Raw genomic sequence first — 72,089 nt, 5'->3', positions numbered from 1 at the left:
CAGAACCAGAACCAAAACCTGGCTCCTGATTCTCAGTCAGGGATATTAATTTCTTCCACAGTGCCATACTACAGGTGCAGGTGCCTGTCTTTGTGGAACAGTGTGGTGGGAGGAATAGAAGAAAAACGAAAAAGTCAATGACAGATAAGCTGGAACAGGAATCTGAGGGGGCAGGAATGGCGAGATAGGAGCCCATCCTCCACAGTGTGTCTGCCTGCACGAGACCTCCTGACAGGTCTTTGGTGTCGAGAGTTTGATAACACCCTTCATTCCCCTTGCTCCGGTCCTGAGATCACCATAGGCTTGTGGTGGGCTCAGGTTTGGGGAATCAGTCTCTTGGCAGGATGCAGAGCAGAGTTCTGCGGTTGAATGGAAAGTCAGTTTTGAAGAACTAGGTGAGAACGCAGCCCCATGGCTGACTGTGAGGAACATGCTCGAAGATTTATTGCCTGTAGGAGCTTCTGTGCTTATTTCATTTAAACCTGCACCATGCGCAGGTTTTCTCTTTCGTAACTGTACAGAAGAAATACACAGGGGCATTATTTGGTCTGTAGAATTCTGGAATATACTATTTCTACCTTTAGGCAGCTCCTTAATTTTTTTTTCTATTTCCTTCTAAGGTCTAACTTCTGCTTCGTAGGAAACTAAGGACTGATGGCCAGCTCATGAAAATAAGATGTTTTCAAGGACATAAGTTATCCCAATTGGGAATCTCCACAGCCTTGCCAAGAGGGCAATGCAAGGTCTAAGAGGGGAAACTTTCAAAAATAAGGAAAAAGGCATGGAGGACCCAGGAAGCTGAAGCCATACAAGATTGGTTTGGGCCTTTCAGAATGTATTATATGCTATTTGTGTTCTTAGATTAAATGGTTGTTTGTTGGTTCGTTCATTTATTCATTCATTGTGCACCACAGCTGACATGGAATATGGGAGGGTAAGTTGCTGAAGTTCTTTCTTCCCACTGTGTGGATTCGATGAAGGGGCATCTCTGGTACTCAGGCACAGCGACAAGCTCCTTTATTTACAGAACTATCTGTCCAGACCTCAGCTGTTGTAACGTATTAAATGATTAACAAAACAGGCTTTAGGGGGTATAACAGGCAGAGGACCTTCCTTTGGATTAGGAAGCCTTGTGATGATTTATGGCATCTTGTAAGGGAAATGGTACGCACTGCTTCAAGCACAGCATAATAAAAAATACCGATAATCTCATTCAGCCTGCTCCTACCCCTGCTTCTGGGGCAGTCGCGTTTCCTCAAAAACATGCGATCTGATTGTAAGGTTATTTTCATGGGACGCTTTGAAGCCCTCATAGGGATCTCACAATTCTACCAAGTGGGACGTGGGTTCTGAAATGGATGTAGGAGGAGGACAAGGCTGCAACAATTTGGGAAATAAACTGAACTAGCTAGCAGACCCTCTCCCCACAAAGAAAATGCGGGAGTGAGCATCTGTCTAATCAGTGCATAGTTCACACAATGAAAGTCAGCCGAGCCACTCTTGAGAGGCGGACCTTGAGCAGAAACAATGCTGTGCTTCCGCAATGCGGACTGCGCCACCAGCGCCGCTGGGCTACTGCAGTCAGGCACGCAGAAACCCACCCTGGAAGGGTGCGCTTTTGCTTTTGTTTTATTCTATCCTAACCTCCACCACCCCCTTTTATGTCGCAAGAAAAAGAGTTATCCTTCTGGAGAGATCTCTCTTTTACAAAGGCCACAGCTAGCTGAGAAAACTCCCCCCCCCCCCGAACTCCGGGTGGGCGCTGCACTGTACGACTCCATTTAGTTTGTCCTTCAAAGTCCGGAGAATAATTATTCCATAATTCTTTCACCTGATTAATTCTTAACTATGAGCATAATTACACCCTGCAGAAGGTAAATCGGTCGTATAAATCAGGGGCCGCTGACAGTTCGCGGTGCTCAGGTGGGGAGGGCGCTGGGCAAGGGGTCCAGCCAGGGTGGGTGGGTCATCAAGGCCGCCCCAGGACCCTGCTTCCTGCACCTGGGAGGGAAGGAATGACTGTGTCTCCCGGCGCCCACAGCCCTGGCTGCAGGTGTGTGTGCTAGAAACCAGGTTAATGCCCGCCCTGCCCGAGCTAGCAACCTCGGAGAATGGCATCCAAGGCTCTCACTTCTGCTCACTGCATCAATCACCTTTTAAACAACAACAAAAAAAAAAAAAAAAAAAAAAAAACCCAAACCAAATGACAACAAAAATGAGAGCCCAACTGAGTAATTCAGCCATTAAAGATGTGAGATTCTCTCTCTCTGTCTCCCTGTCTCTTTCTCCCTGTCTCTGTCTCTGCCTGTGTGTGTGCATGTGTGTGTGTGTGTGTGTGTGTGTGTGTGGTTGTGTGTGTCTGCGCGTGTTTAAAAGCCATTGAATCACTAAAGAAAGATGACTGCCTAATCAAACCCATAAATGCTAAAATTCTGAATGTAATGATTTTGGAGCTTTGCTTTGCCTTGGAGCCAGTATTCTCCAGACTGGTTTTGACTCAACCCTTCCTGAATATGACTTCTAATGCTAGGATCGTAAACTTCAACCGCTGGGGCCTCTCCTGTTTTTTCTTAAGTATTTAACTTACTCCTGCATATCTTTTTTATTTCAATTTATAAACATGGAAAACTCAACAAGAACCTTATAAAGCATTAAGATATTAAGTTTGTTCCATTTCCAAAATACTTTTTAAATATCATAAACTCTGTTTACAATTTGACTTATCTCCTATTTCCTATTAAAGTTTCCCAATGCTCTGATTGACAAACCTTCCAATATAATTTATTATAATCTCTTTTGCCAATTAAATGTATAGCCTGGTAAGTCCCACATTCTTTTGAATGCCCAAACTGACTGTAGAGTTAGTCAATTATAAATGAAAATAACAAAAACTAGCCAATTACACAATTGACATGTTAGAATTACACAACTTACTTTGTACTGCCATAGGCCCAATTCTTCTAAAGATAATACTTCAAATATAAAATATATCCAGATTTTGTATTACCAAAATAGTAACATTATACACATAATTATTTGAAATATTTCTATACTGTTTTTCTGGTTATTGGTTATTTCTCAAGTTAAAAATGCCATTTTTGTTAAAAAATAAATATGTCTTAAGTATAATTTTGGCATTGTCCTTTTTTTATTTTTCTGAGACAGGGTTTCTCTGTTGCTTTGGAGCCTGTCCTGGAACTCGCTCTTATAGACCAGGCTGGCCTTGAACTCGCAGAGATCTGCCTGCCTCTGCCTCCTGAATGCTGGGATTAAAGGAGTGCACCACCACCACAAGAGCCTTTGCCGCCTTCTGATCATTATAACTAGTCACAGGGTAGCAGTCCCCTTACCATTCTGATGGCAGAAAAAGGGGCTGCCACTTTCAATAGGCTGCATCGACAGTTCTAAATTGATGAAGGAGTGACCTTGAAGCCCATCTATTCTTTAGCTGCATCAGCTGTTGTCAGATTTCCAGTTTCGTTTGCAGTTTGCACTCAAACTCCCGTCCTATTCAATTAGGTGCCTGCAATGTTGTGCAGCTCTGTTCTCCGAGCTAAACTGCAAAGTCTCCAGGATTTCTCTGGGCCTGTTGTGGAAAGATAGCTTGGTCTCTTGACTATTTATCCCCCCACCCCCAGAAGAAGGAATCAGGATACCCTCTTCTGAGTATCCAGCCTCTCCTCCCAACCTGTGTGTGTAATTCTTCCCTGATAGCACACGGCTTGGGAGAGGATATAGAGCACATAGTGGGAGAAGGATGTGGAGAGAGTTTGATCAATGAAACCATCATCCTTCTTAGTTGCAGACCGTCTAGTGCGGCGGTCACCTATGTTCAGGTCTGTAACTCCTCACCCACTGCTCTGGAAGGAAGCCTAATCAATTCTTTGCTTTTTTACTTTGTTTGTCTGTTTGCTTTCTGAGTGAACTTTGGTGGAATCACACTTTTGTTTGTGGTAGAAACATTAGGTGGAAAGGCAGATATTGCTTGTATCTCTACCAGGGAATTAATTTTAGCAACAGCAATGAACCCTAAGTAACCACAAAGGAGTAAGTCCAGATATTCAGATCTCTTACATAAATATTGAGTCTAATTACAGCCTGTGGGCATATACATTTAATCATCTCTAAAGTATAATACCGAAAACAATGGGAGGGCTATGAAACTAGCTGGTGTCTTCTATTATTTAGGGGATAATGATAAGAACCCAAAATCTGTACATGTTCAATACAGTTGTAATGCTTTGGGGATAGTCTCTTGTTGTTTGAAATCAAAGAATATAGAGCATGACTTTAAATACACACATATATAATATCTAAATTATATTATTTTATATGAGTAATTTGTTTAAATTAAATATATATATATATACACACACACACATACATATAGTGTGAGAGAGAAAGAGAGAGAAGACAGAAAAGGGACTGTTATGAACTATTATATTATGGTCTAGAAAATGAAGGTTGTTTTCTCTTTAGGATTATTGTGTTTGAATAAAAATTAGCAATAATTTTATTTGTTACCTGTATGTCAGGTGTGGCGTGGCGCATTCTACTTGTGCTGCCCCCATTAGTGAATGAAAGTCCTAGACTGCTGCCCCTCATCCACATGAAGAAACTGAATCAGAGCACAGTTGCGCAGATATGTGTAGACATGTCAAATAGCTGAGGTTTGGATTCAGAGCCTAAGATCTTACTAAGATACTTTCCTGATGGTGAAACTTGCTGCAGCATAGAAATTACTAATGTGAAGTGACTCATCTGTATTGAGAGTAGCAAGAAGTTAATTCTAGCTGTGTGCTGTTTGGTCTTTGAGACAACGTCTCATCTGTGCAATCCAGGTTGACTTCAAAATGGCCAGGAGTGATGACAGATCACATGGGTGACGATACTCAAAGGCCCCATTTGTTGTTTGGGGCTTTCTTGTATGGAATGCAAGAGGAGGGGGTTCAGTTGCCAAGGACGATAAAGCTGATGAATCTCTGCTCTGATTGACAGGCTTGAATTTTGTAAGCTATTGCTCACTGTGTACATCTTTTTCACATAGAGCATTTCTTTTAGTTATATGCATACTCAATTACACACAGGTACAAGATGATAATCCATTCTCCCTGAGAGTTCAGCCATGTCACTCATGCAGCTAAAACTAGTCTAGCCCACATTGGTTATTCTCTCTCTCTCTCTCTCTCTCTCTCTCTCTCTCTCTCTCTCTCTCTCTCTCTCTCTTTCTCTCTCTTTCTCTCTCTCTTCGTTTGTGCAATGGTTCCAATATACATTTAAATAGAAATATGATGTTATCAAGTGGTTGTTAAAGGTAGTAATTTCATGTCATTGTCTAAAGCAGCTCCCCTGATGTAAGTAAGGGTCCCAGGTGGTTAACACGTTGCCAGGTATATTGGTAGAAATGTGGTGTGCACAGCACATGCAACTAAGAACCCAGTTACCAAGGAGATTGTTGGAAGAGGGTTTTATGTATATCCCAAGCCAACTAAGATCCCACATTTAGAATTAAAAGCTATTCCCTCTGATTATTCACCTCACATAGACACAAAGAACCCTTTACCGCTCATTAAAAATAAATTCTGGTGTTTACCAGCATTTTTTCAACTTGGTTTCTTGCTCTCAAAGTTGAATGGACACCATTCTCTTCTCGATGTTAATGAATTGCTATAGTTGTGCGAGAAATGGTGCTTTTAGATTCCTTAAATTGTTAAGTATTTTAATGCTTTATATTTTTATGTATTTTCTAATTACCTTAAAATTCTCTTCAGTGAAAAGTTAAATGAACTTGTATTGAAACTTTACATCTTCCAACCAGAGAAAAACTGTTTTAGTCACCTTAACCTCATTCTGGTGTGGGAGGTCTTTCTGTCTATGTGTAGCATTCATTGGTTAATGAATAAAGAAACTGCCTTGGCTTGATAGGGCAGAACTTAGGTGGGTAGAGAAGACAGAACTGAATTCTGGGAGGAAGAAAGCAGAGTGAGGGAGAGCCACCATGGAGCCGCCAGAGTCAGACATGCTGAATCTTTCCTGGTAAGCCACTGCCACATGACGATATACAGATTAATAGAAATGGGTTAAATCAAGATGTGGGAGTTAGCCAATAAGAGGCTAGAACAAATGGGCCAAGTAGTGTTTTAATTAATATAATTTCTGTGTGGTTATTTCAAGACTAAGTTAGCCAGGTGGCTGGGGTGAACAAGTGGGCCCTCCATGCAACATCAGTCAATCATTTTATTTGTACTAATTTCTTCAGGATCTGACAATCATAATATCCATTAGGTTATTACCAATATGGTGTGACTGAAGTGTATGGAGCTAAGTAGAAAGCTGGTTATAAGTCTAATTCATAGGGAACAGGCCTTTCCACAATCTCTTTATCAAGAAATCAATGATACAAGGGAAAATATTCTTACATGTTAGAAGGGAATGAAGACAGAAGTAATGATAAACTCATAACACAAGCATCAAATTTTTTCACCTAGAGTACACATGTGCAATTTGTGATCCTTTAATCACATGCTCGCTGCTACAGTTTAGGTGCATGTGCCCTTCAAAATCCCCATATTAGAGCTTCATATCAACTGTAATCATAATAGCATGGGAATGTGGAGAAGTGACCATATCACAAAGATTCTGCCCTGCGAATAGGTTAGTCTTTACTGAAGAGATTGAGGACAGCACTGTCTTTATCATTCCACTCTTTCCTCCATTCCATTTCTCCAGAAAACAGAAAGTAACCCATCCAGACATCAACTGCTCTGGTATTTTGATTTCAATCTTAGACTTACCAGCTTTCAGAACTGTGAGCATGAAGGTGCATTAGTTATAAATTACCCATTTCAGTTATTGTTATAGAAGCACAAACAAATGAACACATAGACACACACACACATGCATGCACACACACACACACGCACACAGTGTACATGCTCACTCGGATTTCTCTATGATCTAAACCATGATTGATCCTAACATTGAACCTATTCTGATCCATGCACTTCCTAAGGCTGGTGCCCTAGAGAAGCCATCTGGAAAGTTTCTATCACGTTCAGCCAGGGTCCCAGCTATGCTACAACACTGAAGAATATATCTTCATTTAACTCTGTGTGTTTAGGGTGGGAGAGAAAGAGAGAGACTATACCCCCACAGCATTTTTATGTCCAGTTGAATCTCTATTTCTTCAATGAGGTTTGGAGTACAATCTCTGCTGTTAAGTAGCCACTTAGTAATGTTAGATGAAGGAAAACTGATTGAACACATCCTTTTTCATGTCAAAAATATCTTTATAAAATTCACATTAGTGCTCTGACTTTCAATACCTGGGGACTTGGATCACTTCTTCAGTTAAGCTTGATACTGTAAACTGTAAGTCAAGTTAGGACAGTTCCAGAAAGGACAGAAGGCACATATAAATGGTCCCTGCAGACGCTGATCACTTGCTCATCTGAGAAGGACATCTACTTGAAAGCAGATCTATTGCCCGTAAGAGTTCAAAAACTTGAATTCAGATAGAGTTTACATGAGCTCAGAAATTTTTTCTAATGACTATTAATAACCCAGCAGAGGAACACAAGTGGAATTGTCATAGTTACTCATAAAATAACAATTTTAATTGGCAAAATTAAACTTCTAAAAGCCAAAGCAATATCAAGGTGGCTGAACTCCTTTTGGAGCCAAAGAGACTGGAATAATAGAAGGCACATCTGATGTATTTTAAGGTCCTCAGTTACCATATGTGCTCCACTCACAGTGACAGATGGGTGTTGAGGGTTTTTTTTTCTCAACTGCACAAAAGCTAGCTGAAGCATATGCAAAACTCTTAATGGCATTAAAGTTTTGCCAATTAAAAACATGCTCAAGCATTTGATACAGTACTTGATACCATGTTTCACAAGCTCTATTCTGAATTTTAAATCATGATTTTCATTACATTATTTGTCAAGTTAGTGAGACTAAAACAATTATCACATGGGTCATATTTTCAGCCAGTTTATCATTTTGGCACCTGTCAAGTGTAATGATGAAAAAGTGGTAGAGTCATTAAACCATTTTAGACAAATTATTAAGTTATAAATAGATCACATGAAAATAGTATAGGTTTTGTGTTTTTATTGTATCTCAGAAATCAGTAACGCGCAATTGAGAGAGGAGTAAGACTCAGCTGTTAGTTAACAAAGCACAGTCACCGTTCTTCCAAAAGATCACCCCAAGTTCACCTGTTTCTCTTACTTTGTCTTAAGTTTAGAGTGGATGGGATTATTTTAAAATGTGAGAGTTTTTATTAGTTTAATTGGTTATTTTCTTTTAGTAACTTAATGAAGGCTCATTCTGACTCTTCAAGAGTAAAGTCCTTCATGATGGGCAAATCAAAGGGGCAGCAGCCAGAGGCAGCTACTCGTGAATGTGCAATCAGGAAGTAAAAGGAGATCGGCCACATGGGTTTTTCACGTTGCCCTATATTTTTTATGTGTTTCTTCTGTTTTATGTCAAAGCCTAAGGGAATCTTCACTTGCTCCCAGCTCCTTCACCCAGATTTCTCTCTGGATGCTGAAGTCTTAGGGAAGTCTTTTCTGCCTCTTGTCGTATTTCTGCATTCTCTCTATGCATGTGCTCAGGTAAGTTGGGCTCTCGCTCATAGTAGACAATTACGATTGTGGCATTGGCTTATTCAGTACTTTCTTGCTTTGTTATTAGCTGAATTCATAAGCTTCACTTTATTGAGTTGCTACCTCTTTTTAAATGACCTCAAATCCAAATTACGAAGGAAGAAAACAGAAATAAAGAAAATCGATTTTTAAGAAATGCTCTGGAATTAATTAACATTTTATTATTTTTAAATTTCTCTAGAACCAATCAGGTAGATTTATGGAAGTAAGCTTGAATTAAATTTTGTTCATAGTTGCCTAAAGTCTGAGCATTCCTTGTTCAGTTTTGTGTCTCTTATTCCGATGCTTTTCAAAACCACAGCATCTGCCAACACTGTTGCTCGCTCTGCCTTTAAATGCAACAATGACTTTCTAGATCAGTATGCAAAGCCTTTCATTCCACTGGCAGGGATGCTGAAACCAAAAGATGCATAAGTCCCAGACAGGACCTGGATTTAAAAAAAAAAAAAAAGACCTTTTTTGACTGGAACATGACCCTAGATAACAATCTAGGAGTGGAGGGGCGTTGTGGGGGTACGATGAGTGCTATGCCTCTGTGGTGTGAGATTCAGATCATGGGAAAAGAAATGGTGATGCTGAACATTTATTAGGGGTGGGTCAGATTATGGCAGCAATTAGGTCAGAGCAATGGCCATACTTTTAAAGGCAATAGAGTAAAAGTGGGTAAAAACTAATGTTCTCCAGCACAGTGCCAGTCTTGAGGCAATTCAGAACCCCCAGCTTGCTCTCTGTTCCAGTGTATCATGGAGGACTCTGCTCAGTGCACATCACTGAGGAGGTAAGCTAGCGTTTTTTATAGAAATGGAGAGAAATGTTCATTCTGTTGGAGCCGTGGAAATGCCGCCAAAATCTGAAAGCATGCACTCTGCAGGAATGAGGGAACAGTTGGCTTCTGCATTGGAAAGAGGCTCTGGCGGTGGTGCTGCATGGAGCTGAGTCTCGTTTTGCAAAATAGAAGCCATTATCTTTAGCATATCAACCAGACAAAATTAAATTGTAATTATACGGAGACATCCGAAAGCAAGCTATTTTGTCTTCAGTTAAATTCAAAGAAGTATAATAGAGATTACCAATTTCAAAAGAAGTTTAGACAGGCAATACATGTGGCTAGAGGAAACATGGAATTAAAAATTTTAAAACTACCACTCTGAATTTTGATGATTAGTAAATAATATTTTAGAAACCCAAATAATATATTATGTTGAGTGTTTTCAAATTTAGATTATGGGAAAGAGATGTAAAAAATTTGCATATTTGCTGACTAAATAACTAACTTCAACATTCAATTTTTATTTGCTTTTTCAGAAGTAAGTATAAAGGTTCACTGGTCTTTAAAAGGCCTCATGAACGTAGCAAAATGACTTAGCTCCCTAAAACTGGTAAATGTCCCTATATTCCCTACTTCTCTTTTATGTGATAGCTATGCCTCTGCTGTAGGAAGAAAACATATTTTGGGGATATATAGAAATTCGATTAGTCATTACAGAGACTTTGAAATGGATTTGTTTAAGATGGCCACAAAGAAAAGGTGAAAAAAAAATTGCTACCCAAAGGAACTATCAGTGGTTTCTGTTTTATAACCATTTAATAAGATTCTAGCCAAAGAAATTCATAACTCATTAGTTTTATAAACATGGTTTAAATATCTGACTTACCAGATGTGAAAGTGAACAGCAAATTAGTTTTTGAAAAAATTTTCTCCTTTACTATAAAATGAAGTGGCGGTCCTGTTCAAGATACAGAGGAATCAGCATTGTCCTTCAGCCCAAGTCTTTGTCCTCCAATGAGAGCTAAGATGAGCAGACCACCTTCATTGTGTCTTCCAGAGGTGAACTGGCTGAGGTGAACTGGAAAGAACTTTTCATGAACTTTCTCTCCAGAGTAATTAGGTGCAAAACACACACACACACACACACACACACACACACACACACACACACACACTTCAGTTTGGAAAGACAGAAATTGAGTGGTAATTTTGGGGAAAATTAAGTCATATAACATGGAAGAATTCAAGAACTTTTACGTATCATCTTTTTTTCAGCCACCAGCTAATGCTACTTTTGCATCCATAAGAAGAAGAAATAAGAATTAATTGTTATTTCATATATGATTTTTTTTTCATACAAATACCTTTAATGTGGTGGTGGCCAAAACATGCTCTGAAAATCCCAAAACTGCTAAGTTCTGCCTTTTTCAGATGCCTCTTAGTATTATCATTGCATTCCATCTTAGTTAACATTAATTGTCCACTTGATACAACCAAGAGTCACCTGGAAAGAAAATGGCCCAATTAAGTAATTATCTTTATCAGATTGTCTGTGAGGTACTGTTTCATTTGCTTTGACTACGTAGGAGGGTAAAGCCCATGGTGGGCAGTTGCCTTTGTAGGAGCCAGCCATGAAAAGCTTAATAGAAACAGAACACCCAAAGGAAGTTCTTCCAACCATTATCACCTGCCAAAGTAGGACTCAGCTATGGATTGGAGGCCTGCAGCTCAGTAGTCTCCCCTGAGGCAATACCTGCTTCCAGGAAGGACCATAAATTGAGATTACCCAGGCACCACCCAAGAATAGACCATCCAAAGAAATGCCTAACTTTCCAACCTTTGTAGATAGGGTCACCTTCCAGCACATACTTACCAGGACACCTCTAGACAAATGTCAGCCAATCAGGGGTCCTGAACTGTAGTAATATGAGCGACGGGGCTGCATCCCCAGCACCCTGGCCGCCTGGCTAGCTTATGCCAGAAATAACAACACACAAACTGTATTCATTTAAACACTGCTTGGCCCATTTCTATCTAGCCTCTTCTAGGCTAATTCTCACATATTAATTTAGCCCATTTCTAATCATCTTCATAGCACCGCTAGGTGCGCTTACCAGGAAGATTCTAGCCTAAGTCCATCCTGGGTTGGAGCTTCATCGCCTGTGTCTCAGAGAGCAGAGCTATTACTTCTACCTGGGAGAGGGGAGCATGGCGTCTCTCTCCAGAGAGCAGAGCTGTCGAGACTGAGCTCACTTCCTCTTCCTCCCAGCATTCTGTTCTGTTTACTCCTCCCACCTATGTTTTAACCTATTAGGGCCAGCCAAGCAGTTTCTTTACTTTTTTAACCAATGACCTTCCTCCATCACTGAACCTTAGAAATTCCTCATACACACACCACCCCCACCTTTTCTACTATAAAAACTCAACTCTAACTGAGCTTGGGGCTCTCCGATTATTCCAATACTTTAGACACACCGAGAGACCAAGTTTGCAAACTTTTATAAAATAAAGTCTCTTTGCTTTTACATATGAAACTCAGTCTTCTTGTTGGTTTTTGGGGGACTTTGCAGATCTGGACATAACACCTTTTCATGAGCAAGTGGCCCTAAGCAGTACAGGGAAACTAGTTGAGACTGAACCTGAGCAAGTCAGAAAGTGAACAGTATATCCCACCCACCATGATTCCTGTTTCAAGCTCCTGTTTGAGTTCTTGCCTTGCCTTTCCTCCATAATGGATTGGAACCAGGAAGTGTAAGCCAAATAAATCATTTTTTCCCACTAAGTTGCTTTTAGCTAGAACATATACTCATAGCAACAAAAAGGTACTATGCCTTTATAATATAAAGGTGCAATGCCCATATAATCAAGAAACCTTTCCATTTCAACAAAAAATTGAGGTGTGGGGGGGGGTAGTTAGTTTTTTATTTCTTTTTAAAAAAAACTTCAAAGGCAAAGATAAATGCCTCCTTTTTCCTTTTTTACTAAACTTAGATCACATATAGATACGCAGTTGGCCCTGCTTCCATACTCCAGACTCTGTGTGTATTATTCATAAAGAACTCCAACTATCCCTGCACTCATCTTTTGTAATCCAAATCCTCTTCTCTCCAACTATTGGGCCTCAGTTCCCATTGACCCTCTGGAACAAATCCACCAAATGCAGCCGGAAGGCCTTCTACTTATCAGCTCTACCAAGTCAGTCTGAAAGCGTGACAATCTATAATAACTTTTAAATAGATAGAAAGCTAACATTTGAAAGAGATAAGGCAGCTACCAGTGTTGGCAAGTGTCCAAGACAGGAAGAAGTCAATAGGGCAAACTCTGGATCTTGAATATCCTCCAGGTACACAATTTCTGTTGTGTGTATGCTGGTTCATGCTGACTAAAAATGAACCAAGTGTGGGATTAAAAGCAGACAGATTATTTTTGGTTTTGGTCTTTGTAAATCATCAATTAGCCTAGCTAGAGAATGCACCAATTTATTCTCTGGTCTGGCTTTGGGTTACATTTGGCCTTGACAAATACTGTCCAGATGTTGTCTAAATTGTGTCTGCATTCAACAGAAGGTCAATAAACTGAGAAATCTGGCTTTGTAGTTCCCACAAATTTACAGATCCAAATCCTAGAATTGAAACTAAACCACAGCAGGGATCACCAGGACTTGAGATGGGGAAAAGAGCCAATCAATTTTCTCTTGCCTTCTCCAAGCATAACTATAATTTTCCCACAAATTAATTCACACACTGGAGAGGATCAATAGTTATTAGGGAAGTGATGAAAAAGAAGAAGAATGTGATGTGGCTAAAGTACTTGAGGAAGAGAATCAAAAGCAAATGGGCAAGACAAAAAAGAGGACAGTTTTCAATGCTTACTGTCAAAACAATGATGTAGATTTTTCTCCGTTACTCACCCTCTGTTATTGCACAGGCACACATATAAGTTGTTGAATTACCATAGATATAAATTATGCCCTAGATGAGTAATATCATTTGGGGGCTGACTGTAGAGAAATAAACAGGGTTCATCTCACTTAAGCCTCAACACTCAGGATTCTAAAGCTGTGTAAACAAGCTTGAATCATGTAGTATCACAAGCTATTTCTGAGTATCTTGCAGTTATATTTAAAAACATAATAATTATTTCATATTAACAAGGCTTTTAGTATATATTCTGACAAATGATTTTTATTGTGATAATTCTGAGTTTCTTAAGAGAAGTCATCATGCTTTAATAACTAAGACATAAAAATCATCTGTTTTAGCTTGAGTTTTGATTTTAAAAACAAATACATTATATATAAAGTATAGAAATAGTTTATAAATAAAATATTCGAAGAGTTCACAGAATTATATAGACATACATAATAGTTTTTCTAATATCAAATGCATACCATGTAACTCTTGATCAGCCTTATAAAAATAGCGGGTATTTTACTTAGGATCTCATTGTTGTGAAGAGACATCATGACCATGGCAACTCTCATAAACGAAAACATTAATTGAGGGGGCTGGCTTCCATGTTCAGAGTTTGAGTGGTGTAGGAGGTCCTTCTGTCCATGTGTTGCTTTCATTGGTTAATGAATAAAAAAATTGCCTTTGCCTAGTTGATAGGGCAGAACTTAGGTAGGCAAGGAAAAAAGAACTGAATGCAGGGAGGAAGAAAGCTGGAGTAAGAGAGAGCTGCCATGGTGACACCAGAGACAGACATGCCGAATCTTTCCTGGTAAGCCACTGTCATATGGCAATACACGGATTAATAAAAGTTGGTAAAACTGAGATGTAAGAGTAAGCCAATAAGAAGTTAGAGATAAAGGGCTAAGCAGTGTTTTAATTAACACAGTTTCTGTGTGGTTATTTCAGGGCTAAGCTAGCCAGGCAGCTGGGACAAACAAACAGCCTGGTTCCCCCTGCAACATTTGAGTCCATTATCATCATGGTGGAGAGCATGACAATATTGTCAATAGGCAAACGTGGTGCTAGAGCTAAGAGTTTTATATCTTGACTCAGAGGCAACAGAAAGTCAACTGAAAATCACATCGAGGTAAGATTGAGTGAAGAAGACCTCAAAGCCCACTACTGCAGTAACACACTTCCTCCAACAAAGCTACACCCTAATGGTAGGACTGCCTTTGGTATGGCCATTTTTAAAATTGATTTATTTGAAGATTATCTGCCACATTTTTTGTCATCTTTCATGGAGTTTCAAATCAGAATGAAGTCTTTCGGCAAAAGTTAGACTCATAAAACTCAAGGTTTGACTTAACCAGTTATTTAGAGTTGGAAAAAGAACACACCACACACACACACATATACATACGAATGTCCGCATACACATACACACGCATGACCGCAGACACATACACAAAGACATTCCTGTTTATGAACTTATAGGACTGGGAAACAGTTACCAAAGAAGGGATCTAGAGAATAAAAGAGACCCATACTCTGTGGTGGTTATGACAACAGGACAATGAAAACTTCAAGAACAATAATAGGGCCTTGGCACATTTGGTCCATGTTGGAAAATGAAGCAAATGCTTATTAATGTCAAATAGGCAAAAGATAATAACATATTTTTTAAGTATTTTCTTTATAAAAGCTAATAACTCATGCCTATTGATGTTTAAATGAGTGGAAATGTTGAGAAATTTTGAATGAGAATGAAAGAAAAAGATATGAGAACTGCCATCAACCAAATGTTAGAGGATCACCAAGCAACTGATTAGCTCAGCAAATTCATGAATGTGTCTGCTGTTTCTCTACTATGGAATCTCCTGAGGGAGGCAATCTCAGCAGACAGTCATTGTGTATATAAGACACCCATTAAATTCATTCTGAAGAAGAATGCATCTTTATTTTGCAGAGATGAATTCTGATCCTCAGGAGGAAAACAACATTATACTTGGGCAAAACAATTGTGTGAGATAAAACTAGAGCTTCTAAGTAGAAGTAAGACCCCCCCTCAAAGAGTCTTAACAATTAAAAATATGTTTAACTTTCATTTTCTAAATAAAAGGAATCCATCAAGGTTCTTTAGATGGGGAAAAGTAACTGAGTTGAAAATATCTTTCTTGAAGTAGAATGGCAAAGGGTGTAGGCTTCTGAAAAATTCCAGAAACAAGTTGATAGATCAGGGAAAATAACAGTGAAGATAGATCACTGGGACTCACATGCTGAGAGGAGAGTTAATATCGCTTACACCTTAGAGTAGTAAGTGTTACATGACCATAAAATAAGATGGAATAATGAGTTTAAAGAAGTTCTTAATGTGTCTGTCAATGGAGGTAAAGTGTCCCAGGATATGAATTTGAAATTCAGATTGTGGGTTTGGCCCAATGGATAGATGTGTTCTAGAAAGAAAACCATAGAAACACTTTACAGTTCTTCTCAAAATGACTCTAAAGTCCAGAAAAGCTACCCAACAAGCTTATAGTTACACATATATATCAAAGCAAGGAACTATATAACTTTTTAGGGATATATGTGTATTTTGAGTCTAGTGTGCAATGGACTCATGATAAACTCCCTGAAGGCAACTTATGCCTTGGTTAATGACAAAATTCCTAGTCAGATGGACAAGTAGAGTTTTTACATGAGGAAGATATGGCTTACCATCTACTTCAGACAGATATTTAAAGACTTCCAGAAAATATTTTACTTCCTTTGATATCAACAAGGTGTACCTACTCTTTCTAACCTTACAGAGTTCTGCATATTAACATCAAAATCTGTGGATATCTCAAATATGAAGGTGAAGATTCCTGAAGAAGAAGCAGAGACAAGGGTACTCTACAAACAGAATTGGAGCCCTGACTTAGAGCCTACCCATGTAAGCTGGTCAGGTGAGATACCATAATATGTTATTGACCAAACCAAGTTAAGCTCACAGATTGTTATTTGTAGCCCGACTTAACTTTCCAAATAGTACTCCACTTGTAATATCACACTGTTAGCTATGACTAATGTTTTTAATATTTCAAGTGACATTCAGTACTTGCAACATTATCCCTATGTTTTGCAAAAACTTTTATAATAATTTGTAAGCTCTTAAAACCAAGAAGCTTCACCTAATAAGACTAGGAATGTTAGAAGTCAGTCTGTCATCATACTTGCCTTTCACTTTTGTTACGCATGTGATTTGCCAAGACAAGCAAGAAACTTGCAATTTTCTCTCCTTCAGGGGTCATCAGCAGATTATTAGCATATTATTGTTATTAAAAAAAGCTGTATCATTACAGTAGTGGATGATGTGGCTAAACCCCTACATATCAAATTGTTTCACAAACCCATTACACAGTTGACTTCTTCCTTGGTAGGATAATAACAGTATTCATTTGACCTGACAAGTAAAAGCAAACTTTTAGAATTGATAGATAACAAAATAACAGAAGGTTGGTAAGACCAATAACTATGTTGCAAGTATCTCTTTTAATATTAATATGAATGTGCAGAAACTTACTCTCAGAACAAAGGCAGCATTAAAGTCAGTACTTTATATAACTATACTTTAACCCATGGCTAGCACTAAATGAGAACCATTCTGTGGTAACCAGTACAAGGTAAATGGGAAGGTCATAGAAGTCACTGTAAGTGAGAATTTCTATTAATGAACCCAGTGATTCATCTTTTTGTGTAGCTATAATGTATAGCACAACTTTATACTATGGTTTTGACTGATTCAGGCAAATAGAATAAGACAGAAGTGATGAAATACAGCCTTGATCACAATTATCCATAGATATTTTAGCTTCTGCTTGTCTATTATCTTGTTCTTTTGGGGGTAACAATCTTTGTGCTATCCAGCAAGAAAATGAGATATGTAGGATTGATTTGATGATAGATAAGCTATCCTAGATCATGTGACACTGATAAATGTGAGCAAACATCTCCAACTGATAGTCATCTTGGCATTCCCTTGGTTTTCCTGGGCAACATTAGCCAACATATTTTAAGCCTATCCCAGGGCATCTGAGCCTTGGATTTCTGACCTACATAAATGAATATTTTTACTTGCCAGTGAGAGTTTGATAGTTATTTACTAGATATGAATGATTATTAATAATCATTGACCTATCAGGATTCATCTGACAGACATGCCTCTGGGCCTATTTGTGAGGAGCTTTTTAGAGAGGCTTAGCTGAGGCAGAAAGACCCAGTCTGAAGGTCGGGCACCTATCATGGACTAGGGTCCAGATTGTATCAAAAGTAGACCGCAATTTGAGCACTAGCATCCATTTCTCTGCTTTCTGACTGAGGATGAACATGACTAGCATCCTCACACATGTTCCAGCTGCCATGCATCCTGATACAAGAGAATTCTTCCCTCTATGCTGGACTAAAGCATAAGCCATGCTTCCTTCACTTGCTCTTGTCTCGCATTTTGGTCCCAGTGAGAAAGGTGGCCAATATAACACAGCAGCATGATCTCACCACAACCTCCGTGCTTTCACTTGCGTGTGTTTTGGGCTAGCTGATACTTCAGCACTGCCCCATGACTGGTGCTTTTAACGTAGCGCTCTTCTTGCCCGAAATGGTGATTTCAGAGATCACTCAAGTGCACCTTTCTATTATAATAGCCCTTATCTTTGAATCAAGTTGTTAATGCACCGGTGGGGAGATTTTGACAGTTAACACTCATTTTTATTCTAAAAATGCCCTTGAATTGCCTTCCTTGCTATGGACTATAGAAAATGTTTCTTTTTATTCTGACTTTTTATTTATTATTTGTGGTTTTCGTGCATCCTATTCATCTCCCTGTGTCTTCGTATCAACTCTGTGCCCTTCCTTGCAAACCGCCTCCTACGCTCGCCAATAACAAAATTCGGGAGAAAAGATAAAAAGTAAATAAGATGGAAAATGTTGTCCTAGAAGCTGCATTGTGGCACAGTGAATCACACAGTATATCCGTTAGTCCATCCATGTATCTTTACTTGCAAGCATTCACTGCAAAGTGTAATTGATCTGTTTTGAGGCCTCTAATTTCTGCTACTATCAATACAGGGCCCTCAGAGGAGTTCTTCTAAGATAAGCTGTTGTTGCCCTATATGGTGGAGATCTTGATGCTTTGGATCTGCAGGATCAGCTCCTTCACATGCTCCAGCAGATCATAGATGGAGTGGTTGTTGGGGTTGACCAATTCATAGCCCTAGTTTTAGTCCTGGGTTGGTCAGCCTGCTAGTTCTCCCTGATCCTCACCACCTGGATGAGCTCTCTAGAACTACCCAGGCTAGCTCACCCTATGCAGCAAGGAGCAAGGGACAGAGTAGGTTCTCTTCCTTTCACATCCTTGGGGACGGCTCACCCACACCTACACCACCTGTGTCGTTCTTCTGTACTGCCCAGGCAAGGTGCAGGGTCCAGTTTCCTGAATGCTGCAACTGGTGATGGACAAGAACAGTTCTCCTACTCATATGCCCCCGGTGCTAGCTCTCCACCCACCACAGGTGGCAAGGGACAGGGAGGAGGTATAACTCTCCTTCTCCCACACCACCTTCAGGCTGAAAGGGTAGACCAGATCTCCCAGGCTTACCTTCTCAGGGCCAGCTCACCTTCACCTCTGTCAGAAGGGACAGTTCTACTATGCTATTCAGGCAAGACACAGAAACCAATAGAAAAGGAATTTTATTCAGTATGTCCATGCCAAACTCATAAAATTTTCAATGAATTTCTTGTATCTTTTCCACTAAGTCTTTGTCATCTGTCCATGTTCCAAAGCCTGGAAGTAGATGGGATCTTGAATGTGTTCCATTTCTTCTCCTGCAAATGTAGCCAATTCCAAAGTGCTGTCGAATGAAAATTTCAAGAATCCGTTTACTTTTCCTCATAGTCAAGGTACTACCTTGGTTCTCTCATCTGGTACTTTCATAATTTCTCAGCTTAAGTAAAGAAGTTATTCATTGGAGTAGGGTCTATCTCCCCAGATTAGGTGGAGATTCAGACACTGGCTCCAGATGTGGCATAAACCAGAACAGCTCAGGAGCTCATGGAGGCAGGCATAGAGTAGATTCCTCCTACCCTCATGACTCCAGTGCCAGCACTCTCACCCACAATAGGTGGCAAGGGACAGGCACAAGACCACCATTCACCTGTTCCTTCCTTTTCCCACCTACTATTTGTCCAAGATTTAAAGCCAAAAGAAGAGGTATCGTTCATTTTGCTTGAGTTCCATGTTCACCCTTCATCAGAGGAAATGCAGGGTCCCTGCTGATGGCCTTGTCATACTACCATTCTACAACTGTTACAAAATACATGAGACAAATCAACTCAGAAAAGATTTTATCTCGTTATCTCAGAGATTTCTGTACCTGTTCCTTGGTGCCCTTGCTTCCAGACCTGTGGAAATCCCAAACGTCATGGCAGAGAAATGTGGTAGAAGAAAGTTCCTAAGCTGTTGATAAACAAGACCACAAGAGAGAGAAAACAGAGCCCATGGATAAGATACTGTTCCCACATGACATAAATCAAGGGGCTGCTACCTTTGGCTTGGTTCCACCTCCAAATTTCCATCACCTATGGGCAACCCAGCAAATTATGCACTCACCAATGGATTAATCTACAGGTTAAGTCAGATTCCCTCATGGTCTTAGATTGTTTTATTTGACATCTCCAAAATTATTATATTTCAATTGTCAGAATGCCTGTAATATTTGTGTTTATGTAATGCTTTCTCACAGAAACCTGGTGGTACAAATTGATGCTTCAGTTGGACATTTTCCAAGATGATTTCTGACCTGCTCTTCAAGCTGGCTTAGCATGTTGACTGAAGAGAGAAGGCTTTGCACATTAAATTACATGACAATATTGTGTCTTTGGGCATATAAAACCAGGCCTTTTAGAACAAAGACTGTTCATGCCTGTTTCCCATCCTCATGATTTACCTAAGGAATGGTTTTTCCTGTGTACATTATGTTTCTATCAGGAGCATGGGGATGAAGTATCATATACATCTGATAATTATTTAATTCTGACTATCCCCATACCTCTATGAAAATTTATGGCATTTGTTTTTCTTACAAGCAAAAACAATGAAATTTAGAATGAACTCAAACAGAAATGCAACATGTTAAATGGATGTGGCTGTTAGAGAAAAAGAGTATCTTGAAGTAATTGATAAAATATTTTCACTGAAATACTGAGCAATTCCATCTGGTCTTCACCACAAACACATAGAGTCATCAGCCTGGGTTCTTAGATCTTGTTCTGCGTCAGGTGTTCTTGGCACAGCCACTGATTTCAGGTATAACCAAGGAAAGGAGGACTTTCTTAGTGTGCTATCTTGATCATCTTAAACAAAACTGAGGCTTCTTTATGGATTTTTGTTTTTATTTTTATTTTGTACTCTTCGTTCCAGAATAGTGAAATTTGCATATGGGTGCTTCCAGCTGTCTTTTGCTAAGGGCTACAGTCTTAATTGTCACCTTTCAACATCTGTGTTAGAGATGGCAAAGTCGGAGTCTGTAAGTTGTAAGAGGAAATTAATGTGTAACACTATGAAGGTTTGATTATTTTTCAGCTTATAAATGAAGACTATCACACACACACAGTGACTTTTCTAAAGTTATATAAGTTAAATAGAATGTTTAAAATCTTCCCTTTAAGGCTTTACAATACATACATCTTACATTTTGTGTTGTGTATATAATTACAGGTAAGTCCCCAAACTGCTATATTGTTTATTCATTTGTGTGATTCAAACATATATTGATTATCATGCCCGCTTCCATTCCTACACGCAACTCCTGACATCAGAGGTTTTTTTTTTTTAATTTATATGAATTCGTCATCGAAAAGCAATTTTTCAAACAAATGTGTTTTCTGCTGTTTGGGGCATCTCTACTACCTAATTATTTCTATAGAACAAGACCTTTCCCTAGAACGACAGAATATAAAGAAGCCTTGTGGTTAAATATTCACGTATACACTTAGCAACATTTTTACTGATATGGATAAACTCACTACAAATAAATAGAAAATATGATTAAACATAATAATCAAAATCTTGTGTTTCTGTATAACCAATACAAAACAGATGTGATGCAAAGGAAACCAAATTTGTAAATAGATCTGTTGTATATAGAATAATTAAGAACTTTGTCTGAAACACTTAATTAAAAAGTTCTATCCAGTAGCTTGCATGATCAACAAATGTAAAGCTTAGAAATTGCCTTAAGCCATGAATGGAGACAAAAAGCCTCATAAAAAAAGTTAAAGTTGTAGGCTATAGGAAGTATGAATATAAGATCAAAATTCATTGCATATGCTTTAACTAGTTGTACAAAAACTCTTATTCCTTACTTAGACAATTCTCATTATATTTGGACTAGGAACTTGTCTAGCAAATATTTTTCTGATTATCTTATACAAGATAAGTTCTTATAACTCATACTTTTACTTATAAACTTGCCTGCTAGCATATTACATGACAAGATCAAGATTATCATTTATAGTAAATGTTTGAACGGCTTATTAATGGATGTAAACCCATTATCCCCTCTGCATTTCTCCGGCTTCATTCATCGAGAAAGAATATCATTGTTTGATGCTGAAGAAATAAATAAGGAATACTGTGTATTAATGCTGGTAAAGTGGAAAAGAAAGAAGTTAGTCTGAGACCTTTGAGGACTTCAAGATGTATGGTAACTATGGGCTGTTCACTATGAATTTAGTTTGATCCAAGAAACAGATACTGTATGCTTTGGGTCCCTATTAATAGCTGAAAAATCATTTCTCAACTACTCTATATTGGGTACCAAGGTGAGGAATTTTCCATAACATTTTTCTAACAACTTTGTCAAAAGAACATTACATATATGTATAGACATACATATATGAAAGTATATGTATATGTGAATATACATATACATACATACATACCATACATACACACACACAGAAAAGCATTAATCATTTTGGACAAAATGGACTTAACATACACACATGCAAATCGAGCTGAAAGTGACTTTAAAGTTCTGACCTTCTACACACCATGGAATGAAAATCCAGTATAAGAGAGAACCAGTGAATAAAACAAACAGATACAGACCTGAGCACAAGATTAATGAGACAATAAAACTGAGTCAATCTATAACACTAGAACACAAACAGCAGAGGAGTAACTGTGACGGCAGAGAAGAAGGCTAGCATTGCAAACCAGAAGTTTTAGAAACAAATGAACTGCCAAGGTGATCATTTCTTCACTGAAACAAACACACAGACATATATTGATACTTGTGTGGGGAAAAGGATCAAACACAAAACTAGCCAAAGGTAAAAGTAGGGCTAGGGTTACAGATCAGTTAGTAGAGGGCTCGCCTCACAGTTACAAAGCCCTGGGTGGTTACACATGTCTTTAACTGCAGCACTGGGGAGGGAGAGACACAAAAGATCAAAATTTAAGGTTACACTAGGCTGTATTGTATATTTCTGGTTTGTGGGCAGGAGGATTCTGAGTCCAAGGCCAGGCTGGGCTATATAATAAGAGTCTGTCTAGAAATAAATGAGTAAATAAACAGGCATGCATTCATTTAATTTTCAGAAAAACTATTAAAGAGTTACAGAAAAGCCACACTTGAATTACATGCATTCATACAGAATTTACAAGACTAAATAAAGTCAAGAATGCTCAGAGAACAAATGCATAAAAACAAAAGAAACAAAATACACCCTAGTTACTGACATAACTTTGCATCCAACACAAAGTCATATCCACACAAAGGAATGCCCAGTTAATTAGGAAATTATGGAAGAATTTCTTCAAGTGTTGAGGAAAACAGCTGTTATGCAGAATCCGTTACCTTTGTAGCTGCTCAAGATAATGCACTGGTAAGATGGTATGTATTTAAACAAAGACTGAAAGACAACTCCTTACAATCCCCCAGAAGCAACAAACTTAGGGAGAAAAGAGCAGAGAAAGATGTGGGAGTACAGGACATTGACAAGCATGGTACAGACTGATGATCCCAGACCAGAAAAAGCAGAAGTACTACCAGCTGGGAAGGGGGAATGTGGAGGTAAGGAATTTGGAACATTTAATATAAGAATTACTTGCATAATCAAGAATGTCCTTGAGAAATAGAAAGATACTCATTATGAAATTGTTAAATCCACCAATAAACAAGTGGGTTAACTCATGTATCTATATTAAAGTTTCCAAGAATTAGATCTTCATGGTTATTTCCTGTAGTCCAGGGTGCTCTTCACTGGCATTTCGAATTTATTCCTGTCTCAACTGCGACTATGTGCCCTTTCCTCAAGGTCTCATTGCTCACTGAAATCAAATTGTTTTATATTCTTTGAGGCATTATATTATTTTTGAATGTATAATATGATAATATAGCTCTAAGTTCCTGAGTTCAGATGCCATCACACCCACCAGACAGTTCACACCTTGCCCTGGGCACAGTTCCCACCATACACACAAGACAGTTCACACCTGTAACTCCAGCTGGCCTCTGTACCCACACAGAGAGCATTCACTTACACAGACGTACACTTATAAATAAAAATAAATCTTTTAAGTCATTAAGCTGCATTAACTTTGTAATAAACATGTAAAATAAATGAGAAATTATGGTTGACAGTAAAGAGCAAGAAAAGAGACGCATATCTAGAGAAAGGCCTTTCAAGGAAGAGAATATTGGGTACAATGGTGGAGAAATAAAAATTTTAGCATAGCTGCCTTAGTTTGTATTGCTATTGCTGTGATAAAACACCATGGCCAAATATAAGCTGGTGGTGGAAGGATTTATTTGCTTATACCTCCACATCGCTGTTCAGTATTGGAGAAAGTCATGACAGAAACTAAACTGGGCAGGAACCTGGAGGCAGGAGCTGATACAATCAATGGTCACGGAGGAGTGATGCTTACTGGTTTCTCCTCATGCCTTGCTCAGCCTGCTTTCTTTCAGAATCGAAGATGACCAACCCAGGAATGGCTCCACCCACAATGGGCTGGTCTTTCCACCATCAACCAATCACTAATTAAGAAAATGCCCTTCAGTCCTGCCTGCGCCTGATCTTATGGAAGCATTTTCTCAACTGAGGTTCCTTTCTCTCTGATTACTTTTATTTGTGCTCCGTATTGTAAAACTGGCCAGAAGAAAGTCATTATTCTTAGGAGTAAAGTTGCCATTCTTAACAGTTTTAATAGTAAACAGTTTACCAGGTTGACTGATCAATCTGAACAGTATACTGCTTGCAGTGTAACGACCCTGTAATTACAGATACATAGAGCAGTGACAGAAACGTAAAAGTTATGTTGGAAATGGAAAACTATGGCTGGGGAACTCACCATGATGACTGAAAAACACAAAGGTGATTACAGCAGAGAAAATTCAACAATTCAGAAAATTTGAATGGAAAGAAAATGTTCATCTTGTTAAAATAGGGTGTTGGGTATGGTGGTGCATGTTTCAATCCCCGAACTCAGGAAGCTGAGGTAGTGCATATCTATGGACTCAGGGGCAGCCTGGTCTGCATTGTGAGTTCCAGGATACTCCAGCTCTATGTAGAAACCTAGAAACCTTGTCTCAAAGAACTGTCTTTTCTTTATCAACCTCTCTCTATATCTAGAGTTCTACAGCTCTTTTATTTTTGAATGTATAATATGATAATATAGCTGCATCATTTTTCCTTTCCCGTTATTCCCTCCAAACCTCCCTTACAGCTCTCCTTGCTCTCTTCTAAATTAATGGCCTCTTTTTCGTTTTCATTAGGCATCTTAAACATTTTTTTCTTTTGTTATGTTTTGTTTTGTTGTTTTTGCAGACAGGGTTTCTCTGTAGCTTTGGAGCCTACCCTGGAACTAGCTCTGGGTAGACCAAGCTGACCTTGAACTCACAGAGGTTGGCCTGCCTCTGCTTCTTAGTGCTGGGATTAAAGGCCTGTGCCATCACCACCACCTAGCCCACCCAACATAAATAGACATTTTTAAGTGATATTTTTTGACTATATGCCTTCCTCTCCCAACTTTTACCAAGTCCTGCCCACCTCCCTAATCACCCAACTTCATGTGTTCTCTTCCTCTCTCTAATGTACCCCCAAACAAACAAACAAACAAACAGCAACAACAAAAACAACAGAAAAAAAAGGGGGAAACAGTTGATCTTCTTATGCACAAAGGAAGAATCATGTGCAACAAGAAATAAATTCTACTTTAAACTTTTAATGTTTAGAAGTAGAAAAAAATAATACTTTTACTCTTTTATACGTGTTTGGTAAAATTTATAAAATCAAAATTCAAAGCAGAAAGATTTATATCCTACCGGCAGAGAAAGGTAGATCTCTGTGAGTTCAAGGCCAGCCTTGTCTACATAGTGAATTCCAGAAGAGTCAGAGCTAAGTATAATTTCTTATATTTTTGAGTTTTTTATTACATCATTTCCCCCTTCTCTTTCCCTCATTCATACCTTCTCATACAGCCCCCTTGCTCTCTTTCAATTTACCTATAAACATGATTCCAAACTTATGAAATGAGTTATTAGCAAACCAAATTCAACAATAAGCCAGTGAACAAATAAATGGCAATTCTGTGATTGAATCAATTTTATTTCTGCGATACAATAATAGGTTATTATTAGAAAAGGCAATGATGTTACTTACTGAATAATTATAGCAGAAAACATTTAGTTGTCTCAAAACATACAGGAAAAAATTCAATGTCCTCTTTTTGAAAATAACTAAAACAATAAATAGGACAACTAGAACAACAAAATATGTACTAAAAAGCAGCACCAATATAGCGATTTTAGCTAATAAAGAAGTTTGAAATAATCTTTGTGAACTGGTACCTTAAAAAGAAGAAAGCAAAATTCCCTGCTCATCCTCTCCCATTTTTCTGGAGTTCCCATCTAGTGGAAAGTTTGGCAGAAGAAATAAGCTTTACGAGATGACTAGAAAATATATCTGAACTATACCCAATGCTTTATAAAAGTTGAGAAAAAAATGAAAGATTCTAAATATTTTTAAACAACCTTTCTAGATATCAGAAACCACCAACTAGAAATTATATGTAAATAGAAATATTATTCAAGACTATGCATTTCCAGGGACTCGAGCATAAATTTAACAAAACATGCATAAAACATAAACATAAAATTGTACATCCATTACTGAATAAAAGTGGTCAAATGGTGCTTGTATGGAAACTGATGAAATGAGCCTGAAACATACGTGGATAAGGAAAGATCCCAGAGTAATGAATGTGTTTTGAGAAGACCATTTGATGACCCCACTAACTGGAATAACTGTGGAAGCCTTTATGAAGAGCCATTTGGCTTTCCAGAATTGTTTTTGCTGAATGGGATTTGCTGAAGCTAATGACAGTTTTCTTCAGGTTACTTGCAGGATCGTTCTTTGTGATGTCTGGAAGTCCCAGTCACACTGTGTATTCTGGAGCAAAGGCCTTCTGTTGTGTTGTGAGTCCTATTCCCTCTTCCAGAAAGAATCTGCTGGGCAATTCCAGTTTCTGGTCTAAGGCAGGGAAGAGGCCACCCAGGCTGCAATCACACTAGAGTCTCTGGCTCTGCTCCATTTAAATATTCCTATTCTCTGTGAGCTTTTCCTGGAGGTGCACCCTTAGTCACATTATGCTTTTCTTCTGAGACCTTAACTAAGACCGTGTCAGAAAACAAAACTCCAAGAAACTTTTTTTGGAAAAACTTTAGCTGGCATTTTATCTGGGACCATTCTCTGCAGAACTTCATTCTAGAAATAAAGGCTTCCTGATGAGCTCAGCAATGCTTGGTTGTCTCTATAGAGGCAGCTTTTCCCGTAAGCATCAGAGCAGAGGATTCACATGTTGTTTCTCCTTCTGATTTCTTGGAAGGTCAGATTAAGCACTCAGTTTCCACTTAGAGACAGCATGGGTGTCTCCATTCTGGCTGGGTCTCCCAAACTGCTGCAAAGCATAAGCCAAAACAAAGGACTTCATCCGTTTACTTAACATAGCAACAGAATATGGTGTTATCCTGGAGAGATAACAAATGTAACAAAAGAAAACATTGGGAAGGATATCAAATGTATGCATAGAAATTTATTCAGCTCATCTAATCGTCAGTTAATAAAATTAAACATAATTCTGACAGTAAGAAATTATGTAAACAATTGAAAAAAACAACTCATGCTAGTGATTGAATGCTAAAATTTTAAATTCTTTTTCTAAAGAACAAATAAAGAGGTGCACATAGGTTATAATGGAGCAATCATATATGTGTGTGTATGTATATGTATATAATATTTGTGTGTGTGTGTGTGTGAGTGTGTGTGTGTGAGTGTGCAGGAAGTCGACAGAAAGTCACACTGAGGGAAGCTTGAGAAAAAAGTCCTTAGAGCCCACTTAAAGTACACACATGCACATGCATTCATGGAATAATCAGGTATGTCACAAGCATCAGCATAGTAACCATGACACTGAATATAAGAGCTATGAACTGGGCATAGCTTAAGGAGTTATCAATAAAGTAGTAAATGAATTATGACATATTTGCTTTAATACAGTGGTTAAAATAAATGAATAGCTAGGATTGGGGCTGTTGCTCAGTACAGTGTTTGCCTGGCATATGTAAGGCCAGAGTTCAATCCCCTACATTGCAAATACAAATAAAAAGTAAATCAATATCAAATTTAGACGTGCCAATATTCATAATTAAAATGTTTAGTGACTAACAACATGCTTAATAATGCAATTGTTAGAAATGAGACTCTTATAAACTCTTTTAAATGTACCTGCCATACCAAATGTTTATATGGATATTATATGCATAAATCTCTTTAAACAAAATTGTGATGATTTTAAAGAAAGTGGCCCCCAAAGAGAGTATCATTATTAGAAAGTGTGCCCTTGTTGGAGGAAGTGTGTCACTGTTGGGGTGGGCTTCAAGGTCCTTTCTTCTCAAGCTTCCCTCAGTGTGACTTTCTGTCAACTTCCTGCTGCCTGCAAGATGCAGGACTTTCAGCTCCTGCACCACCCTTGCCTGCATGCTGCATGGTCCCCATCATGATGATCATGTACTTAACCTCTGAAACTGCAAGTGATCTCTGTCGTTTACAGTTAAATGTTTTCCTTTATAAGAGCTGCTGTGGTCACGTTGCCTCTTCGTGGCACTAAAAACTCAAACTAAGAAAATAACACATATGTAGTACGTTGATATTGTATGGCGCCTGTCAGGAAGAGTCCATACTACTGAAGACTACTAACATATCAAGATGAGATAATGGGTACAAGACTGTGAAAGGCACGTTGTGCTCAAGTTCAGTTTTTGTTTTGGAGAGTTTATTCTTTTTAAAATCGTTTATATTTAAATTTAACTCTGCAAGAAGAGTTATTAACATAGTTCATAGTTGTTAAAAATCTTTAATAGTGTCTATTCACTATCTAAAACAATGGTTTTCAAATGACAATTTTGTTCAAGTATCATGTATTTTGACCATATTGAATGAAGTTTTAAATTAGTCTTTACTAAAATATGTTACTGCAATCATCTCTTTTATTGTGGATAATCTTCAGTTTTGTTTAAATATTTTTCTTTATTTTTGAGAATTTCATACCTGTATATGGATGACACACTACCAACTTTCCCCCAATGTATCATCTCCAACATATCGCTCTCTCTACTTTTTGCTTTTGTTTTTTCTTTTTCTTTTATAACACACCTAATTCCATTATTGTTGGCCCTCTGTAATATGTCTAGAGCCGTTCACTAGAGCATGGATATGCAACAGTGGCTGTGTCTTCAACACAGAATGGATCTCTTTTTCCAGCAACTATCCCCTTGCTATTCTTCTCATTGTGGTCTGGACGCTGGTAATCATCTGCCCCACCTACTCTGAGACCTTAGCTGGCTGCATATAATAATACTAGAAGGAACAAAGCAGAAAATGGTACTCAGACTAAATTACTTTAAACTCTTTTGTCAACATAGCCATTGCATTGATTTTTTAGTATTTTTAATTTTGAGAAATATATTCTATATTTTAAAAAACTTGACTGTTCATCTTTATTTTTTTCTTTTACATTCTGAGATAAGTAAGAGCATATGTTGATACTTTTGCTTAGGACATTACAACTTCCCCCTTTCCATTATTCTTTTGCATCTCCAATCTTCATTTCCTGTTTTCCTTCCTCCCATGCTTTTCCATAGCAACAACTCTCCTCTCAATTTCTACTAATTTCCTATTTTTTAGATAGTGTCATCAGGTAAAATACAAGTAGCACAGTTAAGTTTGAATTCACGATAAACACCAAATAGTATAATCATATCCCACATATTCCATGGGACCTACAGAAATATTGTGGGTTTTTTTTTAATCTGAAATTTAGCTCAAGCGCCTCATGTTTGTATTTTCTGACATGGCAACTGTCTTAGGGTTTCTATTTCTGTGAAGAGACACTATGACCAATCCTTAGAAAGGAAAACATTTTATTGGGGTGGCATATTGTTTCAGATGTTCACTCCGTTATCATTATGGTGGGACATGGTGACATGCAGGTAGACATGGTGCTGCTGGAGAAGGAGCTAAGAATGCCACATCTTGTTCAGAAGACAACAGAAGATGAACTGAGACACTTGGCATGGCTTTAGTATAAGAGACCTCAAAGCCTTTTCCCACAATGACATACTTTCTTCCACAAGGCCATACCTCCTTATAATGAATGCCACTGCCTATAAGATTATGGGGGCCATTTAAATACAAACTATCACAGGAGCTGTGTTAATTTTAGTATCTCATCATTGCAATTCATTGACATACATCATTTTTCTCATAATTACCTCAATTCTTACATGCATATACAGAATAATCCGATACCCTTTCCGTTTTAACATCTATGAACATGGGCTGTCTATCGAGACTGATACAATCAACCTTAAAAAAACACTTGCATCACTAATTAGTTTGAAAGATATGATCCTGACTGACTCCCAATATTCTGGAAGCATGAGCTGGCTTTAGGCTCTGGCATCTTCACAGAAAGTTCTACAGAAACCTAAATTTTACTGCTTGGTCTTAGCTAATTAGTTATTGGTCTTTCCTTCTCTGTGGGCTTCAGTTTCCTCTCAAAGCAATTCTTTCTCATATATCATATTGATATTGGGCTGATTTTTTTTCTGTAAATAAAAATCTCACATAGCCTTTTTATTGCATCATGGTTTCCTTTTATTTCAGTCATCTAAATTTCAGAGTATGAGCTTTCAGTGTTCTTCCTTGGTTTCATTGTCCGGTCTTCCTAACCAAAAGGTTTCTTTCACGGTTTCTGTTAAGTTCATGGTCTTTGATGATGGTGGAAAAGAATTACTACTGAATAAGAGCGAGGGGATAGCAACTTGTTGGTTCACTGAACAAAGAAACAAATGATTCAAAGAATCAAGATAATAATTGTCTTTGGAATTACTAAATATTTGCAAAGAAAATTATAGCAATCCTGTAAGAATAAAATATAGCAATGAGGTTCTCTATTTTTCTTTAAAGTACATCCTTTCAAAGGACTTCTGTAAATGTTTTATCAAGGTCACTGTTCCTTAGAGTAGCATTTGCTTTTAAATGGCCTGCAATTTAAATAGGAAAGAGAGAAGATAAGGACTATAGAGATGACTCAGCCATAGAGAACCTGCTGCTCTTCAGGAGCACCCCACTTCTATCCCCAGTGCCCACATCCAGTGGTCACAACTCTATAACTCCAGCTCCAAAGGATCCAATGCCCTCTTCTGGCCTCCAGGGTGCTTATATATATATGAGGAATGCATTCATACAAACATACAAAAATATCCACAAATAAAAACAAATCCTTTAAAAGTGTCAAAAGGTAGAAATCACTGTTATTCCACAGATGATCTTATTCTTATATGCATCCTTACCTCTGAAATACTTTCCTGAATGCAGCAAAGAATATTGTGGTTTGAATGTCTGCCCCCTCCAGAGGTATCTGTATGCTGAGATCCTAACTCTAAGGTGATTATTTAGGAAGCAGGATAACTGGGAGGGAGTAGGTCATGAGGATAGAGCTTTTATAATCAAAATTATTTCTTAGAGAATAAGATCCCCAAAGTCTAATTAGGTACCTCTACCAATGTGAGATTCTGAGAACCAGAAAGGCTGAACTCAATGATGCTGGTTCTCTGGCACGTCAATCTTCACTTCTCAGACACTAGAAAGAGGCCTCTAAGTACTAACTTCCCTGTCACTTGGTTTGCGACATTCTGTTGTAGTAGACCAAAGCAGTTAGCACATCAAAGAAAATAACAGACTTGGCAAATCTTTTCCCTTCAAATTGAATTTTATTTATGAGGATGAATATTCTGAGATAAGAACCTTATGCCATTATCCTGTACATTTGCCCATTACTCTTTTTGCTTTTACAAATTTTAAGATCTTATTATAAAATCAAATATATTTATTAATGAAAGGAGAGCAATCAACCATGTATACATTTATTGCATATATAAAATAAGAAATATTTGTAAAGTCAAGTACATACTGTTTGGAAATGTTCTCATATATGGGAGACATTTCCCCTTCCTATTAAATATTCAATCACATTTTTCAATAGTTTCCCAGTACTGTATTATCTTTCAAAAATGAAAGCTTGACTTTTTATGAAAGTTTCTCATCTTTTGAAACTCTGAGCTTTCATCTACAAAATAGCATTTGTGGAGAGGGAGGTAAGTCAGGGCGAGCTGTGATGGAGTGTCTATGAAAGAGTCTGCTCTCGTTTGTGTAACTAATTCTGCCGAGGACTGGAGGACAGCCACAATGTGGAACTGTGTTTTACAACTGCAGAGATGAAAACCAGGGAAAGGAAAGGTGAAAAGGATGAAAGCCGATGTGGTTGGCACTGGGAGAGATGTGCCTCGGTGTGCCTTTGTCGGCAGAACTCACTCTGCTGCCTGAAACAGGGAAAAAAATGGACTCGTTTTAGTGCACGCATCTGTCAGAGATAATACCCTGCACAAAAGGGGGGAAGAGTGGTGAACTTATAATCAGTCTGTATACATGTACAATAGGAAGGCAGTCTGGCAACCCAGCAGGCCTGGGAAACGAGTGGCTGTCGTAAAGAGGACAGTGACACGCCACTGAGATCAGTGAGCATGAAGTTCCAAAGACAGGGGAAGGCCGACTTGATCTTTCTTTGTGTGCCCACAGGTGGGAGTGCTCCGTGCACCTCCGGACTTGGTGGGGAATCACGGTCAATCGCCAGACAAATGCAGCACACTCCACCGCCAATAGGCAGAGCTATCGTTTCATAGCCCTTTGAAGGAGTCCATAGGACAGATGCTCCCTGGGCACGTGGGAGAGAAAGAGGACTCTCATCAACCAGAGGGTATTTTTGCAAAACCGCTGGGATCAATAGCTGTGTGTCAGATGCAAGCATCCAAAACAAAGTTAGAGCAATTTGTGAAAAGATTAATACTGTAGGTAGCGCTTGTAACATTTTAGCTTTAACAATGTGAAAGGACCCAGGTATTTTTCTTAAATATCTATCTTGTTTCATCAGATTCTAAAGAATGTCTAGGCTTTCATTCCCCGCCTCCCAAGCAAGCTCTGTATATTGTGTACATAAACTACCTTTTACAACATACAGCTATGGTGGGAAACTCAGATGTCTGGCAGTCCTACCTAAAAATACTCACACATTAACTGCTGAATGAAGTAGTGCTCCATTTTCCATCTTTTTATCTTTTCTTCCTCTCTGGATGGTTGAATTTTAGCATATTTTCATTTGCTTGTTTTTTTGTTTTGTTTTGTTTTCTTGGATAAGACATCAAAAAATCCCTTAGGTGAGTGGACTAGTTACATCTCTCATTGGTGCTGTAGAATAGCTAACTAAAACAACTCAGGAAGGAAGGGCTTATTTGGGCCCAGTTTGAGGATCCAGTTCTTCATGGTAGGGCATCCATGATGTGGATGCTTGAGGCAGGAAGCAGACAGTGATGACTGCCCTCCTCATTTTGCTTTCTCCTTACTCAATACCATATTCCAGACTGTGGATCAGTGCTTCCAGCATCTAGAGTGGTGGGTCTTCCCAACTTAATTCATCCAATGTATAAAGTTCTACAGATAACTCCAGCCAAAGGCTTGTCTTTTAGGTGATTCTAAGTCCCATCAAGCTGACAATCAAGATTAACTATTGCAGCATGGGAATAAAATTGTATTACCCAGAGTGCTGAAGGGCTGCATGTTCCACCTTGAGATTCAAACTGATTTGGGATCTGGGGAGTACCCGCTCCTCTTCTATAGTGTCTTCTTATAGCATTATCTTAGGGAAAAGGGGGTGAATACGCTCTTTATAAGGGCAAGAATATCATTTATTCGCGCTCTACCCTCATGACCTGTCACTTTCTGAAAGTACTCTTCATCATGCTAGTGCTTTGGTGATCAGATACTGACCTATGACTGTTGAAGAGAGACAACATTTGAGAGCATAACGTGTCTCCTAATCCTCCATTCTGCATAAATCCTACAACCCAAGGCAGTATGATGGATTCTTGAGTGCTTTTGCGCATGTTCTGTCCTTTGCAGACTCCTTGCTAAATGCGTACAGCCAAAGGTTGTGCTGATGGACTTTGAAGAAAGAAATGTCTAACATTATTTTTTCATTCCTTCACAATTTTGTAATGGACAGAGACTCATCATATCTTGCCTCAGAGACATCCCCAATGAATCTTAATATCCATCTCTGGGGGATGAGCAAGAATTATTTATATAATTATTAAGGAAAAACCAATTGACGTTGCAGAGCTGGTCATTTTGTTTCTATTTTAATTGTCCTTGCCTAGGTCTCAACAGATATAGTGATTATTTCATGCCCCAATTTATGTCTTGACCTTCCTGTAGTGCACATAGGATCTTACAAAGTCTGAGTTCATACGACTTCAAACAATATATGGTTTCCTTGTCTATTGTGTTTGATGTAATTTTCAAGGAAAGAGGTTTGGGTGGTGTTGTAGTCAGAAGTGGTAGAGGAAGGAAATGACTCCCTAGAAAGACTGGCATGGAGTCACTTTTCGATATAAGGGAATGTGGGACTTGTAGACTGGGATTAGAAAGCTACTTGGAGCATGAAGTAGTGCCGTTCCTTGACAGGAAGAAGAGGAAAGAAATAAGAAGGTGGCAAGGGTGAGCGGTTTCTCCTGACCCCTTGGATCTCTCACCATCCAGCTGACAAATTGTATCTATTGCATTTTCCAATGCTCTTTTCCAGGCTCAGGAAAACAACTGAAGTCAACTCAGATCATTGTATCAGTCAAGCGGTCAGCCTCTCTTTTGCCCTCAGATTGTATGATATAGTGTACAAAACTACAACATGGTTAGGGGAGCTTGTATATTTCATATTTTATGTGTGCATTATCCTTCTGAAGGAGCCATATGTTAAGTCACATCCTATATATGCCTCAAGACAAGGAAGGTTTGTTTGCAATGTAGTGAATATATAGTTCCATTTCTAATAGTTCCACATAGCTTTGAGTGCTTATTTACTCTCTCTGTGCCTCAGATTTATTTTCTTTCTTTTTTGGGGGGAGGGGTGGAGATATAAAGTTAGTTTTTTTGTCACAAATATTGTGTGTACTACATATGATACAAATGTCTCCTCCGTAGAGGAACTCCAGTAGGAATTGCCAGTGTAAAATGATGACCACAGTTTGAACACCACAATTGCAGAGAAGCCGTTCAAATGTGAATTTCTTACTGGAAAGGGGACAGTGTTAGAACATACAGTATGATTATGCACAAATGGGTAACAACAACGATAAATCGAAAATCTGTAGAAATAGGTACTGAATCAATTTGATATTCCGAATTCTACATCCCTAGTGTGTCTCTTGATGATCTCACTATTGCAAACTAAGAACTAGACCCAGTTTGTTAGGAGGCAATGAACAATAGTGGGCTTGCTTCAAGACAGAGCATGCTGCGCAGTGGCTGTGGTCTGATAAATCGACCTCCCTGGCTCCTGATCACAGGAGTTCATGGAAGATAGCAGATGCTGTCTTATTATTTGCCAGATGCCTTGGGATCATCCCTTGACCAGGAAAAAGTTATTACTGCTTAGTGAAGATGGATTTGGAAAGAGTATTTGGACAGTGTGGGCTTCATTAACACAAGTTTGGTTTTTAAATCCCCAAGTATTGCTTTACAAGTCTTCAGATTAAAAATTAATTACAACAATTATCAACAAATATAAAAAGTCAAAAAATAATGAAAGCCCATCTGCCTGCTTGGCTTTGGAAAGCACAATGCGGTGCTCACAGCTCAACCTGCCGTCTTGTATGGCAAATTCTAAAAGTCATTCGGTATGCAATCCTTCCTAATTCCTTATGTAAAATATATAAACCTTGTCTTAAGAGAAATCAGTGATTTTTCTCTTTAGCAGAAATCGATCAGGCGAGTCACAGAAATTATCTAGCACAAACAGTTTTGAGATGGTGTATGTTTTATAATTTTTAATACTTCATTGGTAAGTTCTTATATACAAGTTAAATGGGTGATTCTACTGCTATTAACTTCTAGGACTTTTCAACTATACACACACATACACACACACATTATGTATATATATGGGTATATGTCTGTGTGTTAGGAAGAAATTTGCTTCATTGGGTAATTGGTATATTGTTAATTTCATTTGTATTTAAAAGAATTAGTTCTTGATGTAGAGTGAATAATGTAGTTTCCAAATACATTTGTTTCTGGGTGTTTTAGTAAGGTTTACTACTGATATGATGAAATACAAGGACCTAAAGCAACTTGGGGAGAAAGGGTTTATTTGGCTTGCACTTCCATATCACAGTTCATTATCAAAGGAACTCAGGACAGGAACTTAAGCAAGGCAAAAACTTAGAGGCAGAAGCTGATGCAGAGGACATGGATGAGTACTGCTTACTGTCTTGCTCAACCTGCTTTATTATAGAACCCAGGACCAATCAATAATTAATAAAATAGCCTACAGAATTCCTATAGCCTAGTCGTATGCAATCATTTTCTTAACTGAGATTTCCTCCTCTCAGATGATTTCAGCTTGTGTCACGTTGACATAAAATAATCTATAACATTATCATATTCATATACTTAATACAAGTATATGAATATAATTCCTACAAGGCCTGGAAATATAACTCAGCTTTAAATTGCTTACCTAGCATGTGAGAAGTTCCAGGTTCAATTTCCAGCACTTTAGTATATGCATACAGCATATATGTGTATTTATGATTTAATTACATAAAATGCACTATACAGAAACAAGTGGAAAATGACTTTTTTTGGTCAGAGAAAAGAAACAATTTAAATTCAAATCCTTTGTTAAAATGGATTTTATGTTTGTTTTATAGTTGTATTCTCACCTCAAAGGAATTTTTCAAATAGTAGATATAATTGAAAAGAACTAACAATATATTAAATGCAATTTACTATTCATTTGTATGCATTTTAATTATTTTGCTACAATATAAATTAATTTTTAAAATCAATTTAAATTTCAATTAGAATAAAAATAATTATCTTCATATAATATAAAAATGTCATTGGTTACTATACCTCTTATTTTTTTTTTTAAACAAAGTCTCACCATGTAGCATTGGCTTACCTGAAACTATGTAGACTAGACTGGACCGGAACACAGAGAGATACTCTGTCTCTGCCTCCCTCCAAACACTCAGAATAAAGACATGCATCCGTATACCCAGACTGTACCCGTTATATAAAAATATCTTATTTATCTTTTTTCGGAATGTAAATATTGATTGATGTAACAAGTTCACTAGTTAACTGTCAACTTGCCATAGTCTAGAATCATTTAAGAAGAGAGCCCTAATTGAGTTACTGCCCATATCAGATTGGCCTGTGGTCATATATGTAGAGAATTGTCTTGCTTGTTAATGATGTAGGATGGACGAGCTTGCTATAGGCAGCACAGTTGCAGATCATTCTGAGCTGTATAATAAAGTGATCTAAGCATCCATTTGTGAGAAGAAGCATGAGAGCAAGCCAGCAAGCAGTCCTCTGACAGGGTTTCTATTTCAATCCCATGCATGAAGTGATATCTTGACTTGCGTCAGGGATAGACTACTGTAATCTGGAAGGGTAACTCAAATACACTCTTTCCTTCCCTTGGTGCTTTTTGGCCAGGCTGTTTTACCACAGCACCAGAATAAAACTAGAACAGTAGCTATGAAGTGCTGACTGTGGTATTGAACATCTTTAATCTCAGTACTCAAGAGAAAGAGGCAGCAGATCTCTGTGAGTTCTAAGGCAGCCTGATCTACATAGTGAGCTCCAGGTTACAACATGAGACCTTGTCTCCAAAAACAAGCAAACACATGACAACAACAATAAAAAGAACACTATGACATAATTTGTATGTTATACATACATCTAAATTTCTAATTGAGTTACCAAGACTCTTGTCTACAATTCAATTTTGAAAATTAAATGGCTAAAATCAAAGAACTGATATAAAAGTGAAGGCAGACTCTCAGAAGGTGAATTAGCTACTCAAAAGTTCCCTACAGCTAAAATGTCACCTGTGTTTGCACTGCGTGAAGCTGTGTCCTTGTGATTGGTTAATAAGCAGTTGAATGTTCAATAGCTGGGCAGGAGAGAATAGGTGGATTTCTGGGAAGACAGATGAATTTGCCATGAATCTAGGTAAAAAGAAAATGCCCACGGGACACAGAAGGAGATGGACATACAGAATGGAGGAGAGGTAAAGAGACATGTGACAGAACATAGATTATAGAAACAGGTTGATTTAAGTTATAAGAGAAAGTAGGGAACAGTCTAAGCTAAATACCAAGTTTTCACAATTAATAGATCTCTGTGTCATTTTTTGAGGAATGGTAGGCCAAAGAAATTCCGACTACAAACCAGAGCTTAGATAAAATTAAAAGAAATGCAAGTATTAATACACTGCTAAATTCATTAAACATAAAAAAATTTACAAGATGACCCTGTCTTGAAAAAAACAAAAAATAAATAAATTTACAAGATGAGAAAGAGTAGCTAGCTGAAACTATAGAGAAAATCAGTGAAGAATATGGATTAAGGAACTGTAAGAAACATTTGACTTGAGGCTAAAGTCTTCATCAGCTCTGCCATCTATGCCCCAGGTGAGATGAGGACAAAATTTTAAACTGTTGAATTAATCATAAAAGCCTTAAAAAGAACCTAGTGTTCCCACATCAGTGCTGGCTTTTAAACTTACAGAGTACAAAACTTCTCAAACAAAAAGATCTCCTTCTATGTCCTCAGAATTTTTGTAGATAGGATTCAATAAGATATTAGTCACAATTGAAAATTCCTCTAGCAAACATAAGAATATGTGTTCCTAAGTGATGAACAATAGAAGTGAACATGATAAAGCAATCAATTTACCTAAAACTCTTTTATTAGATATGAAATAAAGCTTCAATGCTATGATGTGATACACTTACAGAAATAGAGAGACAGAAGTCTGAAGATAAATGAAAAGACAGACTGCACCATCGGTATCATGGGCTGGATGAAAACGAGACTATCAAAATTTTCAAGGATTTTCAAAATAGAGCTTTTGGAGACAACAGCTATAATGTCTGAAAATTTAAAACTTCATTGCAAATTAAGACAAATTAGGCATGGAGACAAGGCACTTACGTAACTGACATAGAGAGAAGATAACACAGAAAGAGTAGAGAGAAAATGGGAGACATTAAAAAATGCAAAATAGAGAACTAGAATTGAATTTTCATGTTAAGATTACAGAAGCAGATTTCAATTCTTGCATGTCACATGATGCCTACAATTCTTGTATGATTTCTGTTTTATTAACTTAACTGATTCCTAGATACAAAATCATACTGACTTGTAATATATCACATGATATTTAACACTGTATATACATACACATGTATGCATAATATTTATCAGTTGGGGCAAGCATAGTCATCTTCATGAGTACTTATTGTTTTTTATATGAAAACTATTTAAAACCAATGACTCTAATCTCTGAAAAACACTGTACATTACTTGTGGAGTTTATCCCTGAGATAGTTTGAACACAAAGAATGTACATCGTCATGTACCAAGATATGTAGACTTTTAAAATATCCACACATTAAAACAACACTGAAGGCACAGAGATCTTCAAAGAAAGAGGACATTTTGAATCTCCTGATTTTCAAATCAGTATAGCAATTAATTTATAACAGACATCCTTGTGCAACTTTGATGTGATAACTTTTATCTTGTTCTATTTTATTTTATTATATTTAAGAAATGTGTGAATGAATGAGTGGATGGATGGATGGATGGATTGAAGAAAGGATGAAAGGTAGAATAAATGGATGGATGGTTAGAGATGGATGTAAGGAAGGATGCAAAGTAGGATGGATGGATAGATAGGTGGATGGAAGGATGGATGGATGGATAGGTGGATGGATGGAAGGATGGATGGATGGATGGATGGATGGATAGATGGTTGGATGGATGGATAGATAGGTGGATGGAAGGATGGTTGGATGGATGGATAGATGGTTGGATGGATGGATAGATAGGTGGATGGAAGGATGGTTGGATGGATGGATAGATGGTTGGATGGATGGATAGATAGGTGGATGGAAGGATGGTTGGATGGATGGATAGATGGTTGGATGGATGGATAGATAGGTGGATGGAAGGATGGTTGGATGGATGGATAGATGGTTGGAAGGATGGATAGAAAGGTGGATGGAAAGATGGTTGGATGGATGGAAGGATGGTTGGATGGATGGATAGATGGTTGGATGGATGGATGGATGGATGGATGGATGGATGGATGGATGGATGGATAGATGGAAATGTAGCCACTAGGGCAAAGGCTAACAACTGAACTGTCATTTATAATGGCAGCACATCAGTTTTCTTCAGTGGAGTGTACTGGGTATATCAAATGCTCCAGCATAACTCATGTTCAGCAGTATTGAACAACACAGGATGGACAAGAGAAAATGCATGATGCTGATTTTCTGAGAATTACTTAATTTACTTAATATAATTCCCTCAAAATGCAACCAGCTTCATGAAAACAGCACAACTTCTTGCTTTATGGCTGAAAAAAAAAATTCCATTGCAACATATGACACATTATCTATTTGTTCCTATGCTGTTGGACATCTATGAGTTTCCATAAGCTATTTATTGTAAATAGTACTGCAGGGAACTTTAATATCCAGATATCTCTGTGGTATGTTGATTTGGTGTACGTTGAATAAATGCCTGGCAGCGGTACAGCTGAAATTCATGGAAGATCTAGTTTCAATTTTCTAGAAAGCTCTATACTGATGTACATAGTCTCTAGACTACTTTACATGCTCCAGCAGTGTGTAAGCATTCTTCTAAATCTACATTCTCACCAGCATTATGCCAATTTTTTTCTTGGTTACTGACTTATTGTAATATAGGATAGTAAATGGACATTAAGCACTGCACTTGTCTTATGACATCCACCAACAGCTAGTAGTTATACTGTTTAATACTTGATGCCAGTTCATTGTATTCAAATAAGATACATATAAGCCTCTTAAAACCAGAAATATCTTAGGAGTCAAATCGGTCAAAATCAAAGAGGCTAAAGACCAAGTAGGAAGTATACTGCTTATGGGATGTACCTAAGGATAGTATTTTCATTTTGTGCCTAATTCGACATCAATTGCATAGCTATAATAGTTAATACTGCATTTTTCTTTTTTAAATACTTGATAGAAATTTAACCAAAAAAATGCTCAACATGACCTTAGAAAGTATATACAATTAACCCCCTTCTTCACATATAAGAAAAGTAGACAACAAAATGTTAAGTGACCTACGCTGTATACTATAGCTTATGAATATCTGCATTGGATTCCAACACAGAGAAGCTGATGCTACTCAGTAAACCACTGGGCTACAAGACATCTCTGTGTATTTTTCCTAGTGTAAGTTAGGTTCACTGGGATGATATACACACAGAAGAGTCATATCTTTTGTGTTCTTAAACCGGATGGAGTCGATCTAAAAATAGAGCTTTTGCTTATGTCATGTTATGCTCTGGCAGAATTCACAGCAATGTACCTACATTTCCATTTCAATTTCTAGCAAATGCCGCTTTTAATAAACACAAAGCATATGCTCCACGCCTGTTGGCATGGGAGGCTTGGAGTTTCCCTAGATAGCTGATGATGAAGACCGAAACAGTAAGCCAGATACCTGCTAGTAGGAACAGATGTTCTGGGGAGAAATGAAAGCATAAGTGCTTCCCCAAGTTTTCACAAGACATGCCAAATTCCCAAGAGGCTACAATAAAGATCATCCTAACTTTGAATTGCGAGCCTACAGGAGAATTTTTAGTTTTTAGATGAAACAGCAGCATATCCATTTACAGATTCTGAAGATTGAAGCAGTCAGGGATAGAAAGAGGTTTTCCTACCAATTCCACTTGGGAGAATTGAAGGTGCTATTGAGTAGAAAGATGGGATGTTTGGATCATTAAGAAGGAATGCATAAAATAATAAAAAAAAAAGAATGCAATGCCCACTCCGTGCCCTGTGCCATACATACAAAATGGGGAATGGCAGCTTAGCTGTCTTGTGTTTTCTACCTGTAGTCTAGACAGCTTCTTTTCTTCAATACTTTCCGCCACCAAATCAACACACAGAAATCTAAGTATATGAAGAGAGGAAAGGAAAATGATTTACCACCAGAAGGTTCTTCAAATGGAGCCCTGATCGGAACTTCAAACCTAAACATCTCTGTTTCACTTAATTTCTAGTGTGGGGTCAGCTAAGGTTTAACAGCCTCCGTCATCAGTTCATAGGACAGAAATTTGGGAAATAGTTTCACTGCAGGTTGCTTCTTTTCTTGCAGCAGTTTGATTACAACTGGACACTCGTGGCTACTCTTGCCAACCTGACTGAATCAATGGAAGCCTGGGCCATGAGGAAAGTGCAATTCTGTATATTCCTGTGAGAGCATTTGTAGAGACCACTGAAGCTTGAGGGTGCTATTGGGTCTCTGGGGGTACCTTTGAGGCATGCTTGGCCCTGGTCCTTCCTGTTACTGTTGCTTCCTTCATAGCTTCCATAAGGTGAACATCTTCAGACACAGATTCTACCACAATGTTATTCTGCCTCACCTTAGACCCAAAGCTTGGAGTACAACTGACTTTGTACCAATACCTCTAAAGCTGTTCTATTATTTAAGAGTTCAAAATCAATTAAGTTACGTTGAAATCTTTTGGGAATAAATACTATCTCCTGAAATTAATTGAAAGCATATTAGTAGCTGGGCATGGCATTGGGTTTATGTGAGTTGCATGCCAGTTTGGCCTACATAGTGAATATAACATCGCAAAGTTCTACAGATACCAGTTTTGCCTGCATGGTATCAAGGTGAGTGTGGTGACCTGTGTGGGAAACTGGTGAGGAAAAATGGAAGAAAAGACTACTGAAAAAGTGTGCAGCATGGGACCTATTATGGAGGGAGGGAAAATGGAGCAAGAGCTGAGGGAGTAAGAAATGCTTCTAGTTCCAGGCATTATGGTGCCTTCAGGAGGCTAGAGATTGTAAGAGATCATGTTGTGCTTTATAGTAAGTGCAAGGCCAGCCCGGGCTACACAGGAAGATGTGTCAAAACAAACAGCAAGGAACTCTGTGGAGAAGGTTTTAATTTCTCTCTCTCTCTCTCTCTCTCTCTCTCTCTCTCTCTCTCTCTCTCTCCCTCCCTCCCTCCCTCCCTCCCTCCCTCCCTCCCTCCCTCCCTCTCTCTCTCTCTCTCTCTCTCTCTCTCTCTCTCTGTGTGTGTGTGTGTGTGTTTGTATATGTGTTACACTAACACAAAAATCAGTGTTTTATTAATGCTTTGTCACTTTACAAAACACCTGAGAACAGGATAATCTAAAGATTGGTTTTGGAGGGTTATTTCAGTCTAAGGTGAGCAGGACTCAAGCTTTGGGCCTGAGCTGGGGCAGACTACCATGATAAGCTCTTTATTTCATGGAGGTCAGGAATCAAACAGCAGTAATGTGGAGGAGCAGGACCAAATACACCCTCTAAAGGTATCCCCCTCCCAGAGACAATCGCACCCACAAGTCGGCCCTGGAAATGCTCTCACCGAAATACCCACAGTTGTGCTTCCTACTGTCCTAGGATTCTCATCAATCAATCAAGTAGCCACAGGTGTCCAGTGCTGTTTTACTTGACCACAGTCCTGTAGGAAACAAGGTTAGCTTGTCTGGATTTAGCTTCTCATACGACACCCACAGGCACTGTGCCAGTAGACAGAGCCTAACATGTGAAAAACAGCAGTCTCATTGCCATTACTGTTACTTGAACACATCAGTGCTTCCAAACGAAGGCATTTACTCCTCTGGCTTTCTCAGGATAAGACAACAATGCCACCGTTTTTTTTTTTTTTTTTGAGGGGGAGGGCATCAGTTAACACCTAGCTTCCCTCCTCCCATCAGCCAGCCAATAAAGCTTTCCAAAATGAATACAAACCACCTTTGACCAAAGTCACCTTTCTAAGGGGCTGCTGCCAAAGAAGGGCAAGAAAACTTTTCAGTGATCGTTGACTGACCATTCAAAAAATCGTAATATCTTAGTAGTATCTTTATCACTTAGATCCATCATTAAAAACGGGAAACTCATTTCAGCTAAGGGTACTGGACTAGGACATTAGTGATAAAATCGCAATGCCGCCTTGTCTAAGGACTGCAAATGCTACTTCAGTACAGCTGTGTGGTGGCTCTGGGGACATACTGCTCAATGGACTGGAGAGATGAGCAGCTGTGTTTTAGGAGACAAAAACTCAGGTAGTACTTTGTTTATATGATACTTTTCAGTTCAAACATCTTTGGAATTCACAGTTGGGTTAGAATGTGATGCTAAATATCTCTGAATAAGTTAAATTGGATTATAGTAAGTGAAATTAAAACTTAACATAAGCCAACAGACCAATCTGACCAAAAGCAATTGACCAATTATTAGCATAAGGATAATCTTAAGAGATCAGGTTGGTCAATCATTGGTTAGCTCTGTTCATTAAAAGCTATGTATATAATATAGGGGATACAGAGAGAATTAGATAATTATTAATCTGATTTGACTATTGTAGGCAGCCAAACTAGTTAATTCAGCAGGGAGATAAAGTTAAGACTAGCTACAATGATCAAATCAAAAATAATAACTGGCAAATAATCCCGTCACTCTTATGCCAAGTAGACGCTGCCTTGGGGAAATGAGTTAGATCCAAAGGTTAGGACTGTTTGAAGTCCTCCAAAGGTCTGTTTGTTGGAGCAGTGTGTACAACTAAAGATGTCTCACATACCATAAATCCAGCTACTTTAACATGCTGAAATACATGCTGATAATAAATAAAAAATATAATAGTCAATTTTTCTGTTAAAGAAAAGTGAAAACAACCTTGTAGTTGAGATTCTTAGAGACCCTTTAATCTCTCAAAACAGATAAAAAAAAATATATGGGGGAAAGTATTTTAATTCAACCTAGAATCAGCTGAGTTCTTCCAGGATCAAGTACAATACAACAGTCAGCCCTAAGGTCTGTCGATGACAACAGTCAACAGCAGACTAAATGATGACTTCCTTTTTACCATGGTCTAATTATAGCCCTGAAATTTTAATTTACATTAATATATATGAATGAATTAATAAATTTTCATGGACACAAATAATTTTATTTCCTAAAAAACTCACCTTTATAAGATAATAAGATGAGATAACAGACAATTTTGGATAGTTTTCAGTAGTCATGGAGAAAAGATGTTTTGGGTCAATGAAAGTAACAAAATCTAATATTACAGTTAAAGGACCATACTGTATGCCCTGATTTGTTACCAAGATTGATTCATTTTGTGATAAAACAAAGATATCACTCAGGATTGGTTAAATCCATGTAGATATAAATGATGAAACACACACACATAACACAGTCTACTATAGTATTTTATGTCCTTAATTCCTTCCCAGTGAAGCTTTTCTGTATGATTGCTAATGTGTTAACAGAGATTACCCCCCTAATGAAACTTGAATTATACCTCTCTACACAATCTTCTGAAGGCTCATTTAGCTCTTTGATGCCCAGAAAAGCTAGATTTTCCCATTGTCTTTGATGAACTAGTGAACTAAAACAACATGAAGTCTCTATTAATTGACAGCCTTGTTGATTATCTTAAAGGGGGCATGGTACAAAGTTAACTTGATTCACAATCTTGAAGTAGTTTGGAGTTCTTGGCAGAGTCTTTGATGTCATAAGAAGTAGAAAAAGAAGCAAGTGGAGCTGAGAAGATGGAAAGGAATGGAAAGAAGAAAAGGAGAGGAATGTTGGGGGAAAGGAGAAGAAAAGGTTTGAAATGAAAAGGGAAACTGAAGAGAACAATCTTTTTCTGGGAGTGAATACTTTATCCTTTCATTTTGCCTAATGCTTATTGATTGTGCATTAAGAACCAGCATTAAGGATGTAAAAATGCAAAGAAACACAACTCCTACCTGCCTGTGTAGAACTCAGTGGCTGAAACATTTCATTAGCACAGCAATCCAGTGGATTGACCATTATCAGTTACCATTTCTTAAATGAGAAATTTTCAGAGCATGGATGTAAAAGTATTTTTTTTTAAAGGAAGTTTCTTGTAAAAGTGGAAAAATGTATCTGTGCTCCACAGAATCTCCACAAAGCCTGGACTAGAAAAGCAGCTAATAAATCTATGTCATTTGGAAACATGCGGCTATGACTGAATCATGAGTAATTAACAATAAGCTTACAGAGACAGGAAAGATCAAGAAAGATGACATGGACTTGAAAACAAGAAAAATAAATAACTGGGAATTGAATATAGGGTGAATGGTATGGGAATATTTCAGTAAAGAGGAAATGCTTTGAATCAGAGTTTCTCAACCTATGGGTCACGACCCCTTTGTCAAACCTCTATGTTCAAAAGCATTTACATGAAGGAATGATTCTGTGCTTCTTTGTCTAAGTGACAAAGCCTGGCAACCTGGCCTACAGAGTGGTCATGAAGAAAATGCAGTCAGATGTGCGATTAAAGGTAAAGCAAGTAGAAATGAGGGGATTTCTTAAGGGAATGCTGGGACACGTAGGTCTTCCTGTGTCCTTCCTCAAAGTAGAAAACTCTCTGTCTCTGTCTCTGTCTCTGTCTCTCTCTGTCTCTCTCTCTCTCTCTCTCTCTCTCTCTCTCTCTCTCTGTGTGTGTGTGTGTGAAATGCGAATTGAGATGATTCAAATACGGCAAAAATCACACAATCATTATAAAATCAGGAGTCCACAGAATGAGAAGGTCCCATCTATTATTCAATCAAACAGAAAATTCCCAAAGGAAGAAGAGGCTAGTAAACACTTAAAAAGTCCTCCACATCCTTAGCAACCAGGGACATACGCATTAAAACCACTTGGAGATTCATTTCAACTCAATCAGCATATTGATTATCAAGAATACCAATAACAACAAGCGGTGGCTTGGAAATGTAGAAACGGGAAACCCTTTTACACTGTGGGTAGAAACATTAGCTATGTTAAATGCTGTGAGCAGAAGTACAGGCTACTTCAGAATTGCTAACCTTAAAGAGCCATTTTGGAAATAATTTCAGAGGCTTTTCCAAATACTATATTAAAGATACCAAATAAGTCAGCTAAATCACTCTTAGGCATAATCTCAAACAACTCTATACCCTACAAGAGAGATATGTGTACATCCATATATGTATTGCACTATTTATTGCAGCTTACGTATGTAAGCAGCCCAGATGCCCAACTACTGATGAGCCAACAATGACGATATGGTACACAATAGACTATAACTCATACATAAAAAATAAGGAAACTATGAAATTTACAGGGAAATAAATGGGACCAGAAAAAAACATTATTTTGCATGGGGTAGTCACAATCCCCAAAGAACAAATGCTATATATTCTCACATTAGGACCATATCTTTGACTCAGTAATTCATTGTGTCTAACATGGAGTTTCGCTGGAAGGCAGGATATAAGGAGAGGGATGGAAAGGGTTAACTTAGCACAGGGGTGGGTAGTAGAGAATAGGTCCTTAAAAAGGGAAGAAGGAAAATACTGCAGGTGGAAAGGCTTAGCTAGGGAGAGAGGGAAAGGAGTTGGGGAGATGGGAGAGAGGGGTGGAGGGATTAACTGTGAAGGACATGCAAAGAAACCTTATGGAAAGCAAGCGATGCCTATCTGAAATAGCAGCTTCTTTGCTGTGAAATCAACTGCCAACTGATTGTATTTAATGGCGGCTCTATAATGGAGGTGTTTGCAGAACAGTGCCTGCTACTGAAAGCCTAGCAAACAACCCAGGTCTGAGGAGGAAGTAGGCCCACCTGAGCAATATATTTCTGAGTTTTAATCAGACAGAAACAGAAAAAAAAAGGCCTTCCTCTAAGTACTTACACATATTCCCATAGACAAAAGTTGTCCCAGCCTTAATCACAGAAGCATCTCCTTAGGATGAATGGTGGTGAATGCAGAGATTGCTGGTGGCCCAATATGCAGAGAATTAATAATGGTGCGGGTCCGTCTCTAAATAAGCTACATACGAACATAGCAGACAATGAGGACTACTGAGAACTCAAGAACAATGGCAATGAGTTTTTGATCCTACTGCACGTACTGGCTTTGTGGGAGCCTAGGCAGTTTGGATGCTCACCTTACTAGACCTGGACGGAGGTGGGAGGTCCTTGGACTCCCCACAGGGCAGGGAACCCTGATTGCTCTTTGGGCTGAGAAGGGAGGAGGACTTGATTGGGGGAGGGGGAGGGAAATGGGAGGCGGTGGCGGGGAGGAGGCAGAAATCTTTAATAAATAAATAAATTTAAAAAAATAAAAATAAAATAAATAAGTTACATACACACCCTTCTTCCCTAGTTTGGTTTCTGTTGCTGTGATCAAAAACAACTTAGGGAAGAAAGGGTCTAAGTGGCCTACAGTTCCAAGTCACAGTGAAGGGAAGCAAGGACAGAAATGCAAGGCAGGAACCTGGAAGCAGGAACTGAAGCAACATCCATGAAGAAACTCTGCTTACTGTCTAGCTCTTGGGCTCTAGTGCTCAACTACTTGCCCACAGTGGACTGGGCTCTCTCACATCAATCAACAGCTGTAAAAATGCCCTTCAGGCATACCCACATGATAGTTTTATAGGCACAATACTTTATTTGATACTTCTTCTTCCCATGTGTATCAAGTTGGCACTGAAGACTACCCATCACATCCTCTAAGTCTCAGGGAGCATTAAGGAAGAAGGGTGGGGCTTATGTAAGAGCCAAAAGAGCAAGTGGGGACCTAGGAAGTCTACACTCTAGGCTCACTGCTTCCTCTGGAGTCATTAACTCACAAATATAGTTACCTGTGCTGGGCCAAAGCAAAACCAGCCCCATCAACAATCAGTCAAGGAGGGAGGGAATCACATATCACTGCCCTCAACTTCTGAACTATTGGGTATTGGTAGATCCTGGAGGAAGGAATTACTTCTTCAGTTGTGTACTCATTGATAAACACCAGGCTACACTATGTAGCTCAAACATCATTTAATCATTATATCAATTATTGTTGTTAACAATATTACACATCAGATTCAGAGAAGCTCTAAAACTTTAGAGGATTATGAGAGAACAGAGCAGTCACCAGCAAAGGGTGTGGGTAAGGGTAAGATTAAAACCTCAAAAGCTACAGGACAGCAAAAGTGAGAGCAGGACAGCAACAGCTTGAATGCAAAGCTCGCAGAAGAATGGCATCCTTTCTCCAGAGGGATTAACAGACAGAGATAACATAATGAGAGGTAGAGGCAGAGGAAAATGCTTCTGGACATGGAGGAAGGTGAAGTGGGTTTTCAAGCGAAGCCTTGTGGATTGTATCAGTCAAGACATACACATAAGGTGAGCTTGTTCAAGAAATACAACGGCTGTGAGAAGGCCTATACCTGCAGGGCAGGACAGGAAGGTCAAAGGGCCATCCGTATTTCTAATACGTGGCTCCACACAAGTTAAATGAAAATAATACTGGCCTTCCTGATTCCATATTTATTAATTCTTTGGGGATTTTATACATGCATGCATAGTATTTTGAGCATGTACATCCCTACTCCTCTCTGTAACTGCTCCAAGATCCTTTCCAGTCCTCCATAAGCGCCTTCTTACTTTATGTTCTCTTTTTTGCTTGTTTTTTTTGTTCATTTGTTATAATAATCCATAGAGTTTAGTTTCCTCTGTTTGTATATACATTGGATTGGTGGTATGTAGCATGGTAAAGCTATCAGAGGAGGTTATATCACTAAAAGAATCTTATCCTTTCCTGAGTAGCCATCATCTCTCAATAGTTCCTCCGCGAAGAATGACTAGCGAGGTCTTCCCCTCTTTGTGCTATAATGTTGACTTGCTTGATCTTGTACAGGTCCTGTGCAGGCAGCCATAGCTGCTATGGGTTCATGAATGGATCAGTCCTATTGTGTCCAGAAGACAATGCTTCTATCTAGTCCTTCCAATCCTCTTGACCTTACTGTCTTTCAGCCCTCTCTTCTGCAATGGTCACTGAACTTTGTGGAGGAAGTGGTATGATATAGATATCCCATTTATGGCTGAGTATTCCACAGACATGTACTCTCTTCATTTGGATTCATTGTCAGTTTCTGCGTTAACCATTTGAAAGCATATTTTTTTTATCTCCTAGGAAACGGAGTGCTCTCAGAAACTTGTAATTATTTCCCCGATGCCTGTAGTTACCAGTTTAACTCATACCACTCTTTCAATGCCTAACACTTGCCCCCTTACTGTGTAGTCACTGATTAAGGAAAAAACACCTCTCTGTCTCTCTGTCTCTGTCTGTCTCACATGCACCCACTCTCATGCCCCCTTCTTATGCCAAGAACCATCAGTTAGTTACCATACTGCCAACCATTCCCGCGCTCATAGAAGCTGTAGTAGTTTGTCAGAGGTTAAATCTTAGGCTCAAAGAGGTAGGCTGATTCTTCTTCCCATAAGTAAATTGTGATTAGTATATTGGCATCTGCATTCAAATTCTTCTTGCAATGATTAGTTTAGTAGCAGATGTTACACTACACATCACATCTCTCGCATAACAGGTATCAATAGAAGTCTGTTAAGAAGTTTCTAGAATTTTTTCTCTTCATTCTTCTGGGGAGTTCCAATGTCACTCTGGAAATAGCCTTTTTATTTATTTTTTATTTTTATATTAAATCAGCGTTATTCAAATCTACTCAATCAGTCCATCCCATTGGCCCCTTTAGCTTTCACTGCCATGATTTTCTTTGCACTGCAGCTCAGATCTTTCACTAATTCTCCCTCTGACACCCCTCCTCCACCATGCAAGGCATTATCTACCAGCTTTATTTCTCAGCACGCCCTACTTTTCAGCATAATGCTCTTTAATGTGATCATTTCTATTTTTCTGGTTTCTATGGTGACCATGTTATTACCTCTGCTTCTTTGAGTTCTGGATCCCCTTTTCCTGCAGTTTCCTGGACACTTCAATGTGGGTTTCTTGAAGGGAACCACTCACTGTACTCAATAAGTGCAGAGCTTAGATCCTATTATGAATATGTTTAGGGTAATTTCATGAGGTTCCAGAAGTGGGAATGCTGGGCGGAGTTTAGACTTCTCTTTGTCTATCAAATGTATGATTTTAGCATTCAACAAATTCTACGAATTCTAAACTGGTGTTTCCTAAATTTCTTTTTATTATACTCTTTCTTCAAGCTTCTCTACTTTGAGACCTTTTGTTTTGTGACATTAAAATGTATACCATAAGGTAGACTATGACTCCGAGGCACTAGTGATGTGACTGAGGCGTACTCTGTGGGGAGCTTTAATATGCCATGTTACACCCACCCTAAGAGAGCTGTAAAGTCTTACCATAAAAATCTTCAGTTTCTTACCCAAGAGTCAGAAATGTTGAGTGTGGTAAAGCAAGAACTGTTTCATTTGATAGCGCTTACTTCACCCAGTGCTCTGAAATGATCACAGCCACAATTTTCACTGTGTCATTCCACAATCAATCATGATCAGGAGGCATATGTTAACCAGCAGCTGTTTCCTGTGAACAAAGCAATAAAGCCCTTTTATTCATACAGCAATATCCTCCCTTCCTGCTGGCATACTACTTCCATACCACAGTCCCCGAAGAATGTGTAGTGGCCCAAAATGCATTCCCAGGCGCAAACACAAGTCACCTAGCACATTTTCTTGCCTGTTATGTACATATGCCAGAAAATAACTCTACTCTGAATATCTCAGCACACCCACCAACAAAGCCACCCAAGGGAAATTTAAAGGGAAACTCAGACAAGGAGAGGGGCAGAAGAATTTAAAGTACAATAAGCAAATAGAACAGAGACTTTGAATAAACAGGAAAGCAGTCAATGGACCAGCTATCATACCATGGAATGAGAGCTAAGATACAGATTTAGAAAGAAAACAAAGACTCTTAGCCCACTTTGTCGATGGTGGGGAGGGAGTTATTCACAGTAAGGTATAACAAGGATGTGGTATTGCCAATTCACATTTTAAAAGTACTCCTCCACCTGCTTTGGAGACAGATTAATAGGAGCATAGCAGAGAGTAGAATAAGAAATAATCATCTAGAAAACTGATAGGAAGAAGACTCTAGTTTCTAGTTTATGATGCAAAAACAGCATCACGTTTGATATGTTGCATGTTTGTTTGGAGAAGAAGCCATGACAAGGGGATTTCCTGGGCCTTAATCTCATACCCATGCATTTCACAAAATCTTACAGCCAGTGTCTGAACAACATGTTACTATGTTTCTCAAGCAGGTTCCTATTGCTGTGTTAAACTCCAGAAACTGGGCAATTTAAGGATCCATCTACTCCTACTACAAACTTAAGATATAAACATAGTCTAAACATATTTGATGTATTGATTATCCTGGACATAAGTCTGAAAAATGCAATCAACTCTTAAATCCTGTCAACACAACTTCTAAAAGGTCTTGACTAACACCATCTCATATTTCTACCAATAGCACTCTGGTCTAAACTTCAGAAATCTTCTTCTCAGAAATTTACAGCAAATACTTTACCTACATTTTCATGTAGATTAACTACTACTCAGAATATCTTATTAAAAATTAAATTTGATTTCAAATAAAATCCTTCAAAGATATACCCTTGTTTTTAGGATGAGATCCAACACTTGTAGATTTTCAGGCTCTGTTTACTACCTGTATCTCCAATAGTACCTCATAGAACTCTCCATCAAAATTCCAATATTCCAACCGTATGAACCTTACTTCAGTGACTGAAGAGACCTTCGTCCATCCTGTGCTAGGCACCTATCTGCCTCAACACTTCATTGCTTTCATCCTCCCACAAGAACCCAGTTTAATATTATTTCTATAAGGAAAACCTGTTATCATTTTCTGGAACCCACATTAGACTCTTGTCTTATTATACTCCAAAGGATTGTGATTATCTTTGTGACTATCTGTTGAATACCATTGCATCTCAAACATGTTAAGTCCTTTGAGGACAGAAATGCCTATGGTTAATTTTCTCCTTATTTATTAGCATTTCTGTAAAAGCATGAGCATACTGAATTTTACACAAAATGAAAGTCGTTCAATATTTTAAACTAGGGAATAATATAATCCGATGTGTTTGTTTTTGCCTATGTTTAGACACAGAATTCTCCAAATATTTTATGGAGGACAACAAAGTAAAGGAGCAGAAATATAATGATTAAGGAAATTAGAGACTTGGGTTATCCAAAGAAAAGAGCTTAGGATTAATACAAGCAGAAACAAGTCCATTTAAAATAAGAAAGAGAATTGAAAAGGAAACAGAGAAGGGAGCGGATATTCTTTTGCTAACAATCTCTTTTATTTCACTAGAGCATTGCCATTAATAGAAGTAGTTCAAAAGAAATGCATAGTAAAGGTGATTGCAAATATGTAAGACTGTGCTTTCTGACAGTTTAGAAATAGTTTATATATAAAGGAAGATTGTCAAAGAAAGGGCCCAAAAGGGTAGTATAGAAAGCAAATACCTAAAAGAAGTCCAGAAAGATAGAATCCAGACACAAGGAAGAGTGGATTTTTGATGGAGTGAGCAGAGAAAGATTTTATCACTTTGAGTAAGGGAATGATGGTGGACATCGACAGCTAAATGTGGGTGATAGAGAAGTCTCTTTTCTTTTGATGGCTTCAAATTTCTTAATTTAATGTCATTTGAAATCACCAAGTGGAAACGAGATGTTAGAAAGATATGGGAGCTTGATACTGAAACAGTTAATGCTGAAAGTGGGACGTTAAACTTACTCTGGAAATTTATTTGGCATTCAGGAAGAGTTGAATGACTGAGGGCATAGCAGAAATTTGAAGTGGAACTACTTAGGAACTTATTTTCTTTCTAGCCAGATTTTACTGTTTGGAAAAAAGGAGAATGATTGTTAAATCTGACCAGGAAGTTAGAAACTGAGTGCAGGGACGGGAGATGGAGAACTGGGCATACATCAAGAAGTTTGTATAATCCGGGGAGTAGAAATGAAATGCCATCAGAGTTTATCTGGAGGGTCAAACTGATTGAGATCAAGGATCCTCGTAGTAGGAGGAGAGCTTGAGCAGGTAAACAGGGAGAAGGAGAGGAGGTAGGACCAGAATTCACAGTATCTTATTAATAACTGAAATTCAGAGATGGTTCAGTTTCCAATATTGACAAGCGCATGGATGACTGAGATGAGGTGATCAAAAGGTAAGTGCAAAATGTAGGGACACGGTGCTGAGCAGTTGTAATTGGTCCGTTGTAATTAGGACATCAGCAGCAAAAATTAGAAACATGTTGAGAATGAGCCAGAATCAGTTTCAAATAAGCATAGCAACATCCCAAGTATGACACAGCAAAGGCAACAGAGGAAAGAGCATCTGGCCATAGAGCATGCATGGCCGGAAAAGAAACACATTTGTTTTGTTTTGGTCTTGTTTTTCTGGAAAGTGGGACTAAGGGTTGACATGATTTAGAATTAAGGGGAACAAATATGTAAGCAAAATAGTCACACAGTTCTGTATAGTGTACAGACTAGTGAGGGGGAAACAGCAACTAGATAATTAATATAAGGGAGAAGTGCTATGAAGACAAAGGCATGGTGAGAGCCTGAGAAACTGACCCATCATACGCCAGAAGCCCCAAGGATATGATGTTGAGTAGAAACACTATGGGTAAGTTAAGAGCTGAGAGGGTGAAATGGATATTCTTTTTAAAAAGACTTCTTCAATTTACATTTTTTTATCTTTTCTCATATATTACATCCTGACTGCTGTTTTCCTTCCCTCCATTCCTGTAAGTCCCTCCCTCTATCTCCCCTCCCAGATCTACTCTGCCTCCATTTCCCTTCAGAAAAACGAGAACAAGTATCTCAGGGCTATTTCCAAACATAGCCTAACAAGATAATATAAGACTAGGCACAAACCCTCATATCAAGGATGGACAATGCAAGCCAGCAGGAGGAAAAGGGTCCCAAGTATAGGTGAAGAGACAGTGCCTAGGCCCACGGTTTGGAGCCTTACAACAATGCCAACCATAAGGAATATGGTATACGTAAAGGTCCTAGCTCAGACACATACAGGGTCAGTGTTTGCCCCTTCAGTCTCTGTAGACCTCTAGGAGCCTGGATTAGTTGATTCAGTGGGCTGTGTTATCTGGCTCCTATAATCCTTCCTCTCTCTCTTCTGTGAGATGTCTCTTCTTGGTGTTTGACTGTGAGTCTCTCCGGCTCTGCATAATGTTTGGCTGTGGATCTCTCCAGCTCTGCAGAATGTTTGGCTGTGGGTCTCCACTCCTATCAGCTGCTAGATTATATCCCTCTGGTCTAGGCACCAATCTATAGCAGAATATCATTAGGAATTAGTGCACTTCTTTTTTTTTTTTTTTTTTTGCCAGTCACGTTTGGTTCTATCCTGGGTCTCTAGACTGTCCTGCTTCTTGTTACTGGCCAGCCAGTGTCAGACAGTCATCAGTTGGTCACTCCCACAGGCTCTGGAGCAGCATTATGCCAGCAGATCTTGCAGGCAGGACAGATTCCAGGTTAAAGGTTTGTGGCTGCCCTCATGCTTGTGTAACACTGATAGGTGCATTGTGTGGTTGTAGAAGATGGCTAGTTCAGGCTCTGTATCCCCTATTACTAGAAGACTTCTCTGGAGTCACTCTCATAATTTCTAGGGAGTTTCCCTTGCACGAGGTTTCTACATCGCCCCCCGCCCCGCAAGTTCCCCAATTCCAGTCATCTCTTCAAGTACTCTCTCCCTACATCCCTCCCACCCCCAGTTCATATGCAAAATCTATTCTATTTCTCCTTCCTAAGGAAATCCATGCATCACCCCCAGTATTTCCTTGTAACTTAACCACTCTGGGTCTGTGGATTGTAGCATAATTATCATTTACTTAATAGGTTATAAGTGAGTATACACTGTGTTTGCCTTTCTGGGTTAACTCAGGATAATCTTTTTTAGTTACAGCCATGTGCTTGTAAATTTCATAATATCATTGTTATTAATAGCTGTGTAATACTCCATTTAAAATTGGACTAGTTTTTTTTATCCATTCTTTTGTTGAGGAACATCTAAGTTGTTTGCAGTTTCTAGCTCTTATACAGAAAGCAGCAATGAACATGGTGGAGCAAATGTTCCTGTGGTAGAATGGAGAATGCTTTGGGTATATGCCCAAGAGTGTTATGTATAGCTGGGTCTTAAGGATGATTGATTCCCAATTTTCTAAGGAACTGTTATATTGACTTCCAGCAATATGACAAAATAGCATTTTTCTAGTCAAGGAGTCTAAAACACAAAGAAGTTTCAGTTAAAACCACCAACAGAGACCAGATACCTGTGGTCCTGTCACTTCACTGCTGTGTGCTCTGCACCGTACTCTGCCTTATACTATCTAACCATTGGATATGACTTCTCTCTCACTCATTTCCTGAGTGTTTGAAATTGCTGTTCCATGTTCAACCTGGCAAATACTTCATATCTTGGGATTCTTTCCCATAGCACCCAACGTTTGTGAGTTAAGCAGAAGATTGCAGCTGTGATACAAATAGTGCTCAAGAAGCATTTCTGACGTGCTGAAATGAGACATAGCTCAACCCTGGCTCCCCTACCTGTGACTGTGAAAGTACCATGGGAATTTCAACACATATCAGTCTACAGCCCCGCCTCTCACACAAACCATCGGAAGCCATGAATCCCAGCTAGCCTGTATGACAGCATTCTTCCTCTTCCTTGGAATCCCACTTAAGTCCGAGAATAGTGGTGCTCTGAAGGCAGTGTGCACTCCTCCTGTCTGTGATATTCCTAGCTATTATCACAGTGAGTGGTGCACTTTAGGGGGTAGCGCACTGATGGAGTCGAACTTGACTCTAAAATGTACAGTAATGAAGTATAGCAGCTGCAGCGCTCCTAATCAAAGAGTCATAGCACAGGCACGGGATGGGAAGGCTAGTGCCGCCTCTCTGTAAGAGTCTTTTCCAGGCTGCGTGGCTGCTACCTTAGAAGTAAAATCCTATTATACGCGGAAAACCCCACTGTGAGGGGCAGAGTCCTACAAGCACCACAAAGAAACTTGGGCAAATTCCTGGGACGCCAAGCCACTAAGTAGGACTTTCAAGGGACAGCAGTGGTCTCATCTGCGGAACCTCTTGAAAAACACTGAAAAAGTTCAGGTCAGGGTTGAAGTTCTGGGCGGGCACCACCGCTCTCTTGGATAGCCCCGAGGAAGGGCCAATCAGAACTGCAAAGCCTGGCATCACACAGAAAAGTCCAATTTCTAGTTTAGCTAAAGGAATATATAGATTGGAAAAACCAAAACAGTTTTTTTTTTTTTTTGGAAGACTCAAGAAGGTTTTCAGAAAGGGCAAGAATTTGACTGGGTTTGTAACACAATCTCTGCAGAGTAATGAAGAGAGGCGTTTTAGAGCAGCAGAGAAAGAGAGAAAGTAAGAAATTACTATTATCGACACTCAGGGAGCATCGACTGTATTAATACAAACTCATTTTAAAGGTTACTAAATTATTTATATAGCTGGGATACTTGGAAACGCCTCTGTTCTCCTAAAAGGCGTCTCCTCATTAGGGTTATCTGAAAAGCAAAGGCAGAGGAAGCCGAGAGATCTGGGTCAGAGCTTCGGCTCGTTAACTGGCTACCAGTTGTTAATTTATGAATTGACAACGAAGAACAAGAGCATCCCAAGGAGGGTGACTCAGGGAAGCGTTAAGATAATAAATTTCATCTACTTTTCCTACGATGTCCCTTTGGAATGTGCTGGAATGTGCAGCGTTCTGGAGCACGGTAGGATGAGGGATACCAGGACTGAGGTGCAGTCGTCAGATGTCTGTTGCCAGGCGGGAGAACAGGATGTCGGGGTCATTCAGCTAGCTGCTCTCAGCAGTCACGTTCCCCACAGAATGAGGGCTGTGGAATTATTCCACACAATTGTTACTTTCTTAAGGACTGAAATAATCTCACCTAAAGTGTTGCAATGAGAGTAGGGAAGAACTAGCTTATCAGTATTCTTTTTTTAATATCAATATTCTTATAGTCTCCCCCTTTCTTTCCTATATCTAAAGGTGGATAAAATTTTTAAATAAATTTTAATATAATAAAAATAATAAATTAAATAAAAATTTTATCCACCTGTAGATATAGGCGCAAATTACTTTTATAAATACATGATTTTTGTCCTGTTACCACCTTTCCTTAAAAATTGTGTAGCTTGTGTCTTTCCTATCCTTCCGCAGGATCACTTTGACAAGGTTCATGGAATGAACAGGCTGGTACAATAATGTCCCAGGAACAAGCCGAGCACTGATCTATATGCTACTTGAAACAAAAAACAAACAAAAAAAACTTTATTTAAAATACAAGACTGAGTTCATGCTTGGTGGTGAGTGCCCTGTTATCTCAGCACTTGGAAGGTTGAGGTCGAAGGATTGCAACTTCAATGATGTCTCTGTAGCCTAATAAAACCTTAGCTCAAAAATACCAAATAAATCCAAAAGCATCCAGGCTATAGTATCCAGTTATAGCCTATAGTATCCAGGGTAACCTAGATTTCTAAGGAAACATTCTGAGAGTCATCTTCTCACAGAGAGTCTGCCATCTTTCTGAACTGAATTTACATTTCTAAACCATTTTTTGGTAAGTAAATGCTAACCCCTCTTATTGCTGTTTTTAATTTAGCTTAATATTTAGTTCATCTCATGATAATATATTTCTTTGTGCATTGTAGTGTTCAAAGATACATCATTTAACGATTCTAGTTGTAAAAAAAGCCACCATACCATGCTTCTATCGTGCTGGGTTGTTCAAATCATGCATTCTTTGTGTGTTGACTAAAGTGTAATGATGCCTTAAAAAAAAAAGTAATGCCAGAAGGATAACTTTGGAGAATTCACATCTATTATTTCATTGTTACTGGATTTGCATAGTTCTCAAGCTGATAAAATGAGAAAGGTTAATTTTCTTCTTGAGCAGTAGACTGAAAAACAGCATTCTTATAAATTGTTATCGTGGTTATATACTATGAGAAATTTAAAAAATAATCAGTCTTTATGCTGAGAAAGTGGGTCACCATTCTTGCTTCAGTTTTAAACGATCACAGTTTCCTCCGGAAGACCATTTGAATAGTGCCTGTAAGCCCTTCGCACTGAGCACGCTCCATGATTTGTGATGGACTGAGAACTATTTCCACACAGACGATGGGACACAAGCTGGGATGACTCAGTAACTCAGTTGTACACCTCATAGGCTCGTGGCCTAACCCAATATTTCTAATCTCTAAGGTCATAGTTAATAATGTCAGACACCAAACAAACCTCAAATTAAAAAAAAAAATTACAAGCATGGGCTTAGCACATTTAAATTGTTAAACAACTAAAATAATGCAAATTATTTTACAAATTAGGTGTTCTGGATCTCACCCTGCCTCATAGCTCTCCAGTTCCAGATCTGCTTTCTCCTGATCATTGCTGCCATTGTTTTCTTTAACACCTTTCCTGTGTTTTCCTACACGAATATAAACATGTATGATTCAGGCACACACACAATCGCATATTATGAACAATAAGAAGCCTTTGCTTTTTCAGTTGATAGCATGTTCTAGGGATTTTTTAGTTTGAAATATTGAGGAATTCTCATTCCTTGAATAGTGACTGGTCCATCCGTTGGCAGATGTGCAGAGAAGCTGGTTTCTTTCATGAGGTTCCAACCTGGAGTCTCGGTCACTGTTCCAAGGATCCCCTTAATTCCTGCTAGCTACGGTGTTTATAGAGATGGCACTTCTTTTCAGACAAAGACATTAAAAAGTGTATTGTGGAAAAACTGCTGTTCGAGGCATAGGGAATGTTTTCTTTATGTGAGGTCATGCAAAGGTCACTTTCAGGAAGGTAATCTAGAAACCTCCAAAGGTAGTTAGTCATTTTTAATGGGATTTTTTTTTTGCCTTTTTTTTTTTTTTGGCCTGGTATCTTTTTGATGCATTTGGTGCACAACAACAGGAATACAAGCTGAATGTACTTTCCCCATACTTGTTAATTTGCATCTATTACAGGGATGTGTGAGGGGTAAGTGGTGATGTGGGTGGTGACAGTTCCTACAAAGAATCAAGGACACCGTGGTTCTTTATTTCCCCCACAAAGCAGCTGGCATGTTGAAGTTATCAGACCATATCGGGCTTAAGGGACATTAAATGTCAGGAGAGCAGACCTGCTATAGAAAGCTGATGGGAGCTGCGGGAACCTTTAGTATCAAATGTTCTCCTGTATAATAATAGACAGCAGCATCAATCTCGGGAATGCTGCTACAAATGTCAAAGAAAGCCTTCCCTACACAGATTAAAGTTGCAGATAGAAACAGAGGACCAAATCAAAGCCCCGGTGTCCCTCTTTTGAAACCACCCTGCCAAAAATGCAATTTCTGAGCTATCGGAAGATGGAATCTCTCAAAAGGCGTTCACGAAGTCTCACATTTTGGTGTTATCGCAGAGGCTCATATTGAGAAAACGCCATTTCTTCCTTCCCTCCCCTTCAAGGCTGAGACAGCATCCTATCTTTTCTAACAAACAGTGTTTGCTTCAGGACGGCAAGCTGGGAGACAAAAAGTACCATGTCTGCTGAGCCAGAGCTCCGCATGCCAACCCTTGGCCATTTCCTAGGAAACCCCTCTTTTCAAAAGGACCCAGAAAATAAAATTTTCAAGTGACCTTAAGGAGCCAACGTTGGTGACTTCTGAAGGAAATTTCATTTGGAGGAGCAATTTAGACATCACAAATACAGTGGAGTATCCATTGACAAATCTTAGCGGAGAAATTGAGTTTGCGTTCGCAAGGCTTCTTTACAATGTCGCAGTCAAACATTTAGTGTTAAGAATTTGATCTAGTAGGACGGTCGTCAGGAGGAACTTTTTTTTCTTACCGTAGGCAAGAAACAATATTGCAAATAAATAAATAAATCCCCTCATCATTGCTCCAGGCATATGCATATACACATGTTTAAGCAGCTGCTGCTTTACTAGGTACTTATAGAATTATGTTAGCAATTTTTTTTTAGATTCCAGAGCTGGAGATTCTGGGAATGTTGATGATTTTATGCCTTTTATGCATTTACCAGCTAAAAATGACACTAATATGCTTTTCTGGTATCCTTCAACATTATATCCCTCATCCCCCTTTGTCACCTTTGAGAATGTCTTCCTGAGACATGCATGGTGCCACTCTGTATGATTTTAGTGCTCAGAAGGTAAAGTCAGAAAAATCTGGAGTTTGAGATTGCATTTGGCTACACGGCAAGCATCAGGTCAGCCTACTCCACAGGAGACCTTATCCCTGCAAATTGAATAAATACCAAAAGTATCTCACTGGCCGGCGGTGGTGGCGCACGCCTTTAATCCCAGCATTCAGGAGGCAGAGGCAGGCGGATCTCTGTGAGTTCAAGGCCAGCCTGGTCAACAAGAGATAGTTCCAGGGCAAGAACCAAAAGCTGAGGAGAAACCCTGTCCCCAAAACAAAACAAAACAAAACAAACAAACAAAAAAAAGACAAAAGTATCTCACTGGTACACTATGACCCAGCTGAGAAAGGACAACTTCACCTAACAATGGGACAACCTAAATACTTATTGTAGAAAACACAGTTTCAGTTTATCAACTAGAAAAAAGAACATTACATTTTGATATATAACTTTATGTTTTCATAAACTATTCTGTTTATAAAAGCAAAAGTATATTATTGAACAATTTGAAAAACTGGGGCTTCCAATTAGGGAGGGAATGGAGAATAATACCAAAGAATCAGAGGGAGGTAAAAAATATCTACAGAATAACTCCTACACCTAAAGATGAGGGAAAATTGCTGAAGAGGGGTCAGAAAGATTGTAAGAGCAAGAAAGTTTGCTGCAATATCCTATCTTTTAGGAATGTTTAGGACATACACCCATAAAGTCTCACCAACATGATTACCAGAAGATGACCTGAACAAGGACAATAGCAAGAGACAAGTCAAAGTGGACAGGGGAAAGCCCAAAGACCTCAACCCTGCACAAAGAACTACAGTCAACTGCTGACAGGGGAGAAACAGTCTTCCCAGGGGAAGAACACATCAATTGGTCATCCAGTACCAAATGGGTAATCCTGAAAACGTAAACGTGACAATAAAAAGACTGAGCATGTTATACTTAGGAATATAATATAATATAATATAATATAATACAATACAATATATATATATATATTCTTGCAATAACAGTTATGAAAAAGAGACCGTTAATTTTAAAGAGAGCCAGCAGGGGTGCATGGGACAATTTGGAGGGAAGAAAGAGAGGGGGATGGATACAATTGTGTTATAATCTCAAAAATAAAGAAATAATAAAAAATATTTGTGAAACACTAACATAATGAAGGTGAGAAAATGTCTCAAATCATGACCTACATTAGTCACAGTTTTTAAAATCTATACATTTTTAAAAAAATAAACTACTGAGATCATTGAGATGACTCAGTGGGCAAAAGTACTTGTTGCCAAGCTGGAGTTCAGTTCCCAGGAGCCCACACTCATAGAAGAATAAAACCAACTCCTGAACATTGTCCTAAACCTCTTCTGCAAGCAAATGAAAGCTAATGCCCATGAGAGAAAGAAAGAAAGAAAGAAAAGAAGAAAGAAAGAAAGGAAGAAAGAAAGAAAGAAAGAAAGAAAGAAAGAAAGAAGGGAAGAAGGGAAGGAGGGAAGGAAGAAAAGAAGGAAGGAGAGAAGGAGGGAAGGAAGGAAGGAAGGAAGGAAGGAAGGAAGGAAGGAAGGAAGGGAGGAAGGACTTGAAATTGTTGAAATCTGAGTCAGTCATTACCTTCACAGCAGTATCTCACAGAATTTAATTAAGTAATCTCCAGTAAATGCAAGACAGGTGTGTCACACAGCTTTCCTGAAAGCTGTATTCTGACTCACACATTCAGAGACTTCAGAGCACAAGGTCAAGGTCCTGCCTGTTTGCCTGTGGCAAAAGTGAACACCGTGCCAACAGGAAAATTGTGGGACAAAGCTGCTTATGTTAACATACCTAAGGAGATATGGACAGCTTCAGGGGCACTGTGGTGACAGGGTCCCAGTGTATTCTTCAAAGGAACATTCCAGGTCATCAGCTTCTTTCAACTAGGCCCCAATTCTTATGTTTCTATAATCTGCTATCCAGATATCGCAAACAGCTGGACACCAAACATTCAGCACAGGAACTTGTATCAACATTTAAGATCCAAATGATAACGATGTGTACCCAGTACTGGTAGGATAGAATAGTCTGCCATACTCATCAGAGGGCCACGAACTCTAAAGTGGTACAGGTTTTTTTTTTTTCCTTTTAAGTATAGAAGTGGTTTCTTTCTACAAGGCTAGATCTGCTGTGGGTGTCGATTGCTTAGAGAGACCCAAATATACATAAACATTTGAAAATAATCAAAGATTAGAGTCAGCTCAAATATCACACTCAAGCAAAAGTCAATTCCCTCCTTCTTTGTTTCAACTGAAAATCAAAAAGGACCCATTTAACTTGTATCAAGAACATTCCCCCTCCCCGATAACCCCATGTGACCAAGGGCAAATCAAATACAGTATTTGCTTTTACATCAAAAACAAAGTGAACTTTTATAAATCAGATTTTATGCAGTCTATAGTGTAAAGAACCAGTGAGAGATTTATCTCAAAATCCATAAATTGAACACAAACGCACAAAATAAATTAAATCAACTATGAAAGAAAATCAACATCTAGGTTTATGGAACAATAAATATGTAAAAGGGTTGAAGAATAACGCAGCGGGGCAATCGAAAGCTAAGGCACAAAGGGTAGCGAAGGGGAGGTCATGCAGAGAAAAACAAAGAAATGAGAAAGAATGATGTTCAAACAATTTCCACAGAGAGCTCAGCAGCCTGATGCAGCTGGGAAGATTGCATCAGGGCTGATTTTTCTGAGCAGTGGCATTGTTTCCATTGAAATATGGCAGGTACTCCTCCTGTCCTTAGGGAAGGAAGCTTGCTAGGGTTAATTTTATGACTAATTATTTCAAAAATATATTTGCCAAAATGCTATTGTTAAAAAAAGAAACTGTCAACAGGAAGGAAGTGATTCTGTTGGCAGGTTACGTATTACTAAAGTTGTGAATTGTCATCCCATTGACTTCACAGACTCAGCTGAAGCATATCTCCTCGTCCATGGAATAACTGTCATTATATCCTGAATTATTGTAATGTGAAAAGCATCAAGGGATGCTGGTCAGTAGTTGTGCTTCAGAGGAGGTGGATAGTATTGAAGACAAAGAGGAATGTGGATTTTAGTTTTTCTAATGTGTAGAGTAGGGCAGGAGGACAAAGATAAATTTGAGAAATCATTAGTACTGCCTTCCTACGTTCTAATTCTGTAAGGTATTTAAAATTAACAGTACTAGTTTGGTACTCCTAGGGACTGTTAGCTCAGAGACTCACATCAAAGTTCACCAAATACTTGAACATCCATCATCTGCTATATTATGTATAAGCATTTATGAAACATTTTCATACCTGATTCTCAAAGCAAGACCACAGGTATGCCTATAGATAAAGAAGTAATGTCAGGTGTTGATTGTCAATACTCACACAGATAGTAAGTAGAAGATTCATATTTTAAAATCTCAATTTTTTTCACTGTAGTACACTAGATTAATAATTTTTATGTATTTTGTAAGAAGAGGCTTATATTAATCCATATAAATAATAAAATTTCCAAACAATAAATGATATTGTATTAGCTTTGTGTTCTCATTTGTTTAAAAAATATTTTTAAAAGACTACGCTCATGTGTAATCTGTCCAAACCACCATGCTGCTGGAGCTGGATTCTGTAAAATGCAGTTTAGAGAGCATTGGAGACCTGCCATCAATAGATCAGGTATTCAATCAAGCAGCTTTCAAAGCAATTCTATTAATTAACCGCTAGATCCTCATTTAAGGGGAAGAATGCCATACCATCGACAACTATTGAAGACTACAATAACTAAATAAACTCATGTTTATGGCAGGTGAGTCCAATTCAGTCAGAAATGAATGAAACAATAGTTTATGAGACGGCTCTCGCAATTCTTTCAAATTGCAGTGATTTTTAATATGCTTGTATTTATTTTTCACCTCAGAGTCTCACTTAATCTTTTCAGCTACTCATAAACATTCCCATTGCCACGGAACCTTTTACAGATGGAAACATCTCACAATGATTAGCATATTTCAAAGTGTGTTTTCAGTAGAGTTTGAATTAAAAGCCTTCTGCACTCTGAACTATTGTTTCAAGTTGACCCCAAATACCAACGTGAAGTAGTCATCCATAATGAATGATATCTCAATAGGCTCTGTCAAATATTTTTAAATTGCATATTTTTATTTTTAATAACTGTATAAACTTTCTTATAAAACGTGCAGATAATATAAAAGCCACAAATTAAAGGCAACTAGATACAAAATCTACACAACTCAATGCGATTTTATACAGTTAGAATAGATTTTAGGATAGAAGTTATTATGCTTAGCATTAAGTTTGACATATTTTTGAAAACATTTAAGAGTGAGTTGGGGTTTAGATATTTTACCCAATATTATGATAGTTCATTAATGAAAATTATTCTGAACTATCAGTGGAAGTTAAAAAATAATACTAAAGATGTCAGTTAATTCTAAATAGTTATTTAAAATTACTGCCCACTTAAATTTAAATCAAATAAATATGTAGTAAACTCAAAATGACACAATTCCCTTTGTGACCTAACAACCCAAAGATAGAACAAATATTTAGAACTGAATTCTAAGATAAATATTTTCACAGAAGCAATTATAAATGTGGCCCTATGGAGGAAGTACCTTTTTTTTTTTTCGTTTTTTCATTCTAGGAGCAGGGAAAGCAGCCTCAGTACAAGCATCCAGGAAACAAGGATCTGGAGAGTCACACAAGTTTGACCACTGTGGGCAGCAGATGAAGTCCTGAGTGAATGTGTATTGTCAACATGGGCACAGCACAGCCATGTCTGTGCTCTGTTATCTCAACTCATGGATCTGGCAAAGTCTTACCCAGGTTTGTCTCAGAGAAATGACATAGCCTTCTCATGACCCAAGCAAGGTCTGCAACTAAATAAATAACTGCTTATGTATGTATGCACAGATCACACAGAACAATAGTTTTCCACTTGCAAAGTTCAAGTATGCATCTTGAGTGATGATTACCGAGATGCCTAAGAAAGTAAGACATTTTCTAGTACACTTTTATATCTAGCAGGGAGAAGCGGAACTGAGACACCGCAACAATTTCTGAGGACGCTGGGTCAGATCCAGTGAAGACCTTGACTGTTTGTTGCTAGAAATTACCACAGTGTTTTTGAAAATTTGAAGAGAATCTAGAGGAGAAGTGTTCTGGTTAGCTGTTTTTGTCTACTTGACACAAACTAGACTCATCTCTCGGGCAAGAGGATCAACTGAAGAACTAACTGCCTCTATCATTTTGCCCAATTTTACTGGTTTCTTTATTTGATTTGGGATGGCTCTGCCCATGATGGTCAGTGCCATTTTTGATTGGATAGGCCCTGGGGAGTAAAAAAAATGTTAGCTAACTGCGATTTATTTTTTTAAAAAAAGCAAGCCAGTAACCTGTATTCCTTCATAGCATCTGCTTCAGTTCCTGCTTTTCCTTAGCTTCTCTTAATGATCACAAGGCGTATGCCAAATTAACCCTTTCTCTCCAGTTTGCTTTGGTAATGCTATACAGGTGCAACATATAGGTGCAGTAAGTGACCTATATGTATATCACAACACATGAGTTAGTCAGAACTTTGTTGGAAAACCTCAGAATGATGCCCAAACCCGGGATACCATTTTAGCTTTCTCCCCTGTGGACTACTAGATTCATCAAATGAACTACCCAGCTTCTCCCAGATCTCTCTCTCTCTCTCTTATTAATTAATTAATTTTTTCCAGCCTGAACACAGTTTCGCCTCCCTCCTTCCTCCCCTTGTAGTCCCTCCTCACAACATACAGCCCCATCCACTCCTCTTCCTTTCTCCTCCCATGTGTATCAGGCAGTCATGGCACATCAAGCTGAAGGAAGACTAGGCACCTCCTCTTTTATTAAGAATGGGTGTGGCAAACTAGTGAGACGGAAGGGTCCCAAAGGCAGGTAACAGAGTCAAAGACAGCCTCTGCTCCCAGTGTGAGGAGTCTTATGAGAAGACCAAGCCACACAACTGCAACATACATATAGAGGGTCTAGGATGTTCCCATGCAAGATCTCTAGTTGACTGTTCAGTCTCTGTGGACCCCTATGAGCCCAGGTTAGTTGATTCTGTGGGTTTTCTGGTGATGTCCTTGACCTCTCTGGCTCCCGCGGTACTTTCCCCCATCTTCCACATGATTTCTTGAGCTCTAGCTGATGTTTGACTCTGGATTACTCGATCTCTTTCCATCAGTTTCTGGGTGACTGACTCCTCTCTGATAACAATTATAGTAGGCAACAATATATGAATAGAGCAGACTATCATCTGGGATCATTTTCTGTGAAATTTTTCATTCATGTTTGGTTCTATGCTTGGTTTCTGGCTGTTCAATCTCTGTCTCCTGGTCCATCAGGAAGTGTCAGGAATGGTCTCCCTCTCATGGCCTAGGTCTCAAGCTGGACCAGTCACTGTCTGGTCCCTCTCATAATTCTGTAACTGCCTTTACCCCAGCGCATCTTGTAGGCAGGGAAAAGTGTAGGTCACAGGTTATGTGGATGGGTTGGCATACCAATCTCTCCACTGAAACTACTACCTGGTTACCAGAGATGAATGGTTCAGGCTCCAAATCCCTGTTGCTAAGAGTCTTAGCCAGGGTCACTCTCATAGATTCCTGGGAGTTTCCATTGCACTAGGTTTCTAGCTCATCTCAGAGATTCCCTTTGCTTCCAGGTCTCTCTCGCAGCACTCACTCCATCTAACCTCCCCTGACCTGATCACTCCTTTTCCCATGCCCCATCCCCTGTATTAAGCCCCTCCTGCCTGTCCACTTGTGACATCTATTCTCTTTCACCTTCCCAGTGGGATTCATATGTTCCCCATTTGAGCCTTGCTTGTCTCTTAGCTTCTTTGGGTCTGTGGATTATAACATAATAACATAGTTACCTTTTACTTTACAGCTAATAACAAAACCCAAAGAAGGAAAATACACATACTCACACACATACTACTATTGTTACAAAAACAACCAAACAAAAAACCCCAGGAATTAACAATCACTGGTCATTAACATCTCTGAATATCAATGAACTCAATTCCCCAATAAAAAGACACAGGCTAACAGAGTGGATGTAAAAACAGGCTCCATCCATCTGCTAGACATAAAAACACCTCAACACCAAAGATAGGCATTACCTCAGAGTAAAGGGTTGGAAAAGATTTTCCAAGCAAATAGACTTAGAAAGCAAGCCAGTGTAGCTATTATAATCTCTAACAAAATAGACTTCCAACCAACATTAAAACCAAAATCAAAACTGATCGAGAAGGACATATCATACTCATCAAAAGAAAAGTCCACCAAAATAATTGCAATTCTTAAAATTTATGCCCCTTGTGCAACAGCACTCACATTTGTATAAAACAAAAACAAACAAACAAAAACATTACTAGAGCTTAAATCACACATTGAATCTCACATATTAATTGTGGGAGACATCAATTCCTTACTCTCACCAATGATCTGGTGGTCATTCAGATAAAAACTAAAGAGAAATAACTGAGCTAACAGTAACAGACATTATGACTCAAATGGATCTAACAGACATTTATAAAATATTTCACAGAAACAGAGAAGAATATACCTACTTCTCAGCACCTCACAGAACTTTCTCCAAAATTGACTGTATACTTGAACATAAAGCAAGTCTCAACAGATACAAGAAAATAAAAATAATTCTCAGTACTTTGCCAGACCACCATGGATTAAAGCTGGATTTCAACAGACAACCTACAATCTCATGGAAACTGAACAACTTTTTACTGACTCACCATTAGGTCAAGGAAAAAAATAAAGAAAGAAATTAAGGACTTCCTAGAATTCAATGGAAATGAATGCACAACATAACCAAACTTACAGGACACGATGAAAGTGGTACTCATAGGACAGTTCATGAAGAAATTAGAGAGATCTCATATTAGCTACTTGACAGCACACCTGAAGGCTCTAGAGCAAAAGGAAGTAAACACAGCTAAGAGGAGTAGATGACAAGAAGTAATCAAACTAAGGGCTGAAATCAATAAAATAGAAGCAAAGAGAACAATACAAAGAATCAATGAAACAAAGAGTTGGTCCTTGGAGAAAATCATCAAGATAGACAAATCCCTATCCAAACTAATTAAAAGGCAGAGAGAGAGTATGCAAATTTACAAAATCAGAATGAAAGGGAGACACTGAGAAATGAATGAAACCGACACAGAAAATCCAGAGAATCATTAGGTCACACTTCAAAATCCTGTACTCCACAAAACTGAAAAATCTAAAGAAATGGACAGTTTTCTCGATAGATACCACTTACCAAAATTAAATCAAGATCAGCTCTTGCAATAATAAAGAATAGAGATATATTTCAAGGCTCAAATAAATCTGAGAAGCATTTGTTGAGGTTGAACTATGCAAACCAAACAGCAGGCACTTTTCAACGTCTTCTGATTCTTTCAGGATAATAAAGAAAGTAGTAATTAATAACAAGCAAGGAGGTAGCAGGCCACAGACCCAGTCAATCTTGTCAGATTTTCAACTTGACCTACAACTGATTTCATGTTATATTTTCACTGAGCCACTTCATTTCCTGAGTCCGGAGCTCCAGGGAGCCCACTGCTGAAACAATTTTCTTAGAAATATGCCTGTTTTCTGAAAGGAAGTCTTCTGGGATCAAAGTTAAGAAAATAAAAGAGAAGCAGGAATCAAAAGCTTTAACAGGGCATAGGAGAATCAAAAACTAAAAAAAGATAATCAGACAAGCAAAACAAATGAAGTCTAGAAGCTGGAAAGCCCAAGTTGAAAGTTCTCTTCGCCGATTTGAAATGAAACCCCCAAGGCTGGTTCTAAGCCTCAGACACGAGTACTACATCGGTGGCAAGGAATGCAGCATTATTAAAATTTTAATATTCTAACACAATTTCTCTCTTCTTCCAGAGTGCCTAATTCCCACTTCCCTTATTACCTGCATTTGAGAAATGTGTTTTTCCTAAGTCAATTTACATTTTTATAAAAATTATATAAAATATCTTTCTTTAAATATTTATAAGAAAGAAGTTTCAGAGAAGGAGTTTTGAGGTAGAAAATGGTTATTACAGTAAATCACAAATTTCCTTTTCAAATGACTAGATAATGTGTTAGGGTGGCTACTGGACATTAAATCATAAGAGTTAAAATGGTGAGAGATACTTTAAAGAGAGATGGTGTGGTTGGTTTCCCTGCTTATTAGGTGTATGACCCCAGGTCCTCCTAGTACTTTAGCTTGCTCTTCTTTTAAGCTGGGATAATAGGAGAATGCTTTCATTTCCAGGTTTAAATGAAGTAATAATTGCAAGGTGCCTGCTAGGCAGTAAGTTCACAGTCATTGCTAGATATTGGTATGGTTATTACTATTGTTTTATGATTAGTATTATTAATATAGTAAAGTAGACTTTCTTATAAAAAGCCATAAAAAGTTACCATTTGATCTTATACCCTATATTCATCACTTCACCACTGTTCCCACCTCAGAGACCACAATCAGAATAACAAAACTTAGTATCAAAATGAAAAAACAAATTTGTCCAGCAAATATTTTATTAATTCAAGAAGTCTAAATTTAATTTTATTTTACACATAAGATAAAGTCATTGAGATTGAGAGCCTTTTGAAATATTAAATTTTTTAGTGTTGCTTAATATTAGGAGACTTTCATGGGTGAGGCATGCCTACAAAGAATCATCCCACATTAAAAGTTTCCTACCACTGTGGTATTAAGATACTGATATTTTAAAAAAATCCCCATTACTCAACATTTTAAATCACACCTAAAATATTCTCAGTTAGATATATTTCACCTGGCAAAGCAGGAAGTGCTACATGGGCCTCTAATTGAATAACCTCTGCTCACGTGGCCTATAGAGTTGGTAGCGTGAATTTGCAGTGCTTCATATTCTGGGGTTTGAAGCCTGGACAACTCTTCTTAATAGTGTTAAAAACTAATAGATGTTATATGGAAAGCTACAAAATGAAAATAAAAGAAAGGAGTAGCTTATTTGAGAATAATGGTAGGAAAGCAGAAAATGCTTTTACAAAAAGAGAATGACTAGAAAGACTAAAGTTAGAAGGATAAAAGGATAGTTGATTTAATTTCAGGGGGCACAGGTCGAGGTAAAAATTCTAAGCACTTCTGTAGGCATTATCAAAGATGTGGTAAAGTAAAACTTTAATTCCTAGAACTCTAATGCACATAAGTACTATCTATGCTCAAGCCAGATAATTTCAGATGCAAGATGCATTTCCAGAAATACCTTTTCCCAAACAAAGCAACTGCTAAGAGCTTTCCACTTTTACAACACCTTTTTTTTTTAACAGTTTCTATATTTCTTTTAAGAGGACACAGGTTAAGAAGATAGCTATATGAGAACAGCAGCATGAATTCAGTTCCTGCAGTGATCTGCATTTTCCTTCCACTCCACCAAAGTTCTTAGTATTATGTGAATGAAAGAATAAGTACAGGAGATATTCGACAAATTCCCCCAAACAGACTATATTTCTATGTTTTGTTTTTTGTTTCCCCATTTGTTTGTATGGTTTTAAAAAATTTGGCTTCTTTTTCTTTTTGTTTCAGAAGAATAATATGAAGTGGAAGTGGGGTGAGAAGGGAGGGAGGATATCTGGGATGAATTGAGGGAGGGGAAAGACTATGACCAAAATTGTATTTTTATTGTATGTTGTATTGTATGAAGGCTTTGCATTATTATATCAAGGTCTCAATCTTTTTTAAATTGTTTTTGTTGAGCTATATTTTTTCTACTCTTCTCCTGCTCTCTCTTCTCCCCTTCTACCCTCTCCCAAGGTCCCCAAATTCCCAATTTACTCAGGAGATC

This window comes from Microtus pennsylvanicus, chromosome 14 (assembly GCF_037038515.1).
Source record: "Microtus pennsylvanicus isolate mMicPen1 chromosome 14, mMicPen1.hap1, whole genome shotgun sequence".
NCBI lineage: Eukaryota > Metazoa > Chordata > Mammalia > Rodentia > Cricetidae > Microtus > Microtus pennsylvanicus.
The sequence above is the reverse complement of the archived record's forward strand: the minus strand, read 5'-3'. Positions refer to the sequence as shown.